This window comes from Barbus barbus (assembly GCF_936440315.1).
Source record: "Barbus barbus genome assembly, chromosome: 36".
Taxonomy (NCBI): domain Eukaryota; kingdom Metazoa; phylum Chordata; class Actinopteri; order Cypriniformes; family Cyprinidae; genus Barbus; species Barbus barbus.
In genome coordinates, this window is record NC_136714.1 from 21,252,030 (window position 1) to 21,315,441 (window position 63,412).

The 63,412-nt window shown below is 37.7% G+C and overlaps 2 protein-coding genes across 3 annotated transcripts; both read left to right on the plus strand.

Annotated features, from left to right (window-relative positions):
- Window positions 1-1,287: 1,287 nt before the first annotated feature.
- Window positions 1,288-5,166, plus strand: LOC306856284 (chloride intracellular channel protein 4-like). Of its 2 annotated transcripts, XM_079395462.1 has the most exons (6): window positions 1,288-1,752; window positions 2,134-2,243; window positions 3,136-3,261; window positions 3,464-3,570; window positions 3,887-4,062; window positions 4,224-5,166. In XM_079395462.1, exons 1-6 carry the CDS (start codon window positions 1,717-1,719, stop codon window positions 4,383-4,385), a joined length of 717 nt encoding a protein of 238 aa, XP_079251588.1. In that variant the 5' UTR covers window positions 1,288-1,716; the 3' UTR covers window positions 4,386-5,166. The 2 variants fall into 2 exon arrangements, with proteins under 2 accessions (XP_079251588.1, XP_079251587.1); XM_079395461.1 differs by lacking the exon at window positions 1,288-1,752 and having other exon boundaries at window positions 1,881-2,243; window positions 4,224-5,160.
- A 57-nt stretch (window positions 5,167-5,223) lies between these two features.
- Window positions 5,224-36,172, plus strand: LOC306856084 (patatin-like phospholipase domain-containing protein 7). Its single transcript, XM_079395092.1, has 36 exons — window positions 5,224-5,416; window positions 5,868-5,914; window positions 6,468-6,533; window positions 8,496-8,583; window positions 9,157-9,236; window positions 9,581-9,669; window positions 9,797-9,937; window positions 10,062-10,221; window positions 14,516-14,596; window positions 14,679-14,807; window positions 15,779-15,859; window positions 16,883-17,024; window positions 17,599-17,682; window positions 17,785-17,870; window positions 17,958-18,110; window positions 18,218-18,295; window positions 18,675-18,880; window positions 19,714-19,845; window positions 21,613-21,736; window positions 22,870-22,983; window positions 23,094-23,160; window positions 23,321-23,470; window positions 23,563-23,626; window positions 25,114-25,282; window positions 26,149-26,331; window positions 27,328-27,446; window positions 28,003-28,159; window positions 28,869-28,985; window positions 29,079-29,148; window positions 29,236-29,352; window positions 29,795-29,943; window positions 32,120-32,272; window positions 32,382-32,498; window positions 32,587-32,671; window positions 32,869-32,984; window positions 34,097-36,172. The coding sequence occupies exons 2-36, from the start codon at window positions 5,870-5,872 to the stop codon at window positions 34,256-34,258; spliced, it is 4,074 nt and encodes a 1,357-aa protein (XP_079251218.1). The 5' UTR covers window positions 5,224-5,416; window positions 5,868-5,869; the 3' UTR covers window positions 34,259-36,172.
- The last annotated feature ends 27,240 nt before the right edge of the window (window positions 36,173-63,412 follow it).

Below are 63,412 nucleotides of genomic sequence, written 5' to 3' on the forward strand. Positions count from 1 at the left end.
TTTATTTATATAGCACATTTCATACACAGTGGTAATTCAAAGTGCTTTACATAAAAGAAAGTGAAATAGACATTAAAATCAATAAAAACATGGAAATAAAAATAATAAAAACAAGGAATTTTAAAATGATATAGAAAATGATTTAAAATAAATTTAAAGAAAATGATTATACCTAAAATTCATTGCAGTCAGTTCGGACATATAGCACAGTGCTCATTCAAATGCACAGTTAAACAGATGAGTTTTGAGTCTTGATTTAAATGTGGCTAATGTTTTAGCACATCTGATCTCTTCTGGAAGCTGGTTCCAACTGCGGGCGGCATTATAGCTAAAAGCAGACTCCCCTTGTTTTGTGTGAACCCTTGGTATTTCTAACTGACTCGATCCTAATGATCTGAGTGGTCTGTTCGGTTTATATTCAGTGAGCATATCAGCAATATATTTAGGTCCTAGGCCATTGAGTGACTTATAAACGAGTAAAAGTACTATAAAATCAATCCTAAATGTAACTGGAAGCCAGTGTAAGGACCTGAGGACTGGTGTGATATGCTCAGATTTTCTGGTTCTAGTCAGAATCCTGGCAGCAGCATTCTGGATGAGCTGCAGCTGTCTAATGGCCTTCTTGGGAAGGCAGGTGAGGAGACCATTACAGTAATCCACCCTGCTGGTGATAAAGGCATGAACAAGTTTCTCCAAGTCTTGATTGGAAACAGAACATCTAATTCTTGCAATATTTTTGAGATGATAGTATGCTGATTTAGTTACTGCTTTGACATGACTACTGAAACTAAGGTCTGTCTCTAGAATCACCCCAAGATTAAAAGTATCGTTGGCACAATTAAAGGTATCGTTGGCACACAAAATACAGGAATTAAAAGTATCGTTGGCACACAAAATACAGGAATTAAAAGTATCGTTGGCACAAAAAATACAGGAATGAAAAGTATCGTTGGCACAAAAAATACAGGAATTAAAAGTATCGCTGGCACAATATGTTTACCAAATAACCATATCCGTTGAATAAAGCATAGAGTGTACATAAAGCTAATAGTCCAAATATTAAAATCTGTTATCATTTACTGTTATTTTGTACACAAAGCTTAGCAAAATGTTAATTCTTGTCTTTCATTGTATGGAAAAGTGCAGCGTGAACATACTGTCAAATATCGCCTTCTGTCATCTATGGAAGAAAAACAAATTCATATGAGTTTGGAACAACATGACGGTGTGTAAATGAAAACAGAATTTTTATTTTTGGGTAAACCTGGGTAAAATGATTATGTGCCTGTACTTGCAGCGGAGAATGATGGGAGTAGGACAGAACAGAGCAGTTTGGAGAGAAACATTCTATGACTAAAGCCGCAGAGAATGAGGGAAGATACAGGTTGGACAGGTTCGGCCAGTGGGCCGGTATTCTGAACACTCGAGACCAATGGGGTGTGGTGGGAGTTTGGGTTCTAAAAGGGAAACGATAGAAACTGCAGTTGGGAGAGGAAGAAGGAAAGGTTCTGCTTTTAGTACCATCAGTACAACTTAATTCTTCAGAGGTCAAAGCAGGAGACAGACATATCCAAGTGTGAACACGTGAGGTGAAGTGGATTCTAAGAAGGCTCTGAGGTGAATTGATGTAAACCGACTTGATCCGACCTAAGTCAGAGAGAGATCCTGTGCAACTAAGACACCGCAGAAAGAGAAGGAGGTAGAGGAGGACCAGAGATGGCTGAAGCGGCAAAGATTGAACTATTTGTCAAGGTCAGTACTTAAACAGTCAAATATTATCAAATAGTCAACTTGTTGTTGTTGTTAGGCTTAACTTGATTTCTTAAAGATATAGCACATAAAAGTTTGTCTCTTGCAATCTAACCCTTGCTCAAAATGGTTGTACTTCCAATCATTCCTATGACATAACCCTTGAAAACAACATTGGTGGCCTTGAACTGGTCTCTCTAATGATAAGATCTCTAAAACATGTCTGAACAAAGGCGAAATTACTTTAAGAAACAAAAACATGAAAATCTTAATGCCGATGTCAGTGTTGTCATATTTTTTCAGGAAGTAGTTACGTGTAGGCCTACATTAAATAATTTCCATTTTAGGAGATTTAAAGGTTTACTAACTGAATGTTGTCTTCAGGCAAGCGACGATGGTGAAAGTGTTGGTAACTGCCCGTTTTGTCAGCGGCTCTTCATGATACTCTGGCTGAAGGGGGTCAACTTCACCCTCACCACAGTGGACATGAAGAGGTGAGAGATGCCATCAGGATAACAGTTCTTCTGAGATTCCATCCCTTAGGAAAAAAAAATCACAATGAAATCTCTTTAATATCTCAGTTGTTTCTCCTAGACAACAAGATTAAATCAGTGCAAATTGAGATCTACAGAAGATATTTTCCTCTGGAGAAAAACAAAACAAAACACCTCTCCCCTGGAGTTTTAGAAGAGATCTAAACAATGTCTCAAACTCAAAAGTTGTAGATTTCAGTATAAACTCAAATATTTCTCATCAAGCTCAAATGATCTGAGCTGTTATGTTTTATAGCTATGTACTTTTACTGTGCGTCATCATTTGTCTCATTTTACATTTTAATTTCTCTTAAGGAACATTAGGACAAACCTCAGAGAAAAAGTTAGTAGGCTACAAGCTAAAAATGACTTTAGAACTCAGTTACACCTTGCGAGCTATGAAATAACTTCTGAGGAATATAATTTCCTCTGGGATACTCTGACCACAAGGCTATATTTCAGGTTTTTTGTTTAGGGGTGCACTTTAAAGACATTGGGACGCAGGGTGTGTGTGTGTGTGTGTGTGTGTGTGAGAGAGAGAGAGAGAGAGAGAGAGAGACAGAAGCCATTTCCTTATTAGAAGTCAGTCTACCATCAGATTCATTTTGAAACTGATATTTCAAAGTAAATAACAAAAACAAAAAACCTACATACAGGTCTAAAAACTACATATAGGTCAGTTTTTGAGGAGGCATCTCCTAATGCATTTTTGGTTGTTTTTTATTTATAGCAGAGAAGGTAAATACCCTTGAAATACACTAGAATTTATGGCTTAGCAGCACATCCACTGGTCAAAAAAAAAATACCTAAAAAATTATTAAACTCATGACTATTTATTTTTATTCATTTCTAGAGCTCCAGAGGTACTAAAGGACTTGGCTCCAGGTTCTCAGCCCCCTTTCCTCATCTATAATGGAGAGGTGCGTACTGACACCAACAAAATTGAAGAGTTTCTGGAAGAGACCCTTGCTCCCCCACAGTGAGTATGCATTTATGTACCACCTGACCAAAGATTTTATGTATTTCGTTCCTGAAATATAAGAATTCCTGAACGAAAATATATCTTACTGTTTGTAACAAATGCCAAAATGTTATAAATTCAACCCATTACGACATGAAATGAAATAGAAGTTATGTCAGCATCACCCAGTAAATATTTTTGCACCATTTTTGCATTACAGGTATCCCAAGTTATGCTGTCGCTATAAGGAGTCTAACACGGCAGGAGATGACATCTTTCATAAATTCTCAGCATACATCAAAAATCCCAATCCTGGGCTCAATGACAGTAAGTGTCGCCCTTCTCTGAAGTTATTTGGGCAGTGAACCTTAGAAATTAGCTTCAAGGCTTGAAGCCATTTTATGTTTGAAGTATGGAGGCTGTCACTTCTAAACCTTTTGGGAAACATTGTTGCTCTAATTGGTATAGATAGATAGATAGATAGATAGATAGATAGATAGATAGATAGATAGATAGATAGATAGATAGATAGATAGATAGATAGATAGATAGATAGATAGATAGATAGATAGATAGATAGATAGATAGATAGATAGATTTGAATATCAATTCGTTAATAATATGGTGAATGTGTACCTTTCAGTGCTGGAGAAGAAATTTCTAAAGAGTTTGATGAAGTTGGATCAATACCTGTTGACTCCTCTTCCTCATGAACTGGACCAGAATCCAGATTCATCCCAATCCACAAGACATTACCTGGATGGAAATGCGCTCTCTCTTGCTGACTGCAACCTGCTTCCAAAACTGCACATTGTCAAGGTCCTTTTTTTCCCCATTTAGATGAAAATTCAGTAAATTGTCTATTGTAGTGCTGATATAATACAGTTGCTATTTAGTATAAGCGGAATGAAGTGAAATCTTCTCTATGGTCATCAAACTTCATCTTGCTTATAGATTGAAATGTTTTGTTAACTTTATAGGTGGTGTGCAAGAAGTACCGTGGTTTTGAGATCCCCGCAGAGCTAAAAGGCCTCACAAAGTACTTGGACAAAGCATACAAGGAGGATGTGTTCCACCTCACCTGCCCCAAAGACAAGGAGATTCTGATTGCCTACCATTCAGTGGCCAAATATCTCAAGTAAAACTGGACTTCATAGGAGGAGGAGGACAAAGATTGTGTGGAATTTATTGTAAAGTTTTGTTGTTTTGTTTTTGTTATGGGTGGAGGTTGTTTTCGTTCATCATTTAAAAACCACAATTGTGAATACCAGATGCCTGCCTTGTTTGTTCCTGCCATTTTTAGTATTTAAATGTGTGTCACTTTTGTCTGTGGTTTTGATGATTACTTTTGTTTGATAGCCACTCATTTAGAAACGTCTGTGAATGTTTTTTTCAACGTCTGTGTGAAATGAGACATGCAATTGGTCTGAAATTTTAGAAAAAAGAAGACAGAAGCACTAGACTATTCTTACAATGATGTTATTGATGTTAAAGGACACTCTTGAAACGTACAGAATATATAAAACGGCTTGCAAACAAATAAAATTCTTTTGGAAGTAAAATGCTTTATTTTATTGCATTTGGTCAAGCTAAGAGGACTTACAGAAACACAAATGCACACTGAATTATCTCAACACTTTTCCTACAGTCAACAGCAAAACACATGTAGGCTGTGACAGTACATAGTTAATACTAAATATTATTAGGAAACTTCCACATGCATGGTTTTGAATGAATGATCTGGCTCGTTTTTTAAAATATAAAACACGTATTATTAACAAATTTGACGTTAATGACATTTTATTTTTGCTTTATTATACTCCACCACTTTTCATTTTTAATGTCATATTTGGTATATTTATTAATATTTTCTTGTTATCTTACGTTGTTTTGCATGTACTAATTAAAATAAATATTATAGTCAAACAACAGCTATCCCGATTGGCCCCTTGATGTTCCTCGTAGCCAATGAAATTGCACATCACTGCCATGTGAAGGACTGTCAAGGCAACAGCAGAGATTTGATTTCATGAGGCGAAAAAAGAGCTGTCAAAGTTTACAATGCTGTGAAATTTGTGTGGAAACGACAAGAAAGCCAGCCAGCAGTTGTGGCATGAATGAACTGTTTCAAACGGGATTATTTCAGGACCGGTCTTCAATTTCGCTGTGTTTAGTAAGTAAGATACTGTATGCTAGCTAATTAGCATACTAAGTTACTCTTTCACGTATAAACCACCCGCTAAAGAGGCGTTTTTGTAAGATATGTGCGTTTTATTGATATTTTTGTGCAACGAGTCTAAGCCTAATACAGAATTCAGCTGTTTGTATAAGTTGACGTTGTTGTTTACTCTTTAAATATCTGTAACGCCCATAACACACATCCATGTCATCCCTGCTTCAATGAGAATATAAACACTGCTTCATATGTAACTGGCATGCTTGATTTTCCATCGGATTAAGCGCAACTAAAACAGAAGTTCGTCTGTCAACACTTTACTCACAGAAAGCTTCAGACTTTTAGACTGTTGTCTTGCTCTCAGCTTGTCATTCAAAAGAAAAAAAGGGTCATGTTTTAAATATAACTAAATGCATTCTCCATAAACTGAGTGATTTAGTGTTTTCAGAAATGGGAGCGAGTGAGAATAAGAATGAAGATCAGTGCATGTATCCTGTAAGTATCTCACTGTCTCACATTTATGTCACTTTTTCATGTTATGAATTTAAGTTAATCATTATCAGTTCACATACTTTGCTGATTGTTTGTCCACTCACTGTTTATTAAAAATGTACAGTATGGTGTTCGCAAAATGACTAAAAACAGGTTTGACATGAGGACGAGTAAGTAATGACAGTATTTTCAGTTTTGGTAAGGAATGTTGGATTAGTGGTTGAGCAGATCCTTTTTTTTTTTTTTTTTTTAACAAGGGGAAGTGCTTTTGTGTTTTTGTGCAAGGCAGGAAGCAGCTGATCAAGCACCGTCCTCTTTGAGTCTTGTTTGATCTTAATTTTTTAGTCTGAATTAAAAAATAAACATTACTTCAAAGAAACCCCACATGAGATGATTTTTTTTAAATCAAATTGTATTGTTCTGTGGAACAAATGTAAATAAATTATAAATACAAACATAAAAGTGTGTTTTATCCAGAGTTTTTTTTTTTTCAAACCAAAACAGACATAATTGTGAGTGAGTCTGATTGTTTGTATATTGGTGTGTATTTCCTCAGGCTATTGGGAGTGAAATTCGTTCCCGCCTGCAGCAGTTTGTGGAGGAGAGGATGCAGACCACCATGGTACAGAAACTCACCAATGTGTTCTCTGAATTGAAGGGATTGTTCACCCAAAAATGAAAATTCACCTCATGTCATTCCAAACCCATAAGACCTTCATTCATCTTCAGAACACAAATAAATTAAATTTTTGATGAAATCCATGAGCTTTCTTACCCTCCATAGACAGCCAGGAGGCATGCGTTGTGGTACTCTTGTGAATGGCAGCTTACTGACCTGGAAGAGAAGACATTTTTTTGTTTTCTTTTCGCACCAAAAGTGTTGTTATAGCTTTATAAAATTACGGTTGAACCACTGATGTCACATGTACTATTTTACCATTGTCCTTACTACTTTTCTGTGCCTTGAACGTTGTAGTACCCTTGCTGTCTATGGAGGATCAGAAAGTTCTCGGATTTCATCAAAAATATCTTAATTTGTGTTCTGAAGATGAACGAAGGTCTTACGGGCTTGGAACGACAGGGTGAGTAATTAATGACAGAATTTTCATTTTTGGGTGAAGACCTATTCACACCAAGAACAATAGCAAATGCCGCAGTTTTTTTGTCTGCCGCTTTAAATGCTCAAGCGCATTAAAGTCAGGTGGATTCTGAATGACTGTCAATATTTTTTTCTTTAATCAGTTAAAAAATTTGAAAGTGATTCCAACTAGATTGTTTGTCTGTGTTGTTATCGTTATAGTTGTTCTGTGGACTTTGCTGTCCTTTTAAATTTAGAACAGTTTTTAAAACCATCTGTTCTCGTTCTTGATGTGAACAACAGGCCTTTACTCTGTCAAGTCAATATTTTTATTGAATACAATGCAAATTTTGTCAAAGCAGCTTTACATCGGCTTAATATAAAGCTGGGTGGCTTTACAGTATTTAGACGGGAAAATAATTTGTTGAAATATTGTCATTCTCCTCTGGCCAGACAAAATCATCAGTTTAAATCTAGGCTAAAGCAGAATCAGATTGTGCAAAGGACTCATCTGGTTCCTGTGGTCTTGTCCCAATGGCCATCTTGGAGACAGCGTCTTCACTGGGGATCAGTCTCTGGGGCTCATCTAGGTGTCGTGGCTGTAGAGGTCATCTCTAGGTGCTGATCCACCATCTGATCTGGATACAGTCTGGATCTGGGTGGCTACGGTGACCTCGGAATAAGAAAGAAACAGACTAATATTAGCGTAGATGCCATTCTTCTAACAATGTATAAAAGTACATCAGGTGTTTTGGGAAGTGTTCCCGGTTAAGGTTGACCTAATTAATGCAGCCTAACAATCCTTTGATGGATTTGAATTATAGAAATACGATGGTGTATTATGTGTAAGCCAGGTTAAAGAGATGGGTGTTTATTCTAGATTTAAACTGACCGAGTGTGTTTCCTTCCCGAACAGTGTTAGGTAGATTATTCCAGGGTTTGGGCGCTAAATAGGAAAACGATTTCCCGCCCGCAGTTGATTTTGATATTCTAGGTATTATCAAATGGCCAGAGTTTTGAGATCGCAGCGGACGTGAAGGACTATAATGCGATAAGAGCTCACTCAAATACTGAGGTGCCAAACCATTCAGGGCTTTATAGGTAATTAGCAAGATCTTAATGTATACGATGTTTAATAGGGAGCCAGTGCAGTGTTGAGAGAACCAGGTTAATATGGTCATACTTCTTGGTTCTAGTAAGAACTCTAGCTGCTGCATTTTGAACCAGCTGGAGTTTGTTTATTAAACGTGCAGAACAACCACCCAATAAAGCATTACAATAATGTTTTATTGGCATTAGCATTACAGCTGTACAGATTATGTAATGGGTTGAACGATAAACCCATTTTAATGAGATTTTGTGAATATTATTTGCTCTGTTACTGAAAACATATTTTGATGAAAGTGAAATCAAAAGTCCAGTAGTAGAGGATGATATTTATCAGTTTTCCTGTAATATCAGATAAATTCCCTTATCTTACATTTCTGTGACTTTTGTCTGCTCCAGCTGACGGGTGTATTGATCGGTGCCGTGGTGGCGATGTGTCTGATAGGAATCTCTGTGCTTTTCATCTACCGCAGATATAAACTGGCAAGTATGTGTCACTTCTGTGCCCAAAACAGATTCTTTCACACTGTTATTAAGGTTTATGTCTAAAGAACTGCATACTGGTTTGAGCATCATGTTGTTTTTACGTTGCTGCTCAGTTCTAATACTCGAGTAAGTGTCTTATGGTCATACCGTTAAAAAGGTTGGGGTCAGTAAAATGTTTCCTTTTATTTATTTTTTTTTGAAAGATGCTCACCAAGTTTGCATTTTATTTAATCAAAAATACAGTAAAAACAGTAATATTGTGGAATATTATAATAAAAAATGTAAACTTTCTATTTTGATATATTGTAAAATTTAATTTATTCCTGTGAGGGTAAAGTTTCACCAGCCATTACTCCAGTCTTTATTGTCACATGATCTTTCAGAAATCAATATGCTGATTAATATTCTAATATGCTGTTTATTTCTATATTGTATAATTATCAATGTTGAAAATAGTTGTGCTAAATAATAGTTAATTTCTTTACAAAAATGTCACTGACCACCAAACTTTTGAATGGTAGTGTATGTCTAGCGTACTACTATTCTTTATGCATTTGCTTATGTGTATTTTAAGATCAACAGGCTGGTGTTCCTCGCTATCGCTTCAGAAAAAGAGATAAAGTGCTCTTTTACGGCAGGAAAATCATGAGAAAGGTAGGTCACGGCTCACTGAAATCCATTTGCTTACTTGTTATTTACACCCTGTTTTAGCTGGTGATTAATAATCACATTCATAGCAGTCTATTTGTGCTCCAAGATAAACAGCTGAGTGTTCAGATTCTGACTCTGTAGAGACTTGCTTCAGTACTCATTTCTAGGTGTAATCAAAACTGACATCTGCTGAAACTTCAGTCTTCCTCCACTGGAGGGCAGCATAGAGTGTGCTAAGTGGCATATGGTTGTCCTGTATGTGTGGCACTGTATGACTAACAGCCTGATATTTTTATTTGCTCTCCATCCTCCACTTTTTTTTTTTTTTTTCTATTTCTATCTTTCAGGTCCAGACCTTGTCCTCGACACCATCCTCCTCCTCGGTGTCTAAGCAGCGCTCTCGGAAGAGGCCTAAAGTTCTTAGTATAGCACGCAGGTATGTTTAGCTTCTCATACCTAATTTTTACAGAACATATGGTATCTTGTTTTATCGCCCACACATTTTAAGTCAGGAGCTGTCTGATCAGTGCTTCTTGTTTGACTCCTGCTATGATGTCATGCAGGATCCTGCGGATCAGGAAGGAGCCGCCCACTTTGCAGCCCAAAGAACCCCCTCCCTCTCTCCTGGAGGCGGATCTCACTGAATTTGACGTGCAGAACTCAAACCTGCCCTCAGAGGTGCTCTACATGCTCAAGAACGTCAGGTGAACAACTCTGACCCTGTGGGTTCACATGATCATAGCTGAACTGCATACAAATCACATGATACTTTTTCAGTCTAATGGAATGTCTTGTGTTCGTCTAAAGTCAAATGTTGATCCTTTTCAGGGTGCTTGGTCATTTTGAGAAACCTTTGTTTTTGGAGCTGTGTCGGCACATGGTGTTTGTGGAGCTGCAGGAGGGAGAGGGGCTGTTCAAGCCCGGGGATGATGATGACAGCATTTATGTGGTTCAGGATGGAAGGCTGGAGCTTTGCATTCATGAGTTTGTAAGGATGAGCTTTAGAAGAACTTTTAGAAGTAATCCATTAATACAGCAGTTGTTTAGAGAATATCAGTTGACTCACTCATCAGCCTCATACAAATGACAATTTGCGCACTACGCTTTACTACAGGTTAAAATTTTTAGTTAATCTTAGTTAAGGCTACATATAACCCTAGGTTAAGAAGTGATTCGTGAACACCACTTTTATTGTACTGTATAATTATATATATGTATGTATGTATTTGTGTGTGTGTATATATATATATATATATATATATATATACACACACACACACACACACTCACCTAAAGGATTATTAGGAACACCATACTAATACAGTGTTTGACCCCCTTTCGCCTTCAGAACTGCCTTAATTCTACGTGGCATTGATTCAACAAGGTGCTGAAAGCATTCTTTAGAAATGTTGGCCCATATTGATAGGATAGCATCTTGCAGTTGATGGAGATTTGTGGGATGCACATCCAGGGCACGAAGCTCCCGTTCCACCACATCCCAAAGATGCTCTATTGGGTTGAGATCTGGTGACTGTGGGGGCCATTTTAGTACAGTGAACTCATTGACATGTTCAAGAAACCAATTTAAAATGATTCGAGCTTTGTGACATGGTGCATTATCCTGCTGGAAGTAGCCATCAGAGGATGGGTACATGGTGGTCATAAAGGGATGGACATGGTCAGAAACAATGCTCAGGTAGGCCGTGGCATTTAAACGATGCCCAATTGGCACTAAGGGCCTAAAGTGTGCCAAGAAAACATCCCCCACACCATTACACCACCACCAGCAGCCTGCACAGTGGTAACAAGGCATGATGGATCCATGTTCTCATTCTGTTTACGCCAAATTCTGACCATCTGAATGTCTCAACAGAAATCGAGACTCATCAGACCAGGCAACATTTTTCCAGTCTTCAACCGTCCAATTTTGGTGAGCTCGTGCAAATTGTAGCCTCTTTTTCCTATTTGTAGTGGAGATGAGTGGTACCCGGTGGGGTCTTCTGCTGTTGTAGCCCATCCGCCTCAAGGTTGTGCGTGTTGTGGCTTCACAAATGCTTTGCTGCATACCTCGGTTGTAACGAGTGGTTATTTCAGTAAAAGTTGTTCTTCTATCAGCTTGAATCAGTCGGCCCATTCTCCTCTGACCTCTAGCATCTACAAGGCATTTTTGCCCACAGGACTGCCGCATACTGGATGTTTTTCCCTTTTCACACCATTCTTTGTAAACCCTAGAAATGGTTGTGCGTGAAAATCCCAGTAACTGAGCAGATTGTGAAATACTCAGACCGGCCCGTCTGGCACAAACAACCATGCCACGCTCAAAATTGCTTAAATCACCTTTCTTTCCCATTCTGACATTCAGTTTGGAGTTCAGGAGATTGTCTTGACCAGGACCACACCCCTAAATGCATTGAAGCAACTGCCATGTGATTGGTTGATTAGATAATTGCATTAATGAGAAATTGAACAGGTGTTTCCAATAATCCTTTAGGTGAGTGTGTGTGTATATATATATATATATGTATGTGTGTTTTAGAAAGGGCCCCGGACAACAAATCATACCTAATATATACATTTTTTTTTAATAAAAAATATAGAAAATTATTAATTAAATTGGATACATTTATTAAAAAAGCTTTATTAAAAGTGACTATCAAATTTATTTTAAATATTTATGTGCTCATGATTAGTTTCAGCTGCTGATGAATAAGGATAAACAATTTTTAAAAAAGTAAAATCTTTTTCTTTAAAATTAGAAACCCACACACACACACACATACAATTATTAGAACACTAGTATTTTCACTTTTGCTGTTGTGTGTCAGTAGGAAATATTAGTTTACATTTCCAAACATTCAATTTGCTATTAATTGTAATAATCCAGTGAGATTTTTGTTTGCACAAGGAGTCTGACAACAGCCAGTGCTCCACACAGAGTCCTGATCTCATCATCATCCAGTCTGTCTCGAATGTCATGAAGAAACAGAACAAACTGAGACAGACTAAATCCATAAGAACTGTGGCAACGTCTCCAAGATGCTTCAAGAAACCTATCTGCAAAGCTACCTGAAAAACTATTGCAGGTAGGTTTCTTGAAGCAACTTGGAGACGTTTCCACAGTTCTTCTGGATTTAGTCCGTCTCAGTTTGTTATATATACAGTGCCCTCCATAAGTATTGGAACAGTAAAGACAAAATTGCTCTGTTGCCTGTGGAGTCAAGACATTTGCAAATATAATTAAAAGATGAATATGAGACAAAACTACAGAATGTCACATTTTATTATTAGCCGTTTCAACACATACATGTTTTACCAAATAAAAAGAACAGCACTTTTAGAGTTCATCTCACTATGTGAGCATAAGTATTGGGACAGTTGAACATAAGGCAGATATAAAAGATTAAAAGCTATTATTTAGTTGCAGATCCCTTGATCACAATCACAGCAGCGAGTCTGTGACCCATAGACATCACCAGACTCTTGGTCTCATCCTTTGAAATGCTTTTCCCAGCCTTTAATGCAGCCAATTCCAATTGTTGCTTGTTTTGGGGAGTTTCTGCCTTTACTCTCCTCTTCAGCTGGTGAAATTCATGTTCAATCAGATTTAAATCTGGAGATTGACTTCAATCTAAGACTTTCCATTTCTTTGCCCTTATAAATTCCTTGACTGAACTGGCAGGGTGTTTTGGGTCATTGTCCTGATGCAATATGAAGCACTTCCCAATGAATCTGGTGACATTTTCTTGAATATTGGTAGGCAAGATGGATTTGTACCCTTCCAAATTCATTCTGCTATACTGTCATCATACATTAAGTCATCAGTAAAGTTGAGAGGGCCTGTTCCAGAGACAGCCATGCATGCCCATGCCATGACACCACCTCCACCATGCTTTACAGATGAGGCTGTATGCTTGGGATCATTTGCAGTTCCCTTTTTTCTCCACATTTTTCCTTTCCCATCACTTAGATAAAGGTTCATCTTTGTCTCATCGGTCCATAAACACAGTTCCAAAACTCTTCTGGCTCACCTTTGTGCTTTTTTGCAAACTCTAATCTTGCCTTTCTATTTTTGGTGTTGGTCAGAGGTTTGCATCTCGCTGTGTAGCATCTGTAATTCTGTGTCAAAGTCTCCTGAGGACAGTAGATTGTCAGAGCATCACCCCAGCTTTCTGGAAGTTGTTGGTGATTTTACAGACACGTCTTTTATGGTCCATTTTAACAGCTTTTATAATTTGTCTGTCATCAAGTACTGTTGTTTTCTCTGCCGATCAGGTCGTTGTTGGTTGCTGGTGTCGCTGGTGGTTTCCAAACTCTTGATTTCTCCATGCCCTTTGTTTTCGCCAGAGCTCTAATTGACTTCCTCTTTTCTTTTAGCATCCAAATCACTTGCTTTTCTCTGAGTCAGCTCCCTCATCTTCATCCTGGTTTGTGTGTCATCATCGAATGCAAGATTCAGAATACAGAAGTAATGAATATAACTGATACGACATATTCCCTGATTTTAATATCTGAAGAATTAATGCAACAGGACACAGCTGATCACTTAGAAAGGCCTGTGAGGCAACTGTTCCAATACTTATGCTCACATCAGATAGAGGGATGAAACTGTAAAAGTGCTGAACTTCTTAGCTGGTAAAACATCTGTGTGTTGAATCACCCAATAATAAAATGTGACATTCTGTAGTCTCATATTCATCTTTTAATCATATTTGTAAATGTATTGACTCCACAGCCAACAGAGCAATTTTGTCTTCACTGTTCCAATACTTTTGGAGGGCATATATATACAGTGTATATGTGTGTGTGTGTGTATATATATATATATATATATATATATATATATATATATATATATATATATATATATATATATATATATATATATATATATATCACACATACATATATATATATATATTGCATACACACACATACTTAATATATATTATAATATATGTAGTTTGTTTATAAACACAGGTTTAAAAAGGTTGTGAGTGTACCATTTTAAGTGTGAAAAGGCAACTAATAAAATAGTGTTTTGTTGGGTTCAGTATCTTAGAAAATGGAAATGTTATTGGTTTGAACCCCACAGCAAATGATTTATGAACAATCACTATTATTTCCTTGATTAACCTCTGGTTTCGTCACCTGGTATGTCCCTGCAGTAAATTCCTTGTATGTCACCTTGAATAAGAAATGTCAGCTAAATGGCAAATGAGTAATTAAACTTAGCGCCCTCTCCTAACGTTATTATATTATCTCTCTGTATGTGTGTCTTTTAGGATGGCACAGAGCCTGTGGTGAAGGACGTGTTGCCTGGGGACAGCGTTCACAGTCTGCTCAGCATTCTAGACATCATTACAGTAAGTTCTCTGTCTGCCTTCCCGACGACTTATCCAGCTCCAATACACTGAGATTAATTTTGGATCTTCCCTTTTCCTCCAGGGTTATCCTGCTCCCTATAAAACTGTGTCTGCTCGTGCAGCGGTCAGGTCTACCATATTGCGTCTGCCTGCCTCAGCTTTCCAGTCAGTGTTTGAGAAATACCCAGAGACGCTAGTGAGAGTCATACAGGTACAGAGGGGCACGAACTCTTGCATGGCTGTCTGTATCAATGTGACCTCTGTCTTACTGAACATCTGTCTCAACCACACTGTAATAATGGGCATACTCTACACTTTTTTTTTTTATTTTAAATCATGTTTTTTTTTTCTACAAAGTCCACCTTGTAAAGTTCACAAAGGTATCTTTATAGCTCTATATTAAAGCATAATACACACCGTAGTTGGAAAAATTAAGCCAATAATTGTTTTCATTTTAAGATTAGTAGATGTTATATGGCCTATATTAAGATTCAATAGTACTACATATAAATGTTGTTGTTGTTATTATTATATAATTATTATCATCATTAACATTGGTGTTAGTAATATTACAATTAAAATTATTTACAATCTAAAGCAAACATTACAAGCTAAAATGGTTGTCAAAGTCATTTTAAATGTTACATGTCAATTTAGGCATCACAACTTTTATATAATATACAGTGTGAAAAATTCATTTTAATTTGATCTGAAGATTGCATTTAACAGTATTATTAAATTAGTAGTGCTTTTAACGTTTTAACAAACATTAGATGACTGGAAAGGTTATCTAAATGTTAAACTGAAGGAAATTAGCACAATTAAACATCCAATATTGCCTGATACAGGCAAATAAAGAATAATATTATTTATAATATGAAATGTTGAAGGTTACTGATGCAGTTAAAGTGACAATTTTTGTATGTTTTACATTCTTCAATGGTCTGGCTGTGAAGGGAACATAGTGATGTGAAAAGTTAGACTATGTCTACATTGCATATCAAACATCTTTAGTTCAAAAGAGCAAAAAAAGTCAAATTTCTTTCCATGATATGGCATGATATGATACTGCACAGACACTGGCATATTATTTGTCAGACCGCAAACTGTTATTTACAGAAATAAACATAGTAATTTAGATGAATGATAGTGTTAATTTGTGGCTCGTTTATGTCTGTTTAGATAATCATGGTGCGTCTGCAGCGAGTCACTTTCCTGGCACTTCACAACTACCTGGGACTGACGACAGAGCTTTTCAATCAGGTTGGAGAAAGAGTACACACGTACATCTCAGCATTATTACTTTTAGGATCACACACACGCACTCAATCACTTCTAAAATATGTGCTTTCCTCACACACACACACTCTGTGTTATTTCATGCTACGTTAACCCCCATCGGCATAATCACTCCTGCGCTGGAGCCGTAAAGCTCAGCTAGAATGAATAACATGGATCATAAGACTACAGCTTTCATTTAAAGGACACCGACTTTAACACCCTCTGGGTGGAAATCTCCCATGAGCCATCACTGCATGTCACAGCACAACCCTACACACACGTAACTCTCCCCTCATAGTGCGGACAGTCCGAGGGAGTTGTTTTCCCTCTTCTTCTTTTTTGATTTAAGAAGTACTTTTGGCTTGCGCTGTGAATTTGAGTTCTCTCCCATCGGCTATAAATACAATTTAGTCCCAACAGCAGGCAAGGCTACGTGACAACACAGCATAAACTCAGTGCAGTTCTCACATTTATCGTTTTGTGTTGTTCTGCTTACCTGGGTGATGAGTTTAAGTGTAAATATGAATGAGGTTTAATGGTAAATAAGGATGTTGAAAAGGAAAAATCTATTTTTTTATGTTATAGTTATGTTCCTGTTTGTTTCATACAGTTTTGAGCCTTTTTAAGTATATTTAGCAAAAGTTATGACTTCAATTTTAGTCAAGCTTTTGTATGGCTTTAGAAGACTTGAAATATAGTGCCAAAGTCATTTAAACCAATTAAATTATATTTTTATGGTCTTTTTGGATAATGTTTGGTCATTTTGGATTAGCAAATTACAAGTTTCTAAAATAAAAAATTAATTAATCAACCTCGACACAAAAATTAAGTGACCCACAAATTATTATTATTATGAGTAATTAAAAGACTATGGTTTTTAACTAGTTCAGAGTTGTTTGAGTTATAATCAATGGCTGTTACTTTAGACCGGTAAAATTGATGTGTGTGTCCTAGATGCTTGTAAGTGTCTATTCTTTGTGTGTGTGTGTGTGTGTGTGTGTGTAGGAGAGACAAGCAGTGCCGCTGTCTGCGGTCAACAGTGTGCTTACCGAGGGGAGTCCCAGCAGAGTCCCACGCAGACCCCACTTACAGACACAAACAGAAGACGAGCACCTGCAGGGCTCCAGAGAGAACTTGACAGACTCAGGTACACGTTTGTTTTTCATCTATTCTTTTGAGTTTGTTCTTTGCAATGAATGCAGTCTAAATAGTTCACAAATTGCTGTGTGTGTGTGTGTGTGTGTGTGTATACATACATATATATTCAAATTTAATTAAATTCTTTAATAAATCCCATAAATCTTCCATAAATTTTTCTTCAGCACTAAATCCACATATTAGAATAAGTATACGCAATTAAGAATTTTTATTTTATTTTGTGTTTTTTACAATAATATTTCACTATTACTGCTTTTGCTGGGGTTTTTTTTTAATCAAATAAATGCAGTCTTGGTGAGCATAAGAGACATTCAAATACATTACACAAACCATACCATCTTACAAATCCTTTAAAGAAGCCTTTCCCTGAGTAAAACAAAACAAAACTTTGCATTTGTGATATTGACTTTATTAATATTTTTGCTTCTAGTGTTTTTGTCAGATTTTGCTTTGTCTAAAGACAGTTTTCCTGAAGTCAGAAGGAGCTTTTTTTCACAAAAATACAGATTTACAGGAATATTGTTCATGGCTGTATTGAGTGATACAAATGTCTCATCACTTAGATGGAGGGCAAGCTGGTTCATATGAAAACACGTCCACAGTCGCGCGGAGGTCTCGCTCGGTCTCAATGCCTGTAGAGAGCTCAGGTAACAGATAAGCTACCATCTGTCTATCCACTCTTATTCGCACCACACAGAAATGACACCTCTAGTACTAAACTCTGCAAACTAGATCTGGTTTATGTGCAGGAGTGGCAGGAAATGACCTAAACATGGCTTATGAACGGGCCCGAGTCACCATAGATGACCCTCCATCCAGTTCTGTCATTCACAAGGTTTTGTTTCCTCCACCATTTTATCTCTCTCTCATCCTATATATCTCTACATATTAAAAAAACAAATGATCTTGATATGTTCTGCAGTCCATTTTGAAGAAGAGTGTGACCATGCAGCACGCGCCGTCCGCTGTGATTCACTACACCGACAATGCACCACACTCTGACGTTCCTCCTAGTAAAGTGGGCGCCATTTTCCAGGCCGCCAAGAAGGATCTGCTGGGGATTATTCCGCTGCAGGTCAAAATACATCTCCATTAGTGGGATATGAGTTCATGGTTTATGTATGTTTAGATTGATTTATGTGTTTGTGTTGAATATTTTTATTGGGCTGTGTGTGTGTCCAGGACCCCAGTTTGCTGGAGGGCAGAGTAACGCTCCATCAAGTTAAAGCTGGATCTATTGTAGCTCGCCAAGGAGATCAGGTCAGACATCACGCAGAAAAGGAATATGAAATGGCTAAAAACCCAGTGAGCTGAATGGCTGTTTGCTGCCAATATTTGTTCACAGACAACTTTCTAACCAAAATAGTGATTTATTTGTGATGCTTTTAATTAACATAGGATGACATAAGGATGCATTCAAAATTAGGTATTTTAGAAAGGGGTGTAATATTGTTGCCTAATTTTATGTAAACTTTTGCTTCAGTCGACGACCTGTGATGCCCAAAAATGTTGTCTAAATTGGCAGCTCACTAGATTTTGAAACCTAGCCAGTGAGAATAGCTAGACATTTTAATGGATTTCTAATATGTTACTCTGTCCAAATGATTTGCTTGACTGTGTGTGGTTGTGTGTCCCTCAGGATGTAAGTGTGCAGTTTGTGATCTTGGGCACGTTGCATGTGCACCAGAGGATGATTGACCGAGAGGTGAACACGTGTCTGTTCGTGGCTCACCCAGGAGAGCTGGTGGGTCAGCTGGCCGTATTGACGGGTGAGCCACTTATCTTCTCCGTACGGGCACATCGGGACTGCAGCTTCCTGTCCATCTCGAAAACGCACTTCTATGAGTAGGTTTTCAGTCCACCCTTCTAATGTTAGTCTAGATTTTTCAGTCTCTTGAATCTGACATAACACTAATATTGAATAGTTTGGTGTCAATAAGATGTTTTCAAGTAAATGCTGTTCTGTTTAACTTTCTATTAAAAAACAATTCTGAAAGAAATGTATTACAGTTTCCATAAATTAAGCAGCACAACTGTGACAATAATAAGAAATGTTTTTGAGCCCCAAATTAGCATTTTAAAATGATTTCTGAAGGATCATGTGACACTGAAAACACTGAAGCTGAAAATTCAGCTATGCAGATTCACAAAGAGAAACTGCAAAAATATTAAAATAGACAAGTTATTTATAATTGTAATAATAAAAAATCCACCCTTTGTCAGCATAATAGCCGCCTTTGAAAAAAATCTTACACACCCAAACTTTTAAATGGTCTGATGTGTAAAATGAGCCATTAATTGATATGGCCATAATAGACTGTTATTGAAGAAAAAAAAAAAAAATGTTCAGATAATTGCTCTATAACTGCTGTATAGAATGCACAGAAGAAATTAGCAGGAATTTAATCAGAATTTCTTTCTGGCCACAAATAATAAGTCCTTTTATGTCCAATGATTTTCTTTATAATTGGTTCATTTCTGTGCATGTAAAATGAGTATCACCTGCACCAAGATATAGTAGAATAATGCATAGTTATACATTACTGTTTAATCTGTTTAATTTAACTTATTGTTGACATTGTCAGGCAAATAATGAACAAACTCACTCTGGTTACTGGTTTTAATGGTTCTCCAGCTGACATGTTGATACGCTCCCATATTTACTTGTGTGTTGTCAGGATCATGCGAGCTGAGCCCACGGTGGTGCTGAATGTGGCTCATACAGTTGTAAGAAGGATGTCACCTTTCGTCAGACAGATTGATTTTTCCCTTGACTGGATGGCTGTGGAGGCGGGCAGAGCTGTCTACAGGTCCACTTCATTTCCTCACATATTTACTGGTTACATATTTTTTTTTTCACCCTATTTATTTTCTCTCAACCTTCAACCTCTTTATTAGTATAGAAAAGTACCTAGGGCCAATTTTACTAAACAGGACAAATTAGCACGAGAGCACAATTCCAATACAGCACCGATGGGCGTGGAAATTTCTGCGGGAACACAGACGCAACATCTCATTTACATATTGACCAATGCAATATACCATGTGCAGCGCAAATTAGAGTAGTCGCAAATAAAGAAATAAAGCCACAATACATTGAAAAGAACCGAAGGCCAAAAAATTAATGTTTGCTAGAAGTTTTGATAGACCTGGTATTGCGTGACTCCTAGTTGAGGGTTCCAAGTCATCTTTTATTTCCTGAAGCAAGTTAAAAATATCATGGCTTGGCAAATGATATTTTCGGATAATGTGTTCCTCTGGCATTACAAATAAATTAATACGTGTGGAAAAAAACCCTCTCCCTTCTACCACACGCTCTCTGTTCTCTGCGGTGCCTCCTCCTACCAACACTAATTGCAGCCATTTCAAGCGGAAAATAGTTTAAGACATGCTTTTTTTGGGCGTTAAATAATGGTGCAAATGCCAGTAATTTGACAAGCGCAAATGTTAGTAAAACGTGATTCATTTGAATACTCTCCTCGTATAACTTTTGTGTCTGAAAGGGAAACTCCTGCAAATGCATATTCAATAAAGTCAGGCGCAAAAGTAACTGAGTCCATGTCTTTTCAGCGCTAATTCGTCACTGCGCGTCTTTAGTAAAACCTGACAGTACAATATTAATGCCAAAAGACTGTTTGCGCTGGGGCAAGCTGTTAGTAAAACTGGCCCTTAGTGTGCTACTTGGCCAAATGAAACCTTTTAATTTAGCAGGTATTAATTTTTTACTATTTCAGCTGCATCCAGTTGTGGAAAATCTTACAATGAAGACCAACTCTTTATTTACTCCCTTGGTTTTGAAAATATACAGTACCGTTCAAAAGTCTTTTTTTTTTTTTTTTGAAAGAAATACTTTATTCAGCAAGCATGCATGAAATTAATCAAAAGTCACAGCGAAGACATTTATAATGTTACAAAAAATATATATATTTCTAATAAATTATGTTCTTTTGAATTTTCTAGTCATCAAAAAATCCTGAAAAATATATGTTTTCCACAAAAAAAGTTCTTTCTGAAGGACCATGTGACATTGAAGACTGGAGTAATAGCTGCTAAAAATTCAGCTTTGCCATCACAGGAATTAGTTATATATAAAAAATATAAAACAATTTTTTTATTGCAATAATATTTTGCAATACAAGTGTTTTTACTGTATTTTTAATCAAATTAATGCAGCCTTGCTGAATGTAAGAGACTTTTTTCCAAAAAAAACAAAACAAAAACGTACTGATCTTAACCTTTTAAACAGTAGTGTATATTTGAGAAGCACCTATAAGTGTGTCATTTGCATGTCCTCATAGTTTTGACCGTGTAGTGTATATATTAATAAGAAATGTCCTTCATAACAGTTTTTTAGCTCTCCTAAGAGGAGCTCCCAGATAAACTCTATTGTTATGATCTTTTTCTCTCCACTTTTCGTATGCCTCCTCTGTAAGAGATTTGGACAGAATACAATCTAATAAACTTGGTGATTTCTTTTCCTCTTCTGCCCCTCTGGCTGAGACAGATAAGCTTCCTCAGCATTTCATAAATCTTCTATGATAAACGACCTCATCTTTCTCTCTCTTTTTCGCTCTCAGGCAGGGTGATAAGTCTGACAGTACTTTTATAGTGCTCAGCGGCCGCCTGCGTTCCGTCATCATGAAGGAGGATGGGAAAAAGGAGCTGACTGGAGAGTATGGTCGAGGAGATCTCATTGGAGTGGTGAGCTATTCCACTTGCACAACATATATTGTAACACAATAACTTCTAGTCAAACTTATTCCTATCTCCTATTTAGCTCCTTTAATGCCATGAAAGCATTTATGGTATTTTAATCAATTCTAAAGAGCTTTATAGTCACAATCAGCATCCGAGATCAGTTTTCATGATTGTACCTTGAGTTTCATAACCTTTCATAACTTTAGATTTTCTAAGATGACTCAAAGATGAATCAGATATTGTTCCATGTTATATAATGCTGCATATGTACTCTATAGAAAGTAGCCCTATTGCATGTGCAGCATCTCCTAGAATAGCTTTGGTGACATTTACTGGCGTTTATGTATTCAGTAAATTTGTGCCACCTAATCAGGTGTGCATCAGAGAAAATAAACTCAGTATCTCCCAGGAGATCCCTCTCTCTAGTCATTCATAATGTTTTATTGTGATTGGCTGATGCCTTTTGCGTCTCTGTGGTACGCCTATGCTGCTAAGAATACCTGTTGCTGGGAGAACAGTGGTGGTTCATTGTCCATGGATGTGAGTGATGTGAATGAAGGCCTGATTTGTAGATCCAAATTTAGTCTCAATCTACGTCATGGAGTTTTATTGGTGCTGATCTTTGCTCTTGTGTGAGCAAAAATATATTGTCTTAGTAACGAAAATATAAAATTCTAAATAGTGAGATAAATGATAATTCTCTCATTATTAAACCTGTATGATTCTCTTTTTTGGTAAATAACAAGTTTCAGTCTGTTCCTTGCTGAAAGCAGTTGTATGACTAGGATTTTAAATCATACAGTGTTATTTATTAATATTTTGAACTAGCTTTTATTTTATATATAATTTTTATGTTTTTGTGATTTATTTATTTTCTGATTTATTACAAACAATTTTTAATAGTTAAAATTTAATAACGCTAGAGTCATGTGAACCACCCTATTTTTTGGATGAAATGTCCCTTTTAAGGTTCTTCACAACAAATACGTGTATATTTGTATATTTTAAGAATATTAAAAAGATTTTTTTAGGTAAATTTAGGTAATTTTAGGTAATTTTCTGATGTAATTGCTTCAAAGTCAATCATTGTATTTACATCCATTATTTTGTGTGTGTTTGTGTGTGTGTGAATGCAGGTGGAGGCTCTGACCCATCAGAACAGAGCAACTACTGTTCATGCTGTTCGGGACTCAGAACTGGCTAAACTACCTGAGGGCGCTCTCAGTTCCATCAAGAGGAAATTCCCACAGGTATGTCTGCCGCATTTGCTTTATAGCCAGAAACTACAGTGATGAGAGTTTCTCTGGGCTCTCTGTATCTGTATAAAGTCAGTTTTGTTCTTTTTATTTAATCTCATTAGGTAGTCACAAGGCTCATTCACCTTCTTGGACAGAAGATCCTCCAGCAAGTTAATGGACCTTTGACAGGTGTGTGTGCGCGTACATGCATGTGTGTGTGTGTGTGTGTGTGTGTGTGTGTGTGTGTGTGTGTGTGTGTGTAAAACTATCAGTGTCTTGCATTAAAGGCCAAGGTTTCTAGAGTGACTAATGCATGACAACTGCTTTGTGTCTGTATTTTAACGTCCAGCTCGCAGTCTAGCTCTACACACACCCGGCAGTAAATGGGACGCTGGGAACCCTGCCTCAAACCTGGCCACCGTCACTGTGCTCCCGGTATCAGAGGAGGTTCCTCTGACTCTGTTCACCCTGGAACTTCAGCATGCACTGTTAGCTATCGGTGAGGATGCTGTATTTATATAGGCTTTATATAAAAAATATGAGAAGGTTTACAATTGGAAAGAAGGTTAGAGTCAAATTTATGTCTTCCAGGCCCAACTCTTCTCTTGACTAGTGACATCATCAAACAGCGCCTCGGCTCTGCTGCGTTAGACAGGTACGGCATCAAAGTGTCATTAAATAATAGCTTGCAATGTTTATCTGGCATCACATATTAGTTTATATAAACACGTGGCCACTCCAACTATCAGAATATGTAAATTCACTGTTAATGCATGCTGATTTTTTGGAAGTGTGTGTTTCTGCTGCCTGAAAAACAACACCACACTCATCTTTATTTTTACACATTAAAGTAGTCGTTTGAGCGAGATGAAAGCAGGTTTGTGATATGGAAATGAACAACACAATTAACCCCATAAATAAACAGTCCGCATGAGTCCTGTCCCTCTAACCCAGCATGAGATCTTTCTTTCTCCCTGTTGCTGATATTTGTTTCTGTTGTGGTTTGAGTTTGGTGTTTTCTGTTTAAGTTTAATTTAGAAAACTTTTAAGTGCTGATACTGACCTGGTTTCTGTCAAGAATATTGACAAGCTCTCATCCATCACATGTTTATTAGTTTAACAGAAATAGATCCACAGAGACCAAGATCCGACATGCATTCATCAGTAGCTAGAACAGGACTCCATTACAGGAATGTAATGCTTACACATTTGCAAAAAACAAAAAATTATTTCCAACATTTGGGGTTAAGTTAAGGAAGTCTCTTAAGCTCACCAAAACTGTATTTATTTAATCAAAAATAACATGCATTCTGTCAAATAGCCTATTATTACAATAAAAAAGTTCAAATGCATATTTAAAATAACAATTGAAAGTAACTGTTTCTATTTTATATTTTTAAATATATTATTTACTTATGTTGTCATAGCAAAGCTGAATTTTTGGCAGGCATTACTCCAGTCTTCAGTGTCACACGATCCTTCGGAAATCATTCTAATATGTTGATTTGGTGCTTAAGAAACATTTATAATAATTAACATTATTATTATTATTATTATCAATGTTAAAAACGGTTGTTCTACTTAATATTTTTGTGAAAACAGTTCAAAAGTACAGACACACTGGGATACTATCCACTCTAAACACTCCATATGCTTTGAAGAATTTCTCAATTAACCTTAGGGAACTACAGTACAGTAGATCTGTAAAAAACATCCAAAAAAATCTGGAAAATCAAGGTAATAGTATCTGAAATCAAGGAAATGTTTCAAGGGGCAGTCATGGCCTAATGGATAGAGAGTCGACTTGTAACCCAAAGGTCATGGGTTAGAGTCTCCGGTCCGGCAGGAATTATCAAGGTGTGGGAACCTGCAGCTCTTCACATATTCCATAAATAAACAACTAAAGTTATTTGAATCCTCAATATCTCACATTAGTCATTACAGTCATAGTCTGTAGTCTCACTATCCAACTTAAGCTTGGATGAATATACACCATTCTAACCTGACTCTGCGACTTTGACATGTTTATAAATGGCATAAGTTTAACAATTTGGTTACCTACAATTTAGATATAGGGAACAAATCAGTTTATTTGCAGATGCCATGAGAAGTAGCTGAATATAGTCTCTCTCTCTACTCCAGTGTGCATGAGTACAGGTTGTCGAGTTGGCTGGGTCAGCAGGAAGACATCCACCGCATAGTCCTATATCAGACAGATGTGTCACTCACCCCATGGACTCAGCGCTGCATCAGACAAGCTGATTGCATCATCATCGTGGGACTGGGAGAGCAGGATCCAGCCGTGGGAGAGGTATGATGATGTTACATCACACGGTGAAAAAAACGCTTGCATGAACTGGTGCTAAACTTCACAAACCAAGATTCAGAGTTGTGGCTACTTCCACTGGAAATAGAAGAGTCTTTAATATAAAAGCTCTTCCAACTCAAACAAAATGTGTTTCAAAGCCTGTAATTTATCATTCGCTCAGTATGGCAGGTACTTTTATAGGTTGAGCCCAAAAAATATTAAGTTGTTTGAACCATAACACACTGAGCTAAAAATGGCCCCTACTCTTCTGTACTGTAAGTCACCGCTGAACCGCTCTGATCACAGGCAGTAATAAACCATGTTGGCGGGACTCCAGTTGAACTACAGGACTTACTCAGTTCTTTTCCTAGAGAGCGAGAGATTAATCACTTAGATGCGGGAGGGAGAGCGGTTTTCGATATCCAGGGGTTTCGACAGTCAGACCTGTGCATTTGAAGTTGGATCAGAGGTCTGGGGTAGAGAAACATCCCTATTGATCATAAATCCTGCTAGCTTTAAAGGGTACGGCCACTATAGCTCTGCTCTTTGAATCAGGGACTCAAAGCTCAGATGTTTTAAACAAGTCTGAAATGGGTAATTGTATTCACATGAAAAGAATTGAGAGAGGACGTGGGTGTTCTCTTTAACGCACACCGGCCCGTCCCAATCAATAACTACTCTTTAGAACAAAATGACCTTCTGAAAGAAATGGATATATTTCTATTACATTTATGGATTAGGTCTGCATTCAGTGCATTGCATTAAAGAAAATTATTTTATTATTATAATGCATTTGGACAGAGTGTTGTCTAGATTTGAAAGGATGATATTCAGACGTCTCTTTGTCTGTCTGTTTCATTGTCTCTTAGTTGGAACGTATGTTAGAGGGGAGTGCGGTGAGAGCGCAGAAACAGCTGGTGTTGTTGCACCGTGAGGATGGCCCTCCTCCCAAAGGAACAGCCGAATGGCTCAACATGCGGAGCTGGATCTCCAGGCACCTTCACCTGTCCTGCCCCCGCAGGGTCTTCTCCAGGAGGAGCCTGCCAAAATTGGTGCAGCACTCAATATTACATCATGGTTTCATTGAAATAACCCCATTTTATGTTATTTTATTTTAATCTTTTATTTTATTATTATAATTTTTTTTAATTTTATACATTTTTCTGCAGACCCACTTGAGTGAAGAAAAAAATGACTGTCACATTTTAAATTATATATTTGTTAGCATTCTATGTATTTCAGCCACTCTTGATATTCCTGTTAAGTTTCCCATGCTGCTGCTGGTGTGTCCTTGAGCTCCACTGACTTATGTTATGGCAAATCTTGGTCTTGTTCAGGATATAACAAGAAAAGAAACCACAAAGTAGAACCAATTACAGACAAATCTTTAACAAAGACCTTGAAGAAATAAAACTGGCTTTTTGATCTGCTTCATAGCTGAGATGGGAATAAAGACAATTCAATTTTTATGAATGACAACAAAACAATGTTATCAATAAAATTACTTTATTGAAAAAGCTTAAGTTCTTATATATATAAAATATATATTTTTTTCCAATAGTAGCTATCACCTTGAGTTGGGTTGGCAGCTCTATTAATGGTTTGAGAATGTCTGACTCAAGACCAAGGTCATGTGAGATTGATTTCATATGACCTGTAGGTCACAGTATTTTTTGGAGAGATTGGCGAATGGAGAGCATTTCCAATGCCAAGATCCACCACTGATGATAATTTTTTATTATGAAATGGAATTCTGTAGTAATTGCTATTTTTAGTTTTAGACAGTTTTACAAGTCGTCTATAAGTGTAAGATTAAGTCAGAATTTATATTCTTTTCAGACTTTTCATAACTTGTTTCAGTTACTGAAATGCGTAGATTGTTTTAATTTGAATCTGAAGAGTGCAATTGCTGATTGTTTAACTGCTAGTTGGTCAGAGTCAAACTAGTCCTTAAGACACAGTCTTAACATAGTGACGAACCTCATATAACCAGCCTCTGATTTTTGGCATGGTGTTGTTCTAAGTTCCTGTGTCATTTGTGTTTTCAGAGAGAAATGTACCAGCGTGTGTTCCAGAAACCTGCCGATCGCCACTCTGATTTCTCACGTCTGGCCCGTGTTCTTACGGGCAACGCCATTGCGCTGGTGCTGGGAGGTGGAGGAGCCAGGTATTAAATTTTTTACACCTTGTAAAAACCAAAAATAAAACTATGAAAGTGAAGAAAAAACACCTCCACTATTTTGAATGCAGTTTCTCACTCCCACTCTTGTTGACACTACTGTGGCATTTTCCGTTAAAAGGCCTTTACCACCCCCTCTCAGGCTTTGTTTGACCTCTTTCCTCTGTTGCTCTCTTTCTGTCAATTTAATTTTTTCTGACAGCTTCTGTTTGTCTATTCTGTCTTTTTCGTGGTTGGCAGGAGGTGTTTAAAGGTTGGTTGCTATTTTCTCCCTTCTTTCCTTTGTGTAGTAACCTGTGATTGATTCTGCGTACAGTTTTTACTCTGCCCAGTTTCCTTTAGGATAGAAAACTCCTATAGAGCTGTTCAAAAAGAGAACAACACAATGCTCGTTTCGAGTTCTCGATTTTAATAAAGCCATATTTTGGCATTGTAATTCTTTTGGACCAATAGAACAGAACGAGAAAGGTTATGTATTGATTGACCTTGTATCACTGGGTTTATTTGTCCCCTCACTCCCTTCTTCACATCTTCCTTCTTTCAGGGGCTGTTGTCAGGTGGGTATCATTCGAGCATTGAGTGAGGCGGGAATCCCCATTGATCTGGTGGGCGGCACCTCTATTGGATCCATGATGGGCGCGCTGTATGCAGAGGACCGCAGTTACAGCAGGATGAAGATCAGAGCCAGAGAGTGGGCAATGGTGAGAAATCACTCTAATGTAAAACACTCAAAATCCTGAGATGAACCTTGTGCTACTTTAAAATGCAACCTAGTGTTCACCAAAAAATATAAACAAAGCACATGTTTTCTTTTCATTTTTTTTTCTATTCCCTTTTCAATATTCTTTATCCTTTTTTTCTTTTTTTTGTATTGTTCTGTTCTTTTTTCCTTTTAATTTATATATTTTTTTATTTCCTTTACTTTTATTTTTTCCCTATTCTTTTTTTTTTATTTTTCCTTTTCTTTCCCTTTTCCTATTCTTTATACTTTTTTCCAGTCTTTTTTCACTGTTTTGTTTTACTACTCATTTTTAATTCAGTTGCCCATTTCTGCTTACCCATTTATTTTTCTATAAATTTTTCCCTTTCTTTTCGTCACATCTTTTTAATTCCTTTTCCCATTCCTTTTTATTTGTTTTCCTTTTTCTGTTCCTTTTTCTATTCCTTTTTGTATTGTCCTATTTGTTTTCCTTTCATTTTTAATTTTCTTATTCATTTTCATTTTCTTTCCTGTTTCCTATTCTTTTTTTTCTTCATATTTTACTATTCCTTTTCTTGTTCCCTTTCCTTTTCCTTTTTCTATTGATTATCATTTTTTATTTTTACATATTCCTATCTGTTGCTTAATTTATAAGCCACTTAAATTGGACACAAAAAAAGCTAACTTTGCTCCCCTTTCCTCCTCTGCAGGAAATGACATCAGTGTTTAAGAAAGTGCTGGACTTGACCTACCCTGTCACTTCAATGTTTTCTGGTGCTTCATTTAACTCTAGCATTAATGCAGTCTTCAATGACAAACAAATAGAGGTAGGAAAATGGCTCTTTTTGGCTCAAAAAAATCCTACACTGGATCACAATCTGCCAAATTCAGCAGCTTAAATGTGTTTGGCTTGTGTACAGGATCTCTGCATCCCATATTTCAACATCACCACAGACATCACTGCCTCCACAATGAGAGTGCACACGGATGGTCGGTACTGTTACAAACTCCACCTCAATTTATGAGCCACTGCTTACCCAGGATAAATGTCTGATGTTTCCTGTCCCTCCATCTCAGGCTCCCTGTGGAGGTATGTGCGTTCCAGCATGTCTCTTTCTGGTTACCTGCCACCACTGTGTGATCCAAAAGATGGACACCTGCTCATGGATGGAGGCTATATCAACAACCTTCCAGGTGTGTAGTAGGACATTAGCTCCCCACAGTAAAACCTCTTTAGCGCCTGACAGTCAAATCCCAATATACCATGACAAACGGACTATTTTGAAGATGCAAATCTGCTAAAATAATGTAGCCAGTTAACTATTGGCATAAAGTCTGGACCAAAATGATTTGGCTCATTCTGGCCAAGGACCACCCACTTAGACAGGAAAGATCTGTCTGGGGGAGGGTTCTAAAATAGTCGAAACCCCAATAATAAAACTTCTGTGAAACTTTGAGCCATTTATATGTGCAATTTGCGTCTGACATTCAGTGAACAGACTGAGCGGACTTGAGTGTGTCGTCTATGGCTCAGTCTACTGAGTTTATCAGATCTGAAGAATTGGGTAATTTTGGTCTTTTTGCAGTGATGGAAGTTCATTGTTGCTGAGGGTGTTGTCTTCTCTTCCTGTTTCAGCGGATGTAGCACGCTCCATGGGTGCCAAAGTGGTTATTGCTATTGATGTAGGCAGCCAAGATGAAACCAACCTCACCAACTACGGGGACGCCCTTTCTGGCTGGTGGCTGCTATGGAAACGGCTCAACCCACTGGCTGAGAAAGTCAAGGTGAGGGAGACAATAGCCAAGTGTAATATTTACTTAATTAGTTGTGTTTTATAAGACAAACATCCCCATTACTATTGCTCGTACTTGTATCAAAGGTGCGGCCACATTTGCTGTGCATCATATATCACTCCACTATTAACAATAGACAATGGACCTTTTTTGCATGCAAAATTTTGCTTATATGGCTAAAAGTGTCAACTTTTAGTCATTTAAATGTTCACACAAGACTTGCATCAAATGAATGATACTGCAACTTGTGCAAATGGGCAAGAGGTATGTTATTACGATAAGCTATTGGATTTATGATTTATATCCGACAGATGATAAAACGGCAAAAATATCCCATAGATTTGCACTAAAAGGGGAACCTGTGCCATATTTAGAATGTTATTAACTAGCAATCACACAGAAAACATTTGTCAACCACTTTTGCATGCACATACACTTAAATTTTATTTCGAAAATGTTAAAATATATTATTATTATTTTTTTTTTATTAAAGGGGTCCTATTATGGCCATTTTTACAAGATGAAAAATAAAGCCCCTTTCATACTGCACGTTGGTCCTGGAAAATTGCCGGAGTGCCTTCTGTGTGAACGCAACCACATCCCGGGATTGATTCCGGGATCAATCCCGAGTTGGGGACCTAGTAACATTGCCGGGTTCAGTCCCGGAACGAGCGCCGTGTGAACAATGCCGTAAAGGCTGATGACGAGCATTATCATGCGACTCTTTTACCGGGTGTTTTGAAGGCAGATCAACATAAACTGGAATGAAGCAGCGATCGGAGCTCCTCACTATCAGCGCTGAAGCTGAAATCGTTCGCAAGTTTAGTTTTTTTTTTTTTTTTTCGTTCACCAGTTTAGTGAAATCGTGCGCGGCGCATTATACACGTCACATGAAATGTCACGTGTGTTTACGGGATCTTTACGGGTTGTGTGTGAACGCACGCAGAGATTCCGGAAAATCACTGGCAGTGTGAATGAACCAAAATCTGACGATCCGGGATCAATTGCCGGAACACATTACCCGTATATTTTCCGGGCTTAAGTCTCTGATGTCCCCAGAGCCTATATGTAAAGTTTTAGCTCAATATACCCCACAGATACATTTTTACAGCTTGTTAAAATTGCCACGTTTAGGGTGTGAGCCAAAACGCGCTGTTTTGTGTATGTTGCTTTAAATGCGAGTGAGCTGTTGCTCCCGGAGAAGAGGGCGGAGCTTCAAGAGCTCCAGCTCCGCATTAGCAGTGCTAGCCTTTGCAAATAAACATTCCACTATTAATACAAGCCTGTTATCTTTACAGAAAACTACTCCGTTTCAAAGTCAGTCATCTGATTATACTAAATTAATTAATAAATTTGCGTTTACGAATTACACAGACGAGGAGCACTTCGGGAAAAAAAACATAGCTGGTCTCATGCGATCACAAACGTACAAGTACCACTTCTGATTATGAGCTCCACAACTTCAAGCGATCGACTCACATTGCTTTCATATGCAACTTTTAACTACCACATTCCTATTCACAATCATTCTCATAGCACTTGAAGGCAGCATCAGAGAAAACACACATTGACAATGATAGCTTTAGCAATAAGCCTTACAGAGTGCCAAGAAGCTCTTTCAGAAAGGCAATTTGGAAAACAAACGCGTGATACTTACTTTGTCTGGAGCTGACGTTCGTGCATGAAGCGTTGGTATTAATTACTAAACATATAGGGGACGTTACCTATTTTATTTCTGGGATATTTCCTTCGAAAATGAAATTTAACCACAGTGTCCTCAGCTCAGATGAGGGGAGATTATGGTATAACTCCTTTGTTCATTAATGCATCCCAAAACACAACACAAAGCCTCTTTGGTGCTGACATTGTATGTAACTCCAGTAATGGCGGACCGCATCTTCTCACTCAGGGCTTTGTTTATGCTAATAGGACAGAGAGCGTCACAAATGGGCGGAACTTTTTCCCCTCGGTGACGTGAACAGAGGGAGAATCTGAAACATCTCATCTGGAGAGACTGTTTATGATTTATTGGTTTTATAAAAAAAAGATTTTCAACGTTATAGGCTGGTTGTTTTCACACACTGCGGCCACACAACTGTGGTCAAACTGCTTATAAAAGGGATTTTTGCATAATAGGTCCCCTTTAAAGTTGTTGTGATTGTTTCAGGTGTTGAACATGACTGAGATCCAGGCCCGGCTGGCTTATGTGTGTTCAGTGAGACAGCTTGAATCTGTTAAGAATAGCGACTACTGTGAATACATCCGTCCTCCCATCGACAGATACCGCACACTTGAGTTTGGCAAGTTTGATGAGATCAGTGTGAGTTTTATCTCCTTTGCTTTTTTACCTTCTACACTCGAAATATTCAGTCTTTGTTCTGCACTTATATTGTTTTTGGTTGGCCTCATGTGTTTGTGTGCGCATATAGGAAGTGGGCTACCAGCATGGGAAGACAGTGTTTGATGTGTGGTGCAGGAGTGGCGTGGTGGAAAAGATGATGAAGGACAGACATCAAGAGGAATTCCACAAAACGCAGAGCAACAATGTGAGCCTGGATCACCTGAAAGAGAGACTATTGAATTGTAATGTTTGTTGAAACAGTTCCTCACTTCAGTTTATTGTTGTTTCTGCAGTTGATGACTTGTCCAAATGCTTCCTTCACTGATCTGGCTGAGATAGTCTCACGGATTGAGCCAAGCAAACCAGCTCTTGTGGATGGTAAATCAATGTTAAACCTTATAAATTTACCTTTTAAAATCACATTTGGCAGTTGTTTTTTGATATTTTTTGCCTAAATTCCCAGCATATTGATCTGTTTTTGGCTTCTGCTTCGTTGGATGTCATTTAGTGTTGTGTGATTTGTGTACTAGCATCATTAGGCTAATGGGTCGGTAATATCTCCATCTTTCCCACAGATGAATCGGACTATCACACTGACTATGAAGAGGAGATGGCAGAGAGTGCTCTGTCAGACATTGAGCTTTACAACCATTACAGTGAGCACACAGAGGAGGAACTGACCGCAGACACTGTAAGTCTCACATACACATACAGACTTAAAGGGACATCATGCCAACCTTGTCTTGCACCAAAACAGTTCTAATTTAAATTAACATGATCATTTTTCACCCTTGTACTCCGATTCCAGTAAATTATGCAGTTATGGTTTACCATTATTTGACTCATCCAATCATACATTTTTATCATTTTATTTCTTTTAGATCCACTTTTACTGTTAGTGATGGTTTTTTAAATCAGTCATTTATTTAGAAAAACTTCCACCTTCACGCTAAAGTTACGGTAGAAATGCTAGTGTATCTTTAAGATATCTGTATGTGAACAGGCATAGTTCACATAGTCATTGAAATGTAAACCTCATGTTACCTCATGTTAATCAGAATCAGAATGAGCTTTATTGGCCAAGTATGTTTACACATACAAGGAATTTGTTGTAGTGACAGAAGCTCCACAGTGCAACAGAAAGACAGTAACAGGACAGGACACAGGTAATAAAAACAAAATAACAAGAAATAGCCAATAACCAATGTACAAAGCAGCAAAAAAAAATGTTAATGTATGCATCACAGTGACAATTTCTAAGTGACCTGTTTGGGGTCAGTAAGATTTTTATTTTATTTTACTTTTATTCAGCGAGGACACTTTAAATTTATCAAAAGTGACAGTAAAGACATTTATAATGTTACAGAAGATTTCTGTTGCAAATAAATTTTTCTGAAAGAATCCTGAAAAAATGCATGATATTAATCAGCACAACTGTTTTCAACATGGATAATAAGAAATGTTTCTTGAGCACCAAATCAGCATATTAGAATGATTTCTGATGGATCATGTGACTCTGAAGACTGGAGTATTTGCTAATGTCACAGGAATAAATTACGTAAGATGTATTAATAGTGAGAAAAGCTCTTTTAAATTGTAATATTTCACTATTAGTTTTACTGTATTTTGATCAAATAAATGCAGCCTTGGTGAGCATAAAAGGCTTCTTTTAAAAACAATAAATTGTAATTACCTCAAACTTTTGAAAGGTTGTTTATGTCTACATAGTGCATCAAATGAGAAAAAGCAAAAAAGTCCTGTAAAATCTTAAAACTAAACTGAATAACTGATGCTTATGCCCAGGATGAAGAATTCGAGAGGTCTTACAGGCAGCGTGTGCATTCTGACGTGGAAAACCTAGGGCCCGTGTCCTCCAAAACACCACAAACCTCCAGTCCCAACAGTCCTCCAACCCTCCACAACCGAAAAGCACAAGGATTGAAACCCCTCCATCCCGACCACTGACCCAGATATCAGCATGGGAGTGAACAAACACTGACACTCCTGTGATTTGGGGTTTGGCTTTCTGTACACATTCCAGTCACACCAAGTACATCCAGGCCTTGAGGAGCAGGAACTCAGTATTTTGTGTATTTACACAAGCCTTTTCCCCTCTCATACAAAAATCCAAAGAAAACATCTATTGCATTGGAAGTTTAAGATGGACATGCTGGGTAACATGGCATGGGGTTGAAATAATACCTGGCCTTGCATCTGAGCAGTAACTCAAGACGATCCCACAGTGTCTGTGAAGTTTCATGCTGACTTTTGATTGCCAAGTGTTATCTTTACTCCGTCTTGAATTACCAGTTAGTCAGTAGAGGAGGAAATTCCACGATTAAGACAGTCAGCTAAAACATTGTCTTTACAAACAGATTGGATTGCATGTTCAGTTAATTTTTTCTTTTGTCAATGAAAGTAGCAGAAAAGAGCGAAATAATGATTTAGAGTTAAAAAAAAGAAACTGATATTGAATGTAGAGTTCTCTATTTATAAGCTCAGATGACTGATGTTGACTTTGTTTCATTTAAACCCTGAAACACTGTTTAGCAAGTCGATTTGTCCCACAGCTTGGCTGTTTCGTGCAGGTCAGCGACTCCAAGCTCATGATCTAAGGACAGTTGTGTGGTCGAGTGACCAGTGTCGTATATCATACCGAATGTGTCTGATGAGTTAATCGTACCTTTAGCTGTATGTGATCAAACAATACAACTCAGAAAAGCAAGCCTATCAATGCAATATTTTTTTTGTTTGTTTTTGTTGTGAAAAATTGCCGTATGATACCTGTAGTGCCTTTTAACCTTTAATACTATCCATACAAGACATTGGGAGTATGATAATGGTCCACAAATATATTAACAGCCTAACCATAATGCCAGTATTGATTAATATGTATGTGTGATGTATCATTTGAGTTTTGATTATGACATTAATTTGGAGATTTGTGTTCACACCAATCTTCCAGAACAATTATAATGCTCTTTGCCAATAGTGTCACTTAAATCAGTTGTAACAAAAGAAAGCACTTATATTGTCAGCGTTGGTTGTTTAGGGTCAGTTTGTTCCCAAAGTTAAAGAAACCACAGTTTGGGCATCTGAGAAACCAAATGAGAACATGCAATTGTTTTCGAATGATGGCAGAATCTAGTGTCATACGTCTTGAAATGCTGATTCCTAATAAACTGCATTTTGCCTTTGTCTTTTGAGTTCTAGTGTTCAAAGACCTGTTCAAAGACGCTGAAGCTTTTGAAATATTAGTTTATTTGCATATTTGTTGCATAATGCAGGCCGGCTCACGTTTACTCTTGTCTGCTGTATGCTGCACTCCGGGAGCCGTGTGTGCCCGGCGGTAATTATGAGAATGAATTATGAGATTCGGCTGTAAGTCTATGGTTTTTCTGCCTAATGGAGACGCTGCCGTATTCAGTCATTGCTTGGTGCCAACTATGAGCAAAACAGCCTCAGCAGGCTGCTGCACGTGAGATTTAATGCAATGAAGACAAAACACTTTTTTTTTCTTTTCTTTTTTTTTTGTGAAGTGAGAACTAGGAGTAAATCGCACATGATGAACAAACGTCTTATGCATCACATGCACTGTGGTGTGCAGCTGCACTAGGTTTAGGGTCAGTCAAGTGTTTCTCTAGTTTAAGGATGTTGGAAAACCGGTTTATAAGAATTTGTAGTACTTACAAATTTTATGTGAAATAAAAAAAAATTTGTTGCTTTAATTTTGTAATTTGCTGCTTTACCACAGGAATAAATGACATTTTAGAATATAAATAAGTCATTTTAAGTTGTAATATTTCACAAAATTGTGTTGTTTTTTTTGCTGTTTTTTTTTTTTTTTTTTTTCAAATAAATGCAACCTTGGTGATTATAAGAGGATGATTGTATGAGCTTTAAATAGATTAATTAGACCTCAAAGCCATGTTTTATTGCCTTGTATCCCCTACTTTTCTTTGATCCTGCTTTCTAGCTCAAAGTCACCTGCGTCTCCTGCATCTTCACCTTGTCGTTGTCATGGAGAAATGCTTTCTGGAATCGCAGTGTTGTTTAAAGATGGTATGATTCATTTAGTCTTTTCATAAAACATGTATCTTTGTCACCCGTGGTCCACTTCTCACCAGGTGTACTGTAGACAAATAGGATAATGGACGTCCTGTGTTTTCCAGAACAGCATGAAAATAATGAATTGTTTAATGAATGAGTCAAACGCCCACTGCAGATTTTTTGGTGAATTATTTTAGCTAGATCTAGTTTTACATGCGAGTGCATGCTAAATTGTTCATCTGCTCTCGGCCATATTTTATGCCTTGTTTAATAAACGATAAACGCTCTAATTTTTTCTCAAATGTCCATTATGTTGCACTAAGTGATCTAAAGACAACTTTCTTCTGACTACAGTTCCCGTTAAAAATCCAAGAGGTGTCTGTTGCCCTGGCTGGGCAGATATTGTCAGCTTGCAGAAGTGCTAATAAGATAGTGAGAGATGGCACAGTTTTGGGTGAAAGGTGAGGAATGTATCTGACAGTGTGATAGTTATGCATTCTAAAGTGTATGAATCAGGAAAAAGGTTACTTATATTCACCTTTTTGTACTTTTCTTTTATACTGCTTACAATGCAAGCTTTTCTCTGCTCTTTTTATTTTTTATATTCTCTGCAATTTTCTGCAATTAATTCAGTCTGGACAACTTAATGTATAGAATGTAATGTGTAGTATAGTTAATGTAGTTAATGTGTAATTTCAGCATGTTTTGTTTTTCTTAAAATTAAGATTTAAGGTGATCTTGAATGTATTTAGAAAATCACCCACTGACTCTCATCATTAGAATGTTCAGCCTTCAAAAATCTAACCTAATATTTGCATGCAAATTATTATTTTTTTTTTTTTGGTGCATACTATTTTTGCATTTTTAAATGTTTTTTTATATTTAGTTAATTTATTGTTTATTTTTTTGCACAGAATTTTAACAAGTTTTATTTTTTTTACATTGGAAATACTGGTATTTATTTCAGGAAATGCAGATCTAGTTCTCACTGATATATTATAAAATAATAAATATTATTATTTTTAATGTAGTATATTATTATTAAATTATTAATCTAAAATGTTATTGACCCATCTTACTTGATCAGATTCTGATTCACTCCGTTTGCCGTCCATAAATGACTGCAGAAATGACTCTGCAAAACTGCAGTCCTGGTCACTTCCTGTGTCTTCCACTAGGTGGCGTCGTGTTGCAGCCTGCCCTCCTCAAACAACTTCCTCATGTGGTGATTAGGAGCAGGTAAAGGATGGCTATTTACTTTGTTGTTTAGCTGCTGTCAGAATGACAGGCGAGGGGCCGCCATGACCTTTCTACTTATATTTTACCGGCCTTGTTAATTCATTGTCTTGTTCTCCCCCAAGAATAGACACAAACGTCACCACTAATTAACGAGTTTGTGAGAAGAAATATGGGTCATAGTCTCTGAGAAAGTGAGCGGTTAAAGGAATACTCTTCTAAAAATTCTGTCATTAGTGTTTATTTACCATCAGATTTTCCAAACCTGTTTGACTTTTTGTTCTGTGCAAAACAAAAGGTGAATCCAGGCCACTATTGAATATAATGAAAGTGAATGAAGGCTGTCAAGTTCTCAAGTGACAAAGAAGCACCACAACGTATTATAAAAGTGAAGCTTATGATGGTTTTGTTTGAGGAACAGACTGATATTTAAGTCTTGATTGTTCATTTGAATCAAATCCTTCCAATGAATCGGATCATCTAGTTCACAAATGGTGCATCCCAAACGGAATATCAATGCCCTCCAAAAGGCACTTCAGAGTGAAAACAATCATGGCCACCATATTGAAGGGCCATTCCAAAGCGAAGTTCTCAAAACTGGCCTCGAAATTAAGGTACAACTGATGGACACTTCGGCCCCCATGATTCTTAGCATGAAGATGGCGCCTCTGTATGGACAGGATGTTGACACAGAAGAGCACTTCAAGAAACAGTTGTTTGGTCCCCTACACCCTTCAACCCTTCGACGCTCTCACTCCGGAGGGTAAACCCTTTGAAGGGATTAGGGCATAGGGAAGAGCCCTTCTGAATGGAACGCAGGGGAAATCAGTCTGAATGATTCAATCCCAAGTCTGACATTGTTTTGAGTTGATTCTGTTAAAGCCTTGACTACTTTCAATGAATGAATAACTTTAATTTCAGTCTGTTGCATGGCTTCAGAAGACATAACTATTATATTAATATTTTTGGGGTTCTTTTGTGTCTTTTCGAAGCTTGACAGGCCCAGTCTTTATTCACTTACTGTGTGTTGAAAAGAGTGGCCTGGATATTCTTCAGAAATTCACCTTTGTGCTCCACAGAAGAAATAAAATCTGGAATGACATGAGGGTGAGTGAATACTGACAGATTTTCATTGAAGTATGTGTGTGAATCATCATATTGGTTGATCTAAGTGGGAGTTTCAACAGGTTTGGCTGGATCGAGAGAGTGTTTGGCGTAGATTAAAGCAAAGAATGTATGAAACGGAGAACAATGCTGCAATTTTTAGCACTTTCGGAAAAAAAATTATTGCGCACAAGTGGACAAATGTAAAACTTTGCAGTACATTTAACTGTAATTTCCTTTCTGCCACTCTGGCATGGCGTTACTGTCTGATGCTCTCTCTCTCACTCTTGTTCTCTCAGTCCCTATTCATCTTCTGTCTTTTAAAATGCAATTTGGGTTACAACAGGTAAATGGGTCACTGCGCCGCAGAAGTCGGATCTCCCTCCTGCTCTGACGCACATGTACACTCACACTCCTACGCTATGATCAGCAGACCACATGGGAGCACAAACTCTCTTAGAAACAACAAAACCCTCTGGCGTCTGATGACTTTGAGTAGGCAATGTGAAAAGAGCACATGCAATAGCTGGCCACGGTTTCTGTGAGGGGAACAGATTTTTCAGTGTTAACTAATGACCTTATTTCCCCAGATAATGAGTCTCCACTCTGAGCGCTGAGCTCACTGCACAGCCCATTTACGCAAAACTATTTAGTTTGGTTTTATGCATTTATTTAATACAAACAAGCCATTGTGCTTCATTAGATTTCCTAGGCCCTCTTTCAAAGTTAATCTGTCCCTGTTTCCCATTTGACAATTTTATCTGGCAAATACACTGCAAAACGTGGTCTCATAGGATGGTCTGACTTTGCTCTGCTTTGTAGATTTTTAGTCCACGATGTCTGTTATATTGAAATAGTCTCCTATGCTCACCAAGGCTGCATTTATTTGATCAAAAATAAAGTAAAAACCATAATATTGTGAAATATTATTATAATTTAAGTTTGATATTTTAATGTATTTTAAAACGTAATGTATTTCTGTGAAGGCGAAGCTGAATTTTCAGCAGGCATTACTACTCCAGTCTTCAGTGTCACATGATCCTTCAGAAGTCTTTTTAAAATGCTGATTTGCCGCCCGAGAAACATTTCCTATTATTATCAGTGTTAAAAACAGCTGTGCTGCTTAATATTTTTTATGGAAAAAGTGATGCTTCAGGATTCCTTGCTCAACAGAAAATTGTTTTTTTTAAACATTCTAAATGTATTTACTGTCACTTCAGTGTATTTACACACACTGAATACAAGTATTAATTTCTTACTGAATTGAAAACAATTTTTCTTTAAAGAAAAGAAGTCGAATAAATGTTTTACATATACAACCGTCACATTTCGGCCTTTAAGGTTTTGGTCTTGCTAATTGAGTTCCATGGTAAATGCTTCACTATAAATGCATTTTGTGTTTTCATCCACCAACTGTGAATGAGTCAAACCTTTTATATATGGCAATCGACAGTATCTGTCACATAGAATTTAACATGTTTTTAACATGGCACCTTGATGAATTGAGGAGCACAGAGAGGAACATTAACTATGCTTAAATGGTGAACCATTGGACAGAAGATCTACTGGTGTTAGTTTAGCCCCCAAGCACACTCATTGAGAACTAAATTAAGAAAAATTGGAAAATAATTTATGCAGGCTAAAAGAGCAATTTAGGTGAAAATGTGCTGTAATTTTTCTTTTCCCCCTGGCTTCAGGATTATCAAGGAACTCATTTAATTCTGGAGCCAGTGCATCATTAGATGTTTTCATTTAAAGCTTCGACATGAAATGTTTAAATCATTTTTCTTCAGTGTTCTTGCTACAATTTCTTTTTTTTTCGTTTTAGGTCTAACTTGAAGCAATTCAAAGTTTGCTTGAAGTGGGTAATGAAATGTGTGACTTTATTTTGTGTGTTTGTATGCAGGTTTTTGCTCAGCAGCCCTTGTTTCCTCTCATGTATTTATGTTTGATTCTTATAAATATTCATCAACAAGATGTCCCAGTGTTTGTTTACATTTGCATGCATGCGCCCACATGTTTAAACCTTGACTCGTAACCTCTATCAGAAGTGAACAGACTAGGGAATGAAAATTGCCTTGACCTGAATCCTTTCCTCTTTTCACATCCAATTCTCTCAGCAACAGCCTATCGTTCAGATCTTTGTCAACATCTGCTGGATCAATGGATGCTGCTCAGTACTAAGAGACACGTTTGTCAATTCTGACATAGTTCTGTTCTGTCATATTAAAACAACTCTTTGTCTGAGCATCCCGACCAGGGACATTGACAACCCATGGTATGAGGATAAATTGCTTTAAGATTAATTGTTTTGTAGAATCACTTAGTTGTCATTTAGGATAAATCGCTTGTTGTATTCCTCATTTGTAGGCTGTTTTGGATATGTAAATATATGAGTTTGAGGTAGGGCTATTGATTCGGTCAACCAATAAAACACAGGGAAGATGTTGATGTGAGAGGACAACAGCGGATGGACTTTTTAACCTGAGGAAGCATTATTATGGATTATGGATTCACATTTTGGCCAGAAGTGATGGTTTGAAATTAATTAAATGCCTTAATGATGGATTTGTTCATTTTAAACATGCTTTTCATTTCACAAGATTAATTGATGAACTAGAGTTGTGGTGATGGTTGTGGATTATTGTGATGTTTTTATCAGCTGTTTGGACTCTCATTCTGACGGCACCCATTCACTGCAGAGAATCCATTGGTGAGCAAGGGATTTAATGCTAAATTTCTCTAAATCTGTTCTGATGGAGAAACAAAATCATGTACATTTTGGATATCTTGAGGGTAAGTGAATTGTAAGCAATTTTTCATTTTTTTGGGATGAAATGATTCTTTAACTTCCTCAAACAATAGTTTAAAGTTTGCAGCATGCATGACTGTTGTTCCTGATCGATTGCAGAAGGGGTGATAGAAATGTATTGGAAACAAGCATTTTTGCACAATTTTTGCAGTTGAGTTTAGTTCACTGATTTTTGTAGGATAATCAATGATTTTCCCCAAAGCCTCATAAGTGTTGTTGTTAAGAATCCTAATCAACCTTGTTGACTGTTTTGAACTGAACTGTCATGGTCACTCTGTCCTGGTTTTTGCCTCATTGGTTCCACTGTAAATCCAGTTAATCAGAATGTTCCAGGTTAGCTTTCTTTGATATCATGGCTTTTCTTCTTCCTTTAGCTACGGCGTCACTATAGGGGCACTCGCACCCCTGATGGGATTTACTGCTGGATTGGACACTTTGTATGCAAAATTGTTTGTTACTAAAATGGGGCTGTCAGGGCCATGCACTGTATGAATATTAGCTGGGTCTTTCTCTCTCTCATCCGCATATCCACTAATTTCTATACTTATTTCTGGAAAATACTATTGTATGTATGTTACTTGTGGTTTACATCACCCAACAGGGCCACAATATTATATTTCTCTCTACTAATTTGCAGACTAGTTGATAAGTGTCACATGACTTTTGTTTTATGATTCAGCCTGTAATGAGTCATTCTTAAGTGCTCTTGGTTTGAGCAGAACATGACCAGTTCTGTCGCAGCTTCAAGCTGTGATAAATGAGGTAAATTATAATTAAATTAAAGAAAGGATAATGCGTCTCCTTACTCCCCAGTGTTGACACTGATGAGGAGAAAGCGTCAAGTGGACAGACAATTGCTGCCGACATGTGTGTATCTAAGTAATGAGTTGGTTATACCCATTGGGCCTCTCTCACAAAACACAAGCAGAACGAATGTCTGTGGAAACTGTTTGTAAAACACCATTCTTGCTTAAAAATGTGCATAAGCATAGCTTAACACATGATTTACACAGAAATTGGTTCTTATATTTCGGAATGAGGCTCCTTGACTTTTAGACAGTGTTGTTATTGTTACCTAAAACAAAAACGACTGTTTTTGGTAACTGAAAAGCTAAGCTAAACTAAACTACTAAAATATTAGATGAAAAACCTAAACTTAAACTTAAGTTGAAATGTTGCATTGGTTCAAGTAGTAAAATTACTAGTACAAGTAGTAAAAAAAAAAAACCTGTAATAGTTGTAGTAATTATAATAATGATAGTAATAATAATGATAATTTAAAAAATATAAATAATTAATAAAAAAATAATTAATTTGATAAAAATAATAATAAATTAAAGCTATATAGAAATAATAATAATAAAAAAAATGACAAGCACATATCAAAATGACTAAAACTTAAACTAAAATGAAAAAAAAAGTGTAAAAATAAAAGCAAATTTAGTATTATTGATAATTACTATAATAGGAAATAACACTAAAACCAAACAAAAACCTACTTTTTTTTGGGAAGGATATAATAAACTTACAAGTATTTACATTGTTATGCAAAATAATGCTCTCTGTAAAAAATATTAGCTTTGCAGTACTTAACATAATCCGTGGTACCATGGTATTACCATATTTTATGTTTTGGACATCTTTTATATATTTATACATCTCATTTTTATTTAGTTCAAGCTGAAGTACTAAATGACTAAAACTAAATAAACTAAAACCTTAAAATTATATTGATTAATTTATTTAAATTATATATTTTATTTATATATACTGATTTATATATTCTAAAAAACTAAGGATTAAATTCTCTTCCAGTGACTCAGCATCAGTGTGGAAAGGTCTGAAAGAGATAACCAACTACAAGACACCATCCCCCAGCACTGTGGAGAATCAACAACTGGCAGACAATCTGAATGAGTTCTACTGCAGGTTTGAAAAAACACCCCACACTCGCCCTGAACACCTCTCCTCACAACCATTAACACTTTCTCCCCCACACCTACACTTCAGAGCAAACGGGTCTGTGGACGATGCAGTCAACATGGGACTGCATTATGTTCTGCACCATCTAGACTAGACAGACCATGGACTTATGTGAGGATCCTGTTTGTGGACTTCAGCTCGGTTTTTAACACTATCATCCCAAACCTCCTCCTGCCCAAACTAACTCAGCTCTCTGTGCCCACCTCCGTCTGTCAGTGGATCACCAGCTTCCTGACAGACAGGCAGCAGCTAGTGAGGCTGGGAAAATACACATCCAGCACCTGCACCATCAGCACTGGAGCTTCTCAGGGCTGCGTTCTCTCCCCACTGCTCTTCTCCCTGTACACCAACGACTACACATCTGAAGACATCTGTCAAGTTCGTGAAGTTTGCAGACGACACCACAGTTATCTGCCTCATTCAGGATGGTGACGAGTCTGCTTACAGACAGGAGGTTAAGGAGCTGGCTGTCTGGTGCACTCTTAACAACCTGGAGCTTAACACGCTCAAAACAGTGGAGATGATTGTGGACTTCAGGAGGAACCCCCCTGCTCTTCCCCCACTCACCATCATGAACAGCACTGTAACGACAGTGGAGTCATTCAGATTCCTGGGCAGCACCATCTCTCAGGACTTGAAGTGGGACACTCACACTGACTCATTGTTAAAAAGGCCCAGCAGAGGTTTTACTTCCTTCGCCAGCTGAGGAAGTTCAACCTGCCACAGGAGCTGCTGAAACAGTTCCACTCTGCCATGATTGAATCCGTCCTCTGCACTTCAAGAAAAACAAGATGGCTGCCGAAGGCAGGGGTGGTTTGCTGGGCTCCACTCAAGCCCTTTGTATTTTAAACGGTCAATCATGCCCGAGTGCTCTGGGAACCTGTGAGCAAACCAAAAGGAATACTAGGAGGACAATTAAACATCCGCAGTCTAATCTCCAAAAGGGATCAGATCTCAGCACTTCTCCTGGACTCCAACTTGGACTATATTTGTTTGACGGAAACCTGGCTGCACACCAATATTTCAATAAATATGATCGACGTTTCTGGATATCAATGCTATAGAAAGGACAGAAACTTTGGGAAGGGGGGAGGCGTGTTAATCTACATCAGAGATATATTTAAATGTCACGTAGTAGAACTTAACACCCCCCTCGAATGCCTTGCTCTTAATGTAACTCTATCAACATCAATGAACTTTAATATTGTAGTCCTCTATAACCCACCTTCTTATAATGTGTCTTTTTATGATGAGCTGAGTAAGGTAGCGAAACAGCTTGAAGTTCATAGAGAGACAATATGGTATGGTGACTTCAATATCAATTGGTCTGATAAGGTTTGTAGACTAAAATTAAAAACTATAATGACTAAATTTGGCTATGAACAAATGATTAAAGGGCCTACGAGGATTACTCAGCAAACAAAAACGCTCATTGACATGGCTTTTACTAACAGACCAGAGCGTATTACTAGGACCTATAATCTGATAACTGGACTCTCAGACCACAACATGACACTGACAGTTAGAAAACGCACTAAAAAGAGACTGCAATATTTTGGTAAACCTGATAATAATAATAATAATATAAGATTAGTTATCCCTAAATCCAAAACTGTGCAGTTTGAAAGGGAATTAAAGAACTGTAATTGGGAACAAATTATGGCCATGGAGGATGTGGATGAATGTTGCAATTCTATGACAGCAGCAATCTCAGGGTTAATAGAAAAATTTAGAAAGCAAAAGAAATACAAACAAAATAATAATACCCTTCCATGGCTAAATAATGACATGAAAAAGCTAATGAAGATGAGAGATATGGCTTTAAAGAAATCCTTAAGCTCAAAGCTTAATTTTGATATCTTAACTTACAAAAGCTTAAGAAATAAAGTGGTCCATGAATTACGAAAAGCGAAAGTATCTTATTATACTAAACTTATAGGAAATGCAAAGGGAAACAATAATTCTCTCTGGAAATACTTAAATAACTTGACTAATAAAACAACTAAACACAAAGGAATTCGGGGACTTACTATAGATGGCAAAAATTTGAATGACGCTGCCGTAATGGCAAACGAATTTAACTCATATTTTGTGCAATCAGTAGAAGACTTGTGTAAAGATTTTTCAACAACTGAAAACTTAAATTGTTCAGCTCCTTCTGCCTCGGCAGATTGTTTCTGCATCCAAACAGTTGATGAAACAAAAGTGACATCAATTATTGCAAAATTATCTAATTCCAAATCAAATGATATTTTTAATATTGATTGTTGCTTTCTTAAAAAACACAGCAGTGTCTTGAGAAGACCATTGACACATCTAGTTAATCTGTCAATAAGAACGTGTAAATTTCCTTCAGATTGGAAAAAGGCCGTCATCATACCTATATTCAAAGCAGGAAGTTTGGACAGTATGTGCAATTATCGGCCCATATCCATTTTGCCTATTTTATCAAAAGTACTGGAGAAAGTAGTAGCTGCACAATTGATTGACCACTTGAAAGCCAATCAGCTCCTCCACCCACAGCAGTTTGGTTTTAGACCGGGTTATTCAACCGAAATTGCAATCTGCTGTTTGATTGAAAATCTAAAACAGTCCATGGACAGGAGTCAGGTGGTAGGAGCGGTATTTTTAGATCTAAAAAAGGCTTTCGAAACGATCAGTCATAGCCTACTACTATCCAAGATGACATCCTTTAACTTTTCTGCTGAGACAGTTAGCTGGTTTACATCTTATCTTCAAGATAGACATCAGTGTGTTAAAGTTGGTCAGGATAAGTCAGCATTCTTACGCATTCAAAGGGGCATACCACAGGGCTCTATACTGGGACCTTTGATGTTTAGTCTTTTTATAAATGATTTGCCACAAATCTGTCCAGATGTAAATTGCCAACTTTATGCGGATGATGCTGTTTTTTATGCACCCGCTAAGTCACCGGAACAGTCAGCGGAGGTTTTGACCACTTGTATGGCTGAGGTCAGTCAATGGCTCATTCAAAATCAATTGGTGCTAAATTCAATTAAAACTGTAGCAATGTGTTTTTCTACTAAAAGACAAATTGTGGAACAAAATTTTCAGATTACTCTGCAAGACACAACTATAAAATTGGTAACAGATTTTAAATACCTTGGATTGATCCTTGACCCCCAATTAAAATTTGACAAACACCTTAAGAAAATTTCAAAAACTATACAAAGCAACCTAAACTGTTTCAAACTAATAGACAGTACATTCCAAACCAGGCCGCCCTCCTGTACATGCATGCTATGATATTCTCTCATATATCATACTGCATGACAGCATGGGCACAGGCCACGCTTTCAGTAACTAAAAACATCAGGTCATTATACAATCAAACTATAAAGATTATGGACAAAAAGCCAATCCGCTACCATCATTGCAATATTCTCCAGAAGTATAAATTGTTAAGCTTTGAAAGCTTTAGCGATTTATGTTTTCTCAAACTAACTTTCAAATGTCTCAATAATATAGCACCTGAGCCACTCAGTTCATTTATGCAGAGACAAAGCATCAACAGAGTCACCAGAGGCTCTATCAATAACAACTGTATAGTTCCGTACCGTAAGACTTCATTTGGTCAGTCTGCTTTTTCATATAAAGGTGCAAAGTTGTGGAACTCATTACCCACTGAACATAAAACCATGACTGAGCTTAAAATGTTCACTTCTCGAGTTAAGTCTTGGATGAAATCGAAACAGGAATGTACCCATTTGTAAATAGCTAGTTTGTGTATGTAATTGATTTATATGGTGTGTTTATAGATATGTTTTTATGTGGAAATAGAAAATGTTGTAGTGTAAAGGCCCAACCAGGGACTGGAGTTGAAAATTAGCTCTAGCTATAAACTCTTTTTGCATAGCATTAGTTACTAACTTGTTTTGTGCTATGTTTAATTGCAATGTCCCTGTCAAATAGAAGAGAAATAAATAAATAACTGTCTGGTTCAGCTCAGCTACCAAATCTGACCTCAGAAGACTACGGAGGGTAGTCCGTACTGCTGAGAGAATCATTGGTACAACGCTCCCCACTCTCCAAGAACTGTACTTATCCAGAGTGAGCAAAAGAGCTGGTAAAATCACTCAGGACCCCTCACATACAGCACACTCCCTCTTTGAACTGTGCTTGTCGACACTACAGAGCTCTGAGCACCAGAACGGCCAGACACAGGAACAGTTTCTTCCCTCAGGCAATCCATCTCATGAACACTCAACAATAGATGTGGAACACACACTATTTATACACTTATACACTTATTTATCTAACACAGATACTTGGTCTACATTTCAAATTGCATATAATATACCTGTACATACAAAACTGTCTATTGTTTTATACCTGTACATACAATTGTCAATTGTCTATTGTTATTCCTTATTTACTTGTTCTATTTTTATTTCTTCTTTTTATTATCTGTGTTTTTTGTCCTCGCTGTCATTCTGTTGCACTGTGGAAGCTTCGGTCACGAAAACAAATTCCTCGTATGTGGAAACATACCTGGCAATAAAGCTCATTCTGATTCTGATTCTGATATATGTATATGCCATAGTATTGCCATCTAATAACATTACTATTCTACCTCAGTACTTTTTTGCACTGGAAATGTCATTATAATCACACTCTTTTGTGTATGTAGATTGAGTAAGACATGTGAAATACAGCTGCAGAAACTTATTGAATAAAAAATAAATGGTAGTATTTTCAGAAATCTTTTAGACCCTTGGGGTATCACTGATCCGTACATTGTTTGAAACAGGGATTTTGAGTTCTGCTCTTCATCGCTCTCTATCTGCCTGTGTTTATCCCTGCCCTCTCCGGTTTTGGTTTAGTAATAAGGTGGAAGTAGGATAGACTCATGGTCCCATGAGTCCTTTGAGCGCATGTCTTTGTATTCCCCCTTCTCCTCCTATGCACATATGTTCATTCTAACACTTCATGGGGCCTCATTTTTCTTTAGTATTTTCTCCAGAACAATTTTTTTCTTTAACATTTTATCTTCCCAAGGTTTTGTCCAAACAGCCGTTCGGATATGAGAGTCAGTCCCATGCTGTCTGCCTGAGATTTTAAAGACATAGCAGCAAAGTGGCCAGTTTAATTCTATTAATATACATTATTCATATATACTGTATATTGTTTCCACTGTCTTTGTTTCTCTCTCTAAACCTCTTATATGTTGAGGTTGTTTTTCCATCACATATTGTCTTCTCAACTCTGCGGTGGCCAGATCTTTCTTTCAATCTCCCTGTGGTGTACTGAAGTGGATGTGCCATGTCTGAACTTGTTCAGAGAGAGGCAGCAATTTATTACTGCCAATCCACTGCTGCTCTGGGTTTGCACTAAAAAAGCCTTCATTCGCTGGTCTGTGGCACTGAGGATGCATCTCTTGCTCCAGTTTATTGAAGAGCAGTGACGTCAGGAGCCCAAGGCCCTCATGACCAGTGTTGGGGGTAACGCATTACAAGTAATGCAAGTTAGGTAATAATATTTTCAAAAAAGTAACGACAGTTAATTTTTTTCCCCATTTATTGACTGACAGTGGGCTGTGTGAACATGCTGTTACTGTAGTTCTAGACTAAATGTGCATTAATTCATCTCACTCGCAAAAAACAGATTTAGTATTCATCAAAATTATTTAAAACCGTGAAATGCAAACTCAGAATATGACGCAAACCTGCAATAATTAAATATGTTAAACAACACAAATGTATCTAGTCCCATTTTATTAACCAATGTCTTTGCTGCTGACCTTTGATGATCCAGTTCAACCATACTAATAAGCAAAAATGACTTTAGATAAACTAACAATTGTGCTTCATTGTTTTGTATTGCTGAAGAGTGTTGAACCTTCTTCTCCTGCGTTCTACTTTACAGACGTGAATTTACTTTTCCTTCAGCCTGAGGTTTATTCATTACACTTTTTGGTGTGAAAGGGCTTTTACATTTGCTATGATTTGAACTTCTTGTATTAAAAACAATCAAGCCCTGCTCATATTTAAAAAAATAACGCACAAGTAACATAACACATTACTTTCCATAAAAAGTAGCTAAATAACGTAATTAGTTAACTTTTAGGGAGTAACGCAATATTGTAATGCATTACTTTAAAAAAGTAACTTTCCCCAACACTGCTCATGACAGATAGATAAAATCAATGTGTGAGGTTGTTCTGTCACAGACTAGACATGTTGTTCTTAAAACTGACTGCACTTCTTTGTGTCTACTTCATTTTGTTTCATTAGGGCTACTGCATCCTATCTGTAAATTACATGTTGATCATCACAAATGGTGTTGTTGGATGTTATTGCATGTTAATTATATTTGGTGCGTATACACAAATTACTGTGCAGAACTGATGTTGTCATCATTGCTCTTCATATTTTATGACATCTAGAAAAGCACCATTCAAAATCACATTTAGCCATTGTTTTATCCTAAGCGACATACAGTGCCTTTCCACTTATATTGGCACCCTTGATAAATATGAGCAAAGGCGGCTTTGAAAATAAATCTGCATTGTTTATCCTTTTGATCTTTCACTCAAAAAATGCACAAAATTCTAACCTATCATTGAAGTAAAACAATTGAAAGTTGGGAGAAAAACTCATGATGAAATAAATGTTTTTCTCCAATGAATGTGGGCCAGAATTATTGACACCCCTAGAAATTCTTATGAGTAAAATATCTCTGAAGTATATTCCCATTCATATTTAAATTTTTTAGCACACCAGGGCGACTAGGAGCATGAAATTGTCCAGCCATGGTTTCCTGTTCCACAGAATTATAAATATGAGGAACACAAATGCCAAATTCCCTTAATCATCCATCACAATGAGAAAAACCAAATAACGTATTTCTAATGTGCAGCAAAAGATCATTTAGCTACACAAATTAGTGAAGTGGCTTTAAGAAAAGAGCAAGAGCAGTGAAAATTCCCATTTCCACCATCAGGGCAATAATCCAATCAACATAAAATGTTACGAAACTGCCTGGAAGAGGACGTGCGTCTATATCGTCCTAATGCATGGTGAGGAGGAGAGTTTGAGTGGCTAAAGACTCTTCAAGGACCACCGCTGGAGAATTGCAGAAAATAGTTGAGTCTCGGGGTCACAAAACCTTTTAAAAAATAGTCAAACAGCCCCTACATCACCACATGTTGTTTGGGAGGGTTTCAAGAAAAATTCTCCTAGCTCATCCAAAAACAAACTCCAGCAAATTCAGTTATCAGACACGACTGGAACTTCAAATGGCACTGGCTTCTATGGTCAGATGAAACTAAAATATGAGCTTTTTAGCAGCAAACACTCAAGATGGGTTTGATGAATACAGGGATAAAAAGTACCCCGTGTGTACAATGAAATATACTGCTGTATTTTTGATGTTGTGGGCCTATATTTCTGCTGGAGGTCCTGGACATCTTGTTTAGACACATGGCATCATGGATTCTATCAAATACCAACAGATAAAAAAATCAATAAGTGACTGACTCTGTTAGAAATCATATAATGGGCCATGTTTGGATCTTCCAACCGGACAATAATCCAAACACAAACCTCAAAAACAACACAAAAATGGGTCACTGGGCACAAAACCAAGCTTCTGCTATGCTGACCTGAACCCTGTAGAAAATGAGTGAGGTGAACTGAAGAGAAGAAGCACCAACATGGAGCTGGGAATCTGAAGGATCTGGAAATACTCTATATGAGTCTATATGAAGACTCTGATCTCTTATCAGGTGTTCTCAAAAGTCTTCAGGCATTATAGGAGAAAACTCAGAGCTGTTACCCTGGGAAAAGGACATGCAATAATTGGGTGTCAACAATTGTGGCCAACGTGAACTAGAGAAAGCATTTATTTCACAATGAGATTTTTCCCCCACTTTCAATTGTATTATTTCAATGATAGGTTTATTTTGTGAATTTTTTTAATGAAAGATAAAAAAGATAAACAATGCATCCTCATTTTCACAGCCACCTTTGCTCATATTTACCAAGGGTGCCAATATTAGTGGAGGGCACTGTACAACAGGGGCAATTGCCTTTAACTAACCTGAGGTTAAATCTCTTGCTAAGGGCATTATGGTGACAGCCTATGAGTCTCTCCTTCTGGGGTTTTAACCTGCAAACTTTTGGTTAATAGCCCAAATTTTTAACCACTAATTGAATATTAATTATACATCTGCATCCGTATTTATCAGTAACATGAATTTATTTTAGCTTAAAAGCTAAAGCTCAGGGCTGATAATTGTAAAGTGAGATGTTTGATTCCCATAAGGTGCAAAAATCAGCCTGTCCTTGAGCAAGGCACTTGATCTAGCAGAATTATTCCTGTACTATAAAATTACTACAATTTATAATGCTATAAGTGTACTACTGGGAGTACTATAATTAGCTTAGGGTAAAACGTCTGCTAAATGACTACTTTGGATAAAAGGTGTTGGTTGTTCAATCCTTGTTTTCAGCATATTTCTATGTACGTACATATATATATGTACAAGTATATATATACACACACACACATACATATTGTGTTTTGTGTGAGTATATGTACATACTACAAATGTGCCTTCAGTGCATTAGTTTGCAGTTGCTACTCAAGGAGTGGATGGCAGATCTACAATGGCCTTCATAATAATATTATAATATTTCTTGAATAATTATTAATCAAAGATGCATTTATGCATGTTAGAGAATAAGTTGAATATGGCTTTAGTCTGCCTTTCTGCTCTCTAAGAAGCTGTTCTCATTGTGTGTAACCATGCTCGATAAGGTTTAGGGCTGAGGCAACCTTGAAGTAAGATAAGTGTTTCTCTGCGTATGTGTGTTAGTATCTGTCTGTACAGGGAGAAGCTCAGACAGTCCAGGACAAACATTCCGCTGCCGATGTCCAGCGTATCAGATATACGTCTTTGGAGAGACGTATTGCGTAGGACCTCTGATCACTTGTCACTAAAATAGACATCAGAAGATATGCTTCAAGCTTGCGTCCATGTGGACATTGTCTAAGTTTATCTAAGTTTTAGAACCAATCAGAATGAAAAAGGCCCAGCAGAGGTTGTATTTCCTTCGCCAGCTGAGGAAGTTCAATCTGCCACAGGACTTGCTGAAACAGTTCTACTCTACCATGATTGAATCCGTCCTCTGCACTTCAATAACTGTCTGGTTCAGCTCAGCTACCAAATCTGACCTCAGAAGACTACAGAGGGTAGCCCGAACTGCTGAGCGAATCATTGATACAACCCTCCCCACTCTCCAAGAGTTGTACTTATTCAGAGTGAAGGGCTGGTAAAATCACTCTGGACCCCTCACATCCAGAACACTCCCTCTTTGAACTGTTACCGTCTGGTCGACGCTACAGAGCACTGAGAACCAGAACGACCAGACACAGGAACAGTTTCTTCCCTCAGGCAATCCATCTCATGAACACTTGAACTCACCTGTTCCAACTAATCAGGTAACAATAAACATGAAACACACAACACTATCATACTTTTTATGTTTATTTTACACACATACTTATTACATTTCAAATTTGCACCTACCATACCTGTACATACTGAATTGTCTATTTTGTATATTGTGTTTGTGCTATTTGGCACATTGTCCATTTTTGTATATTTGTACATTATTTTTTATACTGTCTGTGTCCTGTGCTGTTGCTGTCATTCTGTCACACTGTGGAGCTACGGTCACTAAAACAAATTCTTCGTTTGTGCAAACATACCTGGCAATAAAGCTAATTCTGATTCTGATTGATGCAATTAGCAACCTCTGTTAGGGAATAATTGTTGAGGATTTTGAATTGTATGCAAAGCGGCCTACGAACTCTATCGCGAGTGTTGAAGCTGACTTCTGCTAATGAAACTGCAAACTATTTCTTCAGTAAATTTCTTTAATCGCATCTCTGACTCCTTGTCTTTGTTCATCACACCTGGTCCATGGGTTTTAACTGTTATTCCCCAACACTACTTCTTGGTTTGATATTTTGTTAAAAAATGCAATGATGTTCTTATACTTTTTCAAATATGTTATACAAAAATGAAGCATAGCTTAATTGTCTTAGTAGTTTTTATGGTCACTTTTACGGAGCCCCTTAGAGCTCATGGTGGTGGAAAGATTTCGGGGTGGGTGAAAAAAATTCGGGGTGGGAGGAAAAAATATTTTTCAAACCTTTTGCGTTCCCTCGCAAAGATGTTTGCGTTCCCTCGCAAAACTTTGCGTTCTCTCGCAAATATGTTAGCGTTTTGCGAGGGAACGCAAAATTTTGCGAGAGAACGCAAAAGATTTGAAAAATATTTTTTCCTCCCACCCCGAAATCTTTCCATCACCATGAGCTCTAAGGGGCTCCGTACACTTTAGAAGTAAATTGTTTGATTTAGAAACGAAATATTGTTATACAAGTAATTAAATCACTAAGCAGCTCTCAAGATCCAAGAACATTGGGAGAGGATGAATTCTAAATAGGTTTTAGAACTGCTATAAATTGTCTGTTCTAGAAGCCATATCAACCTGGGCTATTTTCATGCCAATCCTTTCACTACATTGACACTTTTACCATGATTTGTAAACTAATACATTTTAGTTTTGTGTCATAAGAGAACAGAGTTATGGTGGCTTTCAGTCCAAGTACTTTTATGTCCACTTTAGATGTAAATTGTTTGTTTAGAAGTTATGCATTTTTATATAAGTTAGCATAGCATTGCTATGTAGCAAACTGCTAAGCGACTACCTCCCCTAACTTCACGGTCATATTAAAGAACAGAGAGAGTGGATGAAGAATGAAGTAGAGTAAATTCTGCTCTTTTGAGAGATGAGTCATGAGTACAGATGTACTCTGATTATCATGGTCTTTGTCAACATCTTGTCCTTCTGCTTGTTCTGGTGTCTTAGCAGGGATATGGGTCACCATAGATGTACAACGTTTGCTTTTTCAGTGGACTGCTAGGGACATGAGCCACAACCTACTGTTCTTAATATCAGAGCAGTCCTGTCTGCACATACAGTACAGACACCCACACAACTGGACATGAAAAGAACACCGTGATCCCAAATGGCTTTGTGTTCATCAAAGCTTGTGTATTTCATGCATGAGCAGGACAACTAGAGAGAGTTGTTCACTTATAGATGTCTGTAGGTGTGTAAGTTAGTGTCTGTGATACCCACATAGAGTGGCCCTAAAAGCATTTGGGCACTTGAATTGTTCTTTAAAATGAATGAATGTCACAGCATTATATAACAAGATATCAAACCAAATAGGATTTATTTAAAAATGGCATATCTGGTTGTCAAACTTTAGGGGTTTGCAAAGCTATGACATTGATTAATTTTTACAGATGCTTTAAAGGGATAATTCACCCAAAAATGAAAATTCTGTCATTAATTACTCACCCTCTTGTTGTTCCAAACCCGTAAGACCTTTGTTCATATTTGGAACACAAATTAAGATATCTTTTGATGAAATCCGAGAGCTTTCTGACCTTCCATAGACAGCAATGGAACTACCTAGAAAGGTAGTAAGGACATTGCTAAAATAGTCCATTTGACATTCACTGGTTCAACTGTAATTTTATGAAGCTATGAGAATACTTTTTGTGTGCAAAGAAAACAATGTCAGAAAGGGTCTGAAAGCTCTCGGACTTCATAAAAATTACCTTAATTTGTGTTCCGATGGTGAAGGTATTACAGGTTTGGAATGACATGAGGGCAAAGTAATTACTGACAGAATTTTCAGTTTTGGCTGAACCATCCCTTTAAGCGTCCAGATACTTCCTGGGGCCTTGTATGTGTAGAAGAAGCATACCAAGCAAGACAAAGCCTTGATGACATCATTAGTGAAGGTATGACAGTGAATCCAGCTGTTTGCTCTGAGGCATGTTTTTTCCTTTCTCCCAGTACCCTCCAGCCTGAACAAGGACACCAAGGCTTCTCGTTTGGGTAAACAGAGCTCAATAATTCATCTGTCAGCATGCGGGAGAGCTGCCAGGCTTTCATTCACTCCCAGGGCTCGGCAGAGGCAGCATGCTCATCTCCTGGCCCTGCCTCACCTCACAAGTCACATTTAGACAAATGAGCGCCAGCCCATTTAAAATCTCTGAAGGGGAACTGTAAAACCAGAGATAAGGCAGAGAGTGACTGGAGATAAAATAGAGAGGCATAGTAAACACTAAAGGACAGACGGGTCAAACTCCAGAACAGCCTACATATTCTCTAGATACTTTAGAGAAGGGATGTCCAAACCTTCTCCAACCTGCCTGAAAGAAGACCTCAATCAGCAGGTTCAGATGTATTTAATTGGGGTTGGATGTAAACTCTGCAGGATGGTAGTCTTCCAGATGCAAGGTTGACTACCTCTGCTCTGGTTGAAAAGCAAAGTTCCTGGAGACTGCACATTTTGCATGTCTCCTTTGTCTAACAACCCATTCCAGGTCTTGGAGTCTTAACTAATGAGCTGATGTGTCTTAACTAATAAGCTTAATCAGGTGTGTTTGATTAAGGAGACATGCAAAATGTATAGTGTTGGGGGACTCCAGGGACATGGTTGGGAACCACTGCTCTAGAGCATGTCTAACTCGTCCTGGAGGGCCAGTGTCCTGCAGAGTGTAGCTCCAACCAGCTCCAAAACACCTGCCTGGAAGTTTCCTGAAGATCTTGATTAGCTAATTCAGGTATGTTTAATTAGGGTTGGAGGTAAACTCTGCAGAAGAGTGGCCCTCTAGAGCAGGGGTGTCAAACTCAGTTCCTGGAGGGCCGCAGCCCTGCAGAGTTTAGTTTCAACCCTGCTCCAACACACAAACCATGCAGTTTTCAAATAAGCCTGAAGGACCTGATTAGCTGGAACAGGTGCGTTTAATTAGGTTTGGAGGGAAACTCTGCAGGAGAGTGGCCCTCTAGAGCAAAGATGTCCGTCCAAGTCCTGCTTCTGCAGAGCCACGTTCCTGCAGAGTTTAGCTTTAACCTGCTCTAACACATCTACTTGGAAGTTTATAGTGATTCTGAAGACCTTAATTAGCAGGTTCAGGTGTGTTTACTTGGCTGGAGGTAAACTCTGCAGGACAGGACACCCTAATCTATGCTTTCAAAAGGGCAACTTTGAACTTTACGCACCCTAAAAGGCATATACCTTAGAGGTGTAATACTGCATGTACCTATAAGAGACTACTATGAAAGTTTTAGGGATGCATATGGTACAGAGGTGTGCCTTTCAAGATTACTTCCCCAGTGAGAAACTGTTGTACCCCTAAATGTACCATTTTTGCTATTTTTTTTGTGCAGACTATTTTAGAACAGTTCTAACACCCCATGGTGCTCAAAGGCATTTTTGTATAGGCAATGTTATTATAGAAAGACTGGGCAATATCAGCAAAATGTCTAATCCACAATACAACTTATTTTATGCACTTTGACAAGAAAATAGCCATCTGATTGATATAAATCAACCAATTACAGTTTTCCACCTTTTCCAGGAGACGAGACCCTTGGATATATGTTTTTGAAGGTTCTGATATTCAGCTCGCTCTGTATGTTCCTGGAATCCTTGTGTTTCACTTTCTGCTGGTCTGATCATGGAAGTCTTGGAAACTTGGAAATTTCATGTGCCCTGAGGCTTTGGAGGCCCCTGGCAATTTGAGGCCCCAGGGAACTAATCCCTCTTGTCTGGGCAATGATTCAGCTGCGGGTAGCTATCAAATCACCATTGCAGATTATACTGTTGTGCTCCAGGATATCTTGTTTATTTGCTGTTATTAAACTTTTTAATTATTTGTTGCCACAGACTTTGTGAGCTTTCTCAAATCAAGCAACTAGGTCTTTGTCTGGAATGTTTAATGTGAAGTTTGCCTGTTACCCTCAAAAGCTCTTGCCACTTTTGCATGCAGTATTTATGAAGATGAGACAGTTGATGAGCAGTCCCATTATTGTTTAACTGGATTTTCATATAATTATTACAGCAGAGAATGCATAATTTGTAAAACTGTATGCAATTACAATACGTGTACATTAGTATTGAGCACCTTGCCTGTACCCCTCTCCATCTGTCTCTATACATACCTTCATGTATCCTCCCTACCGCCGTTCTATTGTTCCCTCTCTCCCTCCCAGCTGTTCCTTCCCATCTCCCTCCCTCCATGCCAGGAATCAGGCCACGTGGTCACAGCCAACAGAAGGCAGGGGTGAGTGTAAAGCAATAATCTCCTGCAACATGCTTCATTCTCCTAGAGCCTCATGTCAGGGTGAGATACAGGCGGCAGCCAGTGCGAATATTCACATGTAAATCTCACACACAAATCATGGCACTGTTTGTCACCCTACTATAGTGCTTAGCTACTGCGGTATGTGCCAAGGTGAAACAAGGAGCTGATAGGCATGAGACTCACGTACGGTGCGAGGGCTCCCTCTCTCTGGCAGGATAATCCGGCAGGCACTAATGGTGCCTGTCCCGGTGCTGCAGCCCTGATGACATTGCTGGAGTTTTTCAGAACACTTGTGGAGATTAACACATACTGGACATGTTCGGTAATGTTTGACCTTTGGCGCTTTGGCATGATGGGAGTATTGTAAGAACTGTGTGGGCATTTAGTCGTTTTGTCCACTCCAGTGTGTTTTTAGCGTCTTTTCATGCCATAAGTGTCACATTTTAAGATGGCATGTCAAGATTAAAGACTGTATTCTTTTCCATTCAGTGTTTAAAAGAAAAATTCAGACATTCATTTTGAAAGAAAGTGAACATTGTTAAGGGAAAGTGTTGCATGTTGTCGTGAAGTTTGCAGTCTTGTCCTCGTTTGTCATTTTAGGGTTCAGAGGGGTGTACTATGTGTCCTTGATGCACCCCTTAGCCGATCATGCACTAGTTCAAACCTCACAGCAAACTGTTACCCAACAGTCTTTGTCATATTATCTAGGCTTGGAGGGACTATGGGACTATGAGGGCTGCAGGTGCCATTTGAAACAGCGCCAGTGGTGAAGTAAACTGCTGTCTGATGAATCTTGACTGCAGGGCACTGATGCTATAACCAATCAGAGAAAACACGGGTACTTTTGTCACATTCATGTACATTTATAGATTATGGACTGGATTTTGTGGGAAATCTTTAAAAGTCATGCAGTTGTGTTTTCAGTATTGCTGTCACTTCTCGTGGCCATCCTTAGAGTAAACTTGTTAGACTTTGACCCTAGCTTGACAGGACTTATATTTAATGTCGCACACACTTTGCTTAATTTTTTTTAGGTAGTAGAGCCTGTGAAAATCTGTGAGTGTGGGTCTACTCACTGAGAAATTATAAAAGAAAGATTTATTTAAAGCTCAGTATCATTATTTGACAGTATCTGTCGAGATGGTTGCGATCACTTGGTGTCAGTTATAGAGCAAGTAGACCTAGTGCCATAATGTATCTGGACATTTAGGTCTCTTTTTTGGATTTGATTGCATTAATACAAAATACCATATCTCAGTGTATCTGAAAACAAATGCTGAGTTTTGTAGTTAGGCAGCTAATTTCACTTTCGTGAGACATTAGACATATACATTCATACATTAAGTGTGCCATGGAGTGTACCACTGTGACCATGGAGAATGAGAGTGGCAATTTGGGTGAAATTTAGATTCAGCTGCGCTGACCTGTACTAAAAATCCCCATAAGAGTAGCAATAATCCTGATGATATCGACTATGTAGCTGGGGTGTGCGCGCAGGTGTATGTGTGCTTTTGCTTCCTTTGCCTTTTGTCCATTTGTCAGTCTGAATCAGCCTGGTGGAGTTTAGTGAATATGAGCGTTTGACCTTCTCTGAAGTAGACATTGTACTGCTGTCTGGAAGGTTCTTTGTTTTTGTTCTCCACGCTGCTCACTACTTAGCAAAAGGGCATGGAGGTATTATGTATAAGAGGTAAAGCTAGCTAAATGGTCACCCGTATACTATGCTTGAAAAAGATTTTTTCTTTTTTTTTAGAAAAATGCAAGTAATTTCTTGTCCATGTTGAGCTGGGCTGTTCTGGATGGTTGGCCATTGTTATGTGTTTGCTAGTTTCTAGCCCACACTCAAGGCTCTTATGCTATTTATGTCTGTAGACATGGCTTGGTTTGTTTTTTAATGTAAGTTTATGGGATTTTTTCACCTGCTTTATAATCCGCCAGGCAAAAACCATTAGTCTAATTGCTTAGAAAAGTATTACATCTTTTTCGTTAAAATATTAGCAAGGGAATGATATTTCACAGCTGTTTTTTTGTGAATAGCTAGCATTTAACTTCTATTTTTATTTTATTTTTTACTTTTTTTAGAAGTTGACCAGTACTCCGTTTTAAACTGAATGGACCAGAGCAGCTCAGACATTCTGCCTGATTTTTGTGTTTCATGGAGAAGAGAAAATAATACAGGGTAGGTAGTTGATGTTGATAAACATTTTATTTTGGGGTGAACTATTACTTTTAATAAGATTCCAAATAACTAGAACAACTGTAAGCCATAAATAACAACAGTGTAGTAATTGTCCATTAAAATGTTTGCCAAGCCATGGGGTGACGTTAAAATTTGTGATCCTTCCGTTGTCGTCATTCCTTTGTGACTAAGGATGGTCTATACTGGCAGGTTTCAGAGGAGATGTGTAGAGACTGGGGGTGTGTGCATATGACTCAAAAGGTATCCGGGCGATCTGTGCAGTAGCCTAATTATCTGTTTAATGATGTGTACATCCTAGGTTTCTAAATAAATCAGCACCGCTGTCTCCTCACTGTGGTGTCATCTGGAGGATGATATGTGTGACTTTTCCTGTCACAAAAATCACTTACTTTACTGTAAATGGATTTGTTAAAAAATAATAATTTATTTTCCATCATTGCCTTTTCATTTGCATCATTGCCTTTTCATTACTGGCAGGGCTGAGTGTAATGTTGATTCTAAAGTAAAGTAAGTTAACCAACATTGCTGAACCAGACTTATCAGGGTTTCATTTTCTCTCCATACTACATGTCTAAATGTAAATGTAAGTCTCTCACATTTACATGTGTTCATTTAGCAGAGCAATTTCTTGCAGGAATATTCTGGGCTGAGTTCAGGGCAACTAAAACATAAAATTTGATATAACTACACAGAAAAGGTTAGTAAGCCATTTTTAACAAAGTAAAGTCCAGTAAAGTATAATCATCTAGCTACACTATTGACAATGAGTATTTTAACATGAATGTACTAGCCCCATTCACTTTCACTGTACTGTACACTATAACCAATCCACCCCTCCCCACCCCCCAAAAGAAAAGGAGGATCAAGGAATTACTTTTTGTAAAAATTAACATTATGCTATATTGTATTAAACCTCTGAATATTCCTTTAAGGTGCAATACTTCATACAGCCTTTAACTGTGAAGCCAATACAAGGTCATTTTCTGTGGGTTAACGGTGTAAATGTTTGCATTTTATTTTAAGAATGTGAATTTTACATTAAAATTCCTTACTTTCTTAAATAATTCCATCAGATATATTTGCGTTTCTCTTAGACATTTGCTGAAACAGACGCTGTGGCAATTTGAATTATCATTTGCCTGTTGTACCTACACGATTACCAATTACTGTATTATTCAAATTAAGTTTCAAATTATGCAAAGTGCCGAAGATAAGGGTCTCTCTGTTGCAATTATCACAACAGGTTTTAAGGATTGCTCTCCTTGCTGGTGTCAGTGGGAGTTTATGAGATTTCACATGCCGTTATTAGCAACTATCGATACACAAATGTGATGTAGTAGTGGCAGGAGCTCTGGCACACAATGAGCCAGTGGAGTAATGGAGTACGAGTGTTTTGGCTGACCTTGTTAGGTTATTTGTATTGGAACAGACAGTGAGTGATGGAAACAGCAGTTCCCCCCTCGAAATGATCCAGGTGTGTGAGAGGGAGAGGAAAAAGAGAGACTTTGTCCAGAGCACAGATGAGGGCATCATGTCCAGAGGAACATATTGCTTAACCATTCCCTCTTCATCATCATCATCATCTGAAAGAATAAGACCTAAAAGCACAAATTCAGTGTCAAACTGTTTTTTTGTGTGTGTGCATTAGGTGAAGAGTTTTTTTCATTTTACATTTGTCTTCTCAGAGGGCATTTCTTGCCAAACCTTCAGGCTTCAGACAATGTGGCCAGTGGTAAACAAGATGTTTTATTCAGTTGGAAAAGAAGTCTATAATGCAGAGGTGAGGAATTATTTTTAATACATTTTTTTTCTGAATAATTAATCTGTAACGCTTAGCTGAGTGGCTTAGCAGTCTGTGTGGGGATAAAGTGTGCTGTGTTAAAGAAAGGGCATTTTGTCATTCTTTCATTTCTGTTTTTCTTCCCTTCATCGGCAGTCCCACCACGCACCCTCGCAGCCCAGGGCTACCACGGATTATTTACTTTAAAAAAACGCCGTCGACCACAGCAAAACCCAGAAGCACTGTAATATATACTGTCCTTCAATCCAGACTTCTGCTTCTTTCCATCTGTCTCCCTATATGACACAGACAGACCATGTGTTCACCTAAACACACAGAATATAGGTAAAAAACTGGTTTGTGACCCTAATCAAGTGATTGATTGAGTGTATACAGTAGAGTTACTAATGCATATTTCGTTTGGATCTTCATTCTACTGATGCTGCTAAAGCCCCTGTTCTCTGCACTTGTTTGTCTAGCTGTCCTACAGCAGAGGGGCAGTTCGTCTGTTGTCTGTCTGCTTCAGTGAGGCAACTGCAGACAGTTAACAGCCTGTTATGGAGTGAGGGCACACTGCTATAATCCATACATGTGCGGGTTTATGTGCCTGTGTGAGTGTGCATGGCAATACAGTTACATGCATTGTCTGAAAACCTGAGAAGGTACGCATAGACATATGTAAATGTGGAGATGTGAGGTGAAGGTTTTTATTTAATGAATTGGATAGATGAGTGAGCTATTTCTGCCTGAATTGATCTAATCTATGGTATGAAAGTTGATTCAGTCATACCGAATAAGATTTTTGACACATACCAATTAACATTCGACGTTACCACTTGAAGCATTCTTTTAGGTATTACAATTTTTACAGTATTAATAGCTAAAAAATGGATAGATAGAGAGAGGATGATGGATGGATGGATGGATGGAGAATATGGGTGGATTGATAGATGATAAATGGATGTATAGCCTGTATAGATGGATGGACGGATGGAAGGATGGATACATAGAGGATGTATGTATGGAAAGGTGATAAAATATATATGGATGTATAAACAGGAAAGATGGATGGATGGATAAACAGAATATGCATGGATGGTAGATGATAAATTGATTGAGTATAGATAGATGGACAGATGTATAGATGTTTGGATGATATAAAGGATTCATGGATGGATGGATGGATGGATGGATGGATGGGTGGACAGATGGATAAATGATGGATGGATGGGTGGATGGATAGATGATAAATGGATGGATGGGTAGATAGGTGGATGAATAGATAGAAGATAAAATGAACTGATAGAGTATAGATAGATAGGTGGACAGATGTGTAGATGGATAGATATAGAGAGGTATGGAAAGATGGGTGGGTGAAAAAAGGATGGATGGTGGATAGATGACAAATGTGTGGATGAATGGATGGACAGAATATGGATAGATGGATGGTGATAAAAGATAGATGATAAAGGAATTGATAGAGTATAGACAGAAGGACAGATGGATAAATATACAGAGAGGATGGATGAACGAATGGACATAAGGATGGATAGAGAATATGGATGAGCAGATGGATAACTATAGATAACTGTATAAGTATAACCATGGGTGCAGATCACGCGTGATGTGGGGGACCCCCCCCCCCCCCCCATTTTCCATTTTTAATATCACGTAAATTCGTCCCTCGCACTTTTTCGGGCAAGTGTGTTCGCATAAGGTTTTCCAGAGCCGGTGTGAATAAATATAGATTTAAA

What these genes read in the sequence shown, in the direction of transcription:
- LOC306856084 (XM_079395092.1), top strand. Translation starts at nt 5,870, where the DNA reads ATGGGAGCGAGTGAGAATAAGAATGAAGATCAGTGCATGTATCCT. An exon ending in TCAAGAGGAAATTCCCACAG is followed by an intron (nt 22,984 to 23,093) that starts GTATGTCTGCCG and finishes TAATCTCATTAG; the next exon opens with GTAGTCACAAGGCTCATTCA. An exon ending in AGTTAATGGACCTTTGACAG is followed by an intron (nt 23,161 to 23,320) that starts GTGTGTGTGCGC and finishes TTTAACGTCCAG; the next exon opens with CTCGCAGTCTAGCTCTACAC.
- LOC306856284 (XM_079395461.1), top strand. Translation starts at nt 1,969, where the DNA reads ATGTCTGAACAAAGGCGAAATTACTTTAAGAAACAAAAACATGAAAAT. An exon ending in CAATCCTGGGCTCAATGACA is followed by an intron (nt 3,571 to 3,886) that starts GTAAGTGTCGCC and finishes TGTACCTTTCAG; the next exon opens with TGCTGGAGAAGAAATTTCTA. An exon ending in CAAAACTGCACATTGTCAAG is followed by an intron (nt 4,063 to 4,223) that starts GTCCTTTTTTTC and finishes TTAACTTTATAG; the next exon opens with GTGGTGTGCAAGAAGTACCG.